At 44.0% G+C, this 72089-nt stretch overlaps 1 long non-coding RNA gene across 1 annotated transcript; it reads right to left on the bottom strand.

Moving 5' to 3' along the window:
- Positions 1–35284: 35284 nt before the first annotated feature.
- Positions 35285–53717, bottom strand: LOC128340992 (uncharacterized). The gene is made up of 4 exons (XR_008314133.1): positions 53641–53717; positions 39760–39826; positions 37673–37723; positions 35285–35875 (listed from the first exon to the last, which is right to left on the bottom strand). It is a non-coding gene; the product is annotated as an uncharacterized LOC128340992 (long non-coding RNA).
- Positions 53718–72089: the final 18372 nt, after the last annotated feature.

Raw genomic sequence — 72089 nt, 5'->3', positions numbered from 1 at the left:
GTGGACTGGAGTCCTCCACAGAAACCCTGTGGGTGACTATACAAGGCCGGAAAGGAAACGTGCTACTGGGGATCCGGATCAAAATGCCAACAGTGACTGGGAGTTGCAGGAGGAAATCAGGGAGGCGTCAAGGAGAGGCTGGGCTGTAATTATGGGTGATTTCAACTACCCACACATAGACTGGGTAAATTCACATTCAAGTCAGGACAAAGAGGTCAAATTGCTAGATACGCTGAATGACTTTGCCCTAGAACAGTTGGTCATGGAACCAACCAGAGAGAAGGTGACCTTGGATCTAATTCTGAGTTACACCCAGGACCTGGTGCGTGATGTCAGTGTTATCGACCCTTTAGGGAACAGTGACCACAGTGCCATCAATTTCAGTATACATGCAGGGAGAAAATCATCAAGGATGTCTAACACAGATATTTTGAATTTCAGAAGAGGAAACTTCTCCAAAATGAGGAGTATGGTGAAAAGAAAGCTGAGGGGGGAAATCAGGAGAGTCACTTCGCTCCGGAGTGCATGGAGTTTACTCAAAACCACAATACTAGAAGCCCAGTTAGATTGTATACCCAAAAGGAGGAAAGGTACCACTGTCCAGGAGGATGCCAGCATGGCTAATGGGTACCGTCAAGGAAGCCATAAAAGGGAAGAAGACTTCCTTCCGAAATTGGAAGGCCTGTCTAAATGAGGAGAACAGAAAGGAACACAAACTCTGGCAAAAGAAATGCAAGGTGACAATAAGGGAGGCAAAAAGAGAGTTTGAGGAACATTTCGCCAAAAGTATCAAGGGGAATAACAAAAACTTCTATAAGTACATCAGAAGCAGGAAACCTGCCAGGGAGGCAGTTGGACCATTAGACAATGAGGGAGTGAAAGGGATTATTAAGGAGGATATGGAGGTTGCAGAGAAGCTGAATGAGTTCTTTGCATCTGTCTTCACGGCAGAGGATACTGAGCATATACCTGCTCCTGAACCAGGCTTTTTAGGGATGGAGGCTAGAGAGCTGAGTCAGATAGAAGTGACAAGGGATGATGTTCTAAACTGTCTGGACAAACTGAAAGCTAACAAATCACCAGGGCCAGATGGCATCCATCCAAGAGTCCTCAAAGAACTCAAATGTGAAATTGCCGACCTCCTTGCCAAAATATTTAACTTATCCCTGAAATCGGGCTCTGTACCAGAGGACTGGAGAGTAGCAAATGTAACACCAATTTCCAAAAGGGATCCAGGGGCGATCCGGGAAATTACAGGCCAGTTAGCCTAACGTCCGTACCAGACAAATTGATGGAAAGCATCCTCAAGGATAAAATTGTAAAGCACCTAGAAGAACAGGCCCTGCTGGGAGTGAGCCAGCATGGCTTCCGCAAAGGTAAATCTTGCCTCACCAACCTTTTGGACTTTTTTGAGAGTGTCAACGAGTGTGTGGATCAAGGTGATCCAGTTGACATAGTCTACCTGGACTTCCAAAAAGCTTTTGACAAAGTTCCTCATCAAAGACTCCTGAGGAAACTTAGTTGTCATGGGATAAAGGGACAAGTACATGTGTGGATTGCTAACTGGTTGAAAGACAGGAAACAGAGGGTATGTATAAATGGAGAGTTATCACAATGGAGGAAAGTAAGAAGTGGGGTCCCCCAGGGATCTGTACTGGGACCGGTGCTTTTTAATTTATTCATCAATGATCTAGAAGCAGGGGTAAGCAGAGATGTGGCCATATTTGCAGATGATACCAAACTCTTCCGGTTAGTGAAATCCAAAACGGATTGTGAGCAGCTCCAAAAGGATCTCTCCAACCTGGGGGAGTGGGCGACAAAATGGCAAATGCGGTTCAATGTTAGCAAGTGTAAAGTGATGCACATTGTGATGAAAAACCCCAACTTCAAGTATATGCTGATGGGATCCGAGCTGTCGGTGACAGACCAGGAGAGGGATCTTGGGGTTGTGGTAGACAGCTTGTTGAAAGTGTCGACTCAATGTGCGGCAGCTGTGAAAAAGGCAAATTCCATGCTAGGAATCATTAGAAAGGGGATTGAAAATAAAACGGCTAACATTATAATGCCCTTATACAAAACTATGGTGCGACCACACTTGGAGTACTGCGTACAATTATGGTCACCACATCTTAAAAAGGACATTGTTGAACTGGAAGAGGGCAACCAAGATGATCAGGGGCCTAGAGCACCTTTCTTATGAGGCAAGACTACAACACCTGGGGCTTTTTAGTTTAGAAAAAAGATGACTGTGGAGAGACATGATAGAGGTCTATAAAATCATGCATGGTGTGGAGAAAGTGGAGAGAGAGAGAGAGATTCTTTTCCCTATCACACAACATTAGAACCAGGGGTCACTCCATGAAATTGATTGCCAGGAGGTCTAGGACCAACAAACGGAAGTACTTTTTCACACAACACGTGATCCGCTTGTGGAACTCTCTGCCACAGGATGTGGTGACAGCCAAGAACCTGGATGGCTTTAAGAGGGGTTTGGATGACTTCATGGAGGAGAGGTCTATCAATGGCTACTAGTCGGAGGTCTGTGGGCCACCTCCAGCATCAAGGGCAGGGGGCCTCTGAGTACCATTTGCAGGGGAGTAATGGCAGGAGATAGGGCATGCCCTCAACTCCTGTCTGTGGCTTCCAGCGGCATCTGGTGGGCCACTGTGCGAAACAGGATGCTGGACTAGATGGGCCTTGGGCCTGATCCAGCAGGGCTGTTCTTATGTTCTTATTGGAGCAAAAGTCAGTAGGTCACTCAGTGGCTGAGACACGCTGAAGAAAGATAACTCCAAAGAGATCTTCCATTTGTTAAATACCACAATGACAAGGGACCAGATGTAGGTGGCTGCTGGTACCGTGTCCTGGTCATAGAGTTTCAACCCTCGAATAAGCTATGATGCTTTCCTCTCCAAGTCACTGGCTTCTGTCTACACTACAGGCTAGTTACTTTAGGCACACAACTTCTCTGTCCCTATCTCCTATGATTCCTGTTGCAATGACATTAACTACCAACAGAGGTGTATGGCAAGCTTAAATAGTTTCAGTGTTGTCTGAATTCCTAAATAGTGTTTAATTAGCTTGTTTAAACAATCACCTGCCTGGCTCTTTTTAAAGTCAAAAACAATTTTATGTTTTTTTACAGCCAAGAGGAACTTCTTCCCAGAGCAAATAGTGGAGTCTGATATGAATTGGGACCATGCTGAGGAGAGGTTAAAGCCTGCTGTCCTCGTGCCACAGTCTCAATCTGAATTCAACTTCACCATGGCTCCAATGTGAGGAGCAAAAACATACACGTCAGGGCCAAACATGTGCTTCACATATTTTAGAGAGGTGTTGAATGATGTTAACGTGGTTTCACCCAGAATGTGACATTCTAGGATCAAAAATCTTTCATTTAAGAGAAGTGTTGAGGTGCTTAAAAATGCACTAATGCATCAAAAAGCATGGAAATTGTAAACTAAGGGGCCTACCTTCTGCTATGTAAGCACTAAACACATGTTATAGTCTCACATTTGTCCCCACTTACAACTTTGCCTTCATGTATAGTGAAATATAATCCTTCCAGGGGAGGAGGCCAAGGGCCTCCTAAGAAGTGAGAGATTAAGAGGTGTGTATGTGTGTTCTTTTGTCCTCAGGCAGAATTTATGCAACAAAGACACTGTTGCTGTTCCAGTGAAGTCTGCATTAGTATTAGTATTAGTATTAGTATTAGTTTATTTACCATTCACCCACACTTTTCTTTGTTCTTTCAGCCCCAGTCTGCATCCGCATATTGAGGGCCACACTGATGGAAGGTTCAGTGCAATAACAAAGTTAAATAGGATACATGTTTTCAAATTCTAAATTTTGAGAACCAGCTTGCTGCATAGCCTACCTTAAGCTGCAGAGTACAATTCTTTGCATTTTAAACCCAAACGTAGCCTGCTTTTTTTTTAATTTAATTGTAAGAACTTTTAATTGCGACAATTAAATCCATGCCATCCTGCATACAAACAGGCACTGCAACACATGCCATGCATAACGTGCACATTGCATCATGTCACATGCAAACAAGTGCTGCCACACACTGCATGCGGCTGGGATCCATGATGCCACATGCAAATGGGCGCCACCACATGCAAACATGCACTGCAGTATGCCACATGCCAGAGCATCACACATGTAAAAGTGTTGCAGCCTAAAACAGCACATCACACACACTGCGCATCACACACAGCACATCACAAGCACTGCAACACATCATAGGCAAACAGTGCACAAATGTTCTGCAACATGTCAGATGCATGTCACACACAAGGACACATGCTGCAAGCAAGTATACAGCACACCATGTATTACATGAAAAACCAGTGCATAATACACAAACACAAGCAGGAGCAAATCACACACAACACACCATATCACAACACAACATACCATACACAACAACAAATGCCATTCACAGAGAGAGAGAGACACACTGCAGCACACCAAATGAAAACAAGTGCGGTTTTTATGCTTGTGTTTTAAATCTTTTTAATCAGATTTGTTTTATATTTTAGCTTACTATTTTAATTGTGTCATTTTTTATAGTCTTGTTTTTAATTTTTGTGTAAGCTGCCTTGGGATTGTTTTAATGAAAGGCGGTATATAAATTTAACAATAAATATCAATCAATCAATCAATCAATGTGCTTAAACGCATCCCCACAGTTGCCTGAATGTGACTCCAGTCCAGCCTAAAAAACAGCACTGGGCCCATACTTGTGCTGTATGGAGCTTTAGAATCTGGCTGCAAAAGCACAGAAAATGGTGACATTGTTACAAAACTGTAACTTGAAAGGATGATTGATACTTACTGGGGACACAGGTAAACTGAATAATGAGAAAGGCAACTAGTTTTTTCTCTCTCTCCTTTTTTAAAGCCTTGAATAAAAATCCTCTTCCTATTTCAAAATTACCAAGTCCCTACTTTTTGTTTTGTTCTTTTGATGCCTCACTTTTGATCTGTGGGGACAAGAGTAAAAAATCAAAGGCAAAAAAGTAACTTGCACTCACAGTGGTGGTTCCCTGAACAATGCTGTTCTAGAGCTTCCACATCCCCCAGTCAAATCAAAGACGGGTGATCCTGTCGGTCTGCTACTTAATTGGTCACCAATCAAAGAAATTCTGCTGTGCTCTAATCTCCTAAAACAGGGCCACAATGTAGGAAGTCGCATTTGATGCTTTACTTCACCTGATGCTTCTCTGTTGTAAGAGTTTTTGAAAGAGGAATTTGAAACGCCTAGGATGGACACGGCAATCTTGAATATTTACAAGTTACAGTTATTGAAGGTGGTATTAACAAACACAAATTTGAGGGGCTCACATATATGGTATAGCAGATAGTGATGTTACCTAGGGTTATAATTACCCAGTTCAGAATACAAACCGGATCAGTTCATAAGGCTGGGCTGCATTATCTATCTATCTATCTATCTATCTATCTAATTCAGTTTCTATACTGCCGTTTCAAAAATGGCTCAGGGCGGATTACACAGAGAAATAAATAAATGAATGAATGAATAAATAAGATGGCTCCCTGTCCCCAAAGGGCTCACAGTCTAAAAAGAAACATAAGATAGACACCAGCTACAGTCACTGGAAGTACTGTGCGGGGGGTAGATAGGGCCAGTTATTCTCCCCCTGCCAAAAAAAAAAAAAGAATTATTGAGATAAAATTAGTGAGTTCTATCTATCCCCCCAAACTCTTTTCTGGATCACCCCCCCCCAAAAAAAACCCCAAACATGCTGGAGTGCCTTCCTTAGCACCTTAAATAATACAACAGTGCTGTCCCCAATGACAGAGATGTTTCCAAAAGTAGTTTCCCCAGGGTGGCTGAGTCCTTAATGCAGATTTTTAGGCACCCTGGAAACTACTTGTTGTAGATACTTTGCACATGGGATCCTACACCGAGACATGTAGTTTCCAGGATGCCTGATAGCTAAAGAATCAGTCTGGGAAAACTATATTTCTCAGGGTCCCTGAAACGTTGCTATTGTAGCATTCAAGGTGACACAGAGGAGACTCATAGGGAGCCTCCAGTTACTGCCGCCAAGTAAACTGGGTGGAAAGTGATGGCGAGGAGTTGGGGATGCTCATTGCAAGGAGAGATTCTGACCGTATCATATCCCCAGTGATATCACTGGATGTGCAGCAAGATCTGATTTTCAGATCAGGACTTGGGGTGGGGTGGGGTGGGGTGGAGTTATTGTCCATTAAAAAAAAAAAGCCCCATTTGCCAAGTCCAGTTCTGTTGTGACCAAGGTTTCCTGGTTTGTCCATTACAATGGGGTACGAGTTGGACTGGAAATGCCCATGTTCAAATGCAAGCTCACTATGATAGTGACAATGGCGCAGTAGGGAAATGACTTGCCTAGCAAGCATGAGGTTCAAATCCCCACTGGTATGTTTCCCAGACTATATCGGGCAGCAGCAATATAGGAAGATGCTGAAAGACATAATCTCATACTGTGTGGGAGGAGGCAATGGTAACCCCCTCCTGTATTCTACCAAAGAAAACCACATGGCTCTGTGGTCACCAGAAGTTGACACTGACTTGAGAGCATGATCTTTCCTTTCCTTTATGATAGTTGCTGGTAACCTAGGCTCAGCAACTATCTCTCAGCCTAACCTCACATGTTTTGAGAAGACAGAATGTGAAACCCCATGTATGGCACCTTGATTAATTTAGTGAAAAGATGGAATACAAATGCTGATAAAATAACAACATTCTTGTTACTACTACTGCTCTTGCTCCTCGTAGTAGTAGTAGTAATAATAATAATAATAATAATAATAATAAGAAGAAGAAGAAGAAGAAGAAGAAGAAGAAGAAGAAGAAGAAGAATGGCTGACATGATGAGGCAAATTACTCAATGTCGTCCCATTGAAATTAAAAAGACAAGTTGGGACTAGGCTAGGGCTGAGCTAACATGGACGTCCAGCTGTTGTTGAACTACAACTACCATCATCCCCAGCCACAATAAATTCTGGCTGTGGATGATAGGAACTGTATTTCAGCCACATCTGGAAGGCCAAGTTTGCCCAGCCCTGCACTAGGCAATGTGACTGAGTAATGTTCCTCAGTGTCAGCAATAATAATAATAATGGCTGACATGATGTGCAGCAGTATGGTGCGCTATGTAGTGCACCAGAGCCACTGAGGACTAATAAGTAAACCCTGGCACAGTAGAGAATGGGCAGTTTTGAAGCAGCACTACTGCAGTTTCCCCATTCGCAATGAGAGAAATTGTGGTAGTGCTGTTTACCCAACTGCCCATTCTTTACAGTGCCTTACAAGTCTGCAGCAGCCCTGACACAATGCGCAATAGCTCCATACTGCTGTGCATCATGTCATCCAATAATAGTGAGCCATTTCGCACTATTGTTTTTTCCAACACGGGGGAAATGACTGCCTAGCATTATCTACTATGAAACAAATCAGGTATCCAAGGAGTAACGGATGTTGTCACATGCTTGTTCTTGTTAGTTGCCTTGAACACCTCCAGTATATACATCTTTAAACAAACATCTTCTGTTTGTTTAGTATGTTGATGTATACCAAATGGAACTGGCCTATGTGACAATAATATGCACAGCAATTTAGAGGTGACTGGCTGCAGCCCTGGTTAGGGAACCGTTCAGAATGTGTGTGCAGTATTTTTGTAACTGTGATGAGATGCAAACGTTGACTCTTATTATCCAGAATATTAACCAAGTGCAAAAGATGCAAGCATGGAGGAAAATAGTCTGTCTCAATTATAAAGCTGTAGAAATCAGCCCTGTTGCCATGCCTCTTCTCGAATCCTGAGAGCCTCCTGTGATAGGCTTTTTGGTCAGGTCATAAGGAAACCCAAGCAGCTTAAAAAAAAAAAACACCAGGAGAAGGTTTCAAGAGATACCAGGGTCCATTTCTTCAGTCATTCTCCCCCTTCCCTGCTAAAATTAACAAGGGCAGGGGGAATCCTCATCCTGCAACCTGAGTCACTCAGTGATATTCACTAAACTGATGGAAAATCCCATTCTGCATAGGAAAGTCAGTAAGGAAAGAAGTTTACTGAATTTTCAAGTAAATAAAGCTATCTCCTGCTTTCAGAAGAAAGGTATATGGAAGAGTTATATGGCAAGTCACTGGGTAGTTAATACAGTACTGGCCCAGCATCTGTACAGAAAGCCAGCCAAAAAGGAGAAACAGTTCATACAAAAAGAGGCCCTTTCACTACAAGCACCATTGGTCCTTGGGGCGGGGGGGGGGGGAATAAAGCTCTTAAAAGTCTTATTATTTCTCATTTGCATTTGCAATCATTGAATTTTTATTATAAGGTCCAATTAAGAAAATACTTTCTTTTTAACAAGGCAAATTTATCAAAAATTCAAATAAACTCTTTGATGCATTTTCCCCACTTAAACGAGTCATGAATAAACATCATCCTGTTGCTCCAAGAACAGATGCCAGCCTATAGCTCCCTGCCCTCCTCCTTCACCCACTGTATTCTCCAATCAGAAAGGAGAAAATTGTTTGGCGAAGTTTACAGAGTGAAACATAAATCATAAACATCTTTGCCAGAACAAACTCATGTTTCTTTTATGAAACAATTGCTCCTAAAAGAGTTTATTTTCATTTTAATAAATTTTCTTTATGAAAAAAAGCAGAACACTCAGTTCTTTGCCTTCAGAAACCCGTAGCATTCTGCAGTTCCAGCTGTGTGCGCATTATTTGCATTTTCAAGTGCCTTTTAAGAAATCTGATAGGGGCTAACCAGATGCAGAAGGAAGGTATTCCATTTCACAGTAAATTATTTTGGTAATCACCTTTCTGTGCAGAAATGGATGAATTCTCAAGAATCGGCTCTGTCCACGGCAGATATTGGAGACACGGAACTATAAAAAGAAACCTTTTGTGTATATACAGTGAGGTGGCAATTTCAAAGGTGCTTGCTCTGCAGGAGATGAGGTTTCTTTTTCTTGGCCAACAGGGAACTATAGGAGAAAATCTCAAAGAGTGAAAAGGACCAAAAGTGACCCTGGAAAAGCACTGTTAGAACATTTTGTTCTGTTTGAGTAGAATCATTGCTTCTTCTCAGGGCAAGTCTTCTCAAACCACTAAGGACTGAATCTACAGAGGGGATGGAGGCCTACTACCAATTGCCCATTGAGACCTCACTCAATGGGCCAAGTAGAATTCAAATCTGCAGTGGACCAGCCTAATGTTCATAGCAGAAAATACCCTGAGGATTTGCCCCATGGTCCTGCTTTCACAAGACTATGCTACAGGCCCAGACAGGGGTAGACTCCATATGTGTGTGCAGAACTGTGCAGTGAACCTAAGGCCTTTCTAAATCCTCATTCTTCATACACAAGAGGTGCAGCCATTATTACTCAGTCATTGCAGGCGATCCAAACATTCTGCTTCGGTGAAGTGCGGCTGATCCTCTGATGTTGTGGGAGATCAAGAAAACTTTCCCCTTTGGAAAAACCTTTTCCTTTGGTTGTCATCAAGCTGCATGCTGCACAGTAAACATTAGCATAAATATGATGTCATTTAATAACGCAGAGATAGTTTAATAGGGAATGTCCTCCATTAATTTCTATAGTTCCGAGGATAAAGAATTCTAAGAATAAAATGTCCAAGACAGATTAATAGCATGCACGTGTGCGCACACACACACTACATCTCCAGCCTGCCGTTTCTACTCAAGATGAAGTGATTCCGTACCCAGGCATCCTAATCCTGTGGGTCAGTTTTAACGAAAATGACTTGAGCTGTTCCATGTAAATTGCCATCCTCTATGGTGCAGCTGGGAAATGACTTGCCTAGCAAGCATGAGGCTGCTGGTTCAAATCCCTGCTGTTATGTTTCCCAGACTATGGGAAACACCTATATAGGGCAGCAGCGATATAGGAAGGTGCTGAAAGGCATCATCTCATACTATGTGAGAGGAGGAAATGGTAAACCCCTCCTGTATTCCACCAAAATTAAAACCACAGGGCTCTGTGGTCACCAGGAGTCGACACGAGTTTGAAGGCACACTTCACCTTTATTCAGTTAGAAAGGTATCATCATCACATCATCACAGGGGACAGGCTTGGACTGGCCCACAGGGCAACAGTGCATATTCCTGGTGCGCCTCACCTGCGGGGTGCCCCTGTGCCCTGCCGTACTCAGCAGCAGTGAATACTCCCACCCTTAAATACCCATTCTGCTCAAAACCCAGCACCCTCCCCACATACATTCCACTGCCCTCTCAGTGCCCCCAGTCCGGCCCGGACTCAAACAGAACTGAGCATGTCCCCCCCACCCCGAACAGACACCATCCACTCAGCCCTGGCTTGACTCAAATTTGAGCCAGTTCAAGGATTCTAACATCAAATTATATATATTTACACACACACACTCACTGTCTCTGGGGGGCACTGACATAGCCATGGGGGGTCTCCAGTGGTTCCTTCCCCACACTAGCCTCCCCCCAGACTCTAAATGGCCCAGTTCAGGACATTTTTGGCCTGTTCTGGGCCTCTCTGTGCTGGTGGGAGTCATTTTGGAGGCTGCCGCACATGCACACTGGCCATCTGCGTGACTGGGATCATGCCAATGAGCAGTGCACATGTGCAGCAGCCTCCCAAATGGCCACTGCCAGCACAGAGAGGCCCCAAATGGGCTGAAAATGGCCCAGAACAGCCCCCAAATGGCCCTATTTTGAGACCATGGGAGGCTGGCAGAGGGAGGGGGAACTGTCACAGACCCATCCACGGCTGTGGCAATGCCCCCAGAGGTAGTGAGTATGTAAAAATATTTTGACAATGGAACCCCCGAATCGGCCCTAAGCCAGCTGGGGGGGGGCAGTATGTGTGTTTCAGCTCAACCTCTAGCTGAAACAGGCCCAGTCCAGTGACCAGTTGATGGCGAACTGGCTTGAGGTCAAGCCAGTTCATCCATCCCTTCTTCTTATGCTAGTTGGTGCTTCAGGACTATGTTAGAACCAGATTGCAGTGTAAGCTGTCTAGGTGCATACTACCAAAAATGAAGACACCCATAGACAAAAAGAGGACAAAAGAGAACACATATTGGCATAAAATAAGTGTATGCTAATTTTATATTTATCAGCTACAAATTATGTTACACGTGTGCACAGGTGTCTGTACACATTTACATGTCTTTGTGTGGGTGATTATATATGTACTCATTTCATAGCTGAACCTGGGCACAGGCCTCCTCAAATGCAAGGAGCAGACTGAACGTGTATTACTGTGTGTTGACTGTAAGATGTGAATAACTGTACTGCATGTACATGTATGTGTGTTCAGAACTGCATTCAACATTAGAGGTGAACAGGGCTCTAGAGTCTATATTTTTCAAGAAAAATGTTGGGAGGAATAGATAATGACCATTTTTGTTCAAAAGGTCCTCAGTGCAACTGAACTTGCACTGGTGTAGCAAGGGGGACAGGGGCCTGTGTTTGGCTCCATCCCAAGTGGCTTTGCCAGGAGCATGCAGTGCACACACACCAGTGATGACTCTTGTGTATCATGTCATGCAGAAGGGGTGTGGCCAGAGTCCCAGAGGGCCTGCACCAGCCCTCCGGAGCTCATTTCCAGCCAGGATATGCCAACTAGGAATGAGCTCTGGAAGGCTCGTGCAGTTGCGCCAGAGCTCTGGCCACACCCCCTTGTGCATAACATCATGTGCATAACATCATGTGCAAGGGGGTGTATCTAGAGCCCTGGAAGGGCTGCACACACACCCTGGAGCTCATTTCCCTTCTGTCTTTGTTGCTTGGTGCATGTTTTGTTTGTTTTGTCCCTTGTGGAGAGAATGAACAAAATGCACACCCAGCAACAAACACAAGTGGGAAATGAGTAGGGGCTGGAACTCAAGTCAAGTGGCCCCAAGGAGTTGGGCAGCCCGGGTTCTTTGAACCCATCCGCCTTATTATAGCTCTACCCCTGGCAACTTGAAATCTACACTGGATTCATTGCCTGTTTCTTTTTGTTCTAAGGCCCAACACTTGTCCACAGTCCCGCCATGCACTTCACCTTATCTTCTATCCAAAGTAATGTGGCCTCAACACAGCCACAAAGAACGGTGTCTCCCTCAACCTAACCGCTCTGCCGTTTTGCACTGGGGGACCATTTCTTGAACCCCCTGCCTGTGCTCTTGTTGGACCCAGTCTAGCCTGGCATCATGTCTGGGTCCAACTCCGCTTTAGACCTGACCTGCAGGCCTGACATTATGACCTTGACCTTATTTGCCATAGCAATACATCTGCAGAAATGGAACCTCTCTTCACTCAGGCAGGCTTTACACATATCTCTTGCACTCACTGACAGATTCTTCCCTGTCTGGCTGCTGTGAGGAAACTGGTGGTGGGCAGCCGAGGACCAAGGTGCCCCCCCCACACACACACACAAAGGCTGCTGGGCTGAGTGTCACTTCCTGCAACAAGGCTGCTGTCCTGACTTTGCTGAGTGTTGTGTGTTACAGACTAACAAAAACATGCATGCTGTTGAGGGCTCAATGAGGGAGGCACATGTGGAGAGAGAAGCCACTTGGTTACATGCACCACACAGTGTCCCATCGCATGTGGGCAAAGGGAATGAGGCAACAGGCTTGGGTGGCAACAGCAACTTGCTGCTGAAAATGCCAGACTAAAAGCAAATACCAGAGTGAACACAGACAGCCCAATGAAATAGAAGGCCATTTGGGTGAAAAAGAAGATGCAAGAAGGCCACCCTATTCCAATGCTGGTGCAAGGGGTAAGATGTTTGGTTTAGAAAGCTCTTGGATCCTAATGTCCTTTCCCATGAGCTTCTGTCTCAGATCAGTGGCTTATCGATTCAGGTTGTAGGACTCCTATTTTGGTCCCTGTTACCAAACTGCTATATAGAACCTTAGCGAACATTTACCTTACCCTTCGTGAAGTAGCTGAAGAAGTCAACATCTTGATGGCAGCTATGCATCTGCTGAGGTCAGCTTTTGAGAAAGATTGGCAGCTGCTCTTTTGCCCTGGTCACTCTTAAGAATGCTCTTCTCTCTTTTGCTTCCCTCTTCATCACTGGATGACTCTTCTTACATCAGTGTGCTGTAGTGGTTAAAGTGCTGGACTAGGACAGTTCAAAATCGCACCCAACCACCAGTCATTTTCTTTCAGTCTAACCTACTGTAGAAGGTTGTTGTGAGGATAAAATGAGTCAGCCATGTATGCTGCCCTGAGCTCTTGGGGTGAAGAATGGGATAAAAATAATAATTTCCTTTTCTTGTCTTCTCTCCTCAGTTTCTCTTCCTTTTCAGTGACATCCTCATATTTCCTTTGCTCATCTTGCATTTTACTACTGCAGCTCTATGTCTCTCCTTGGGCCCAGGATCTATTTAATAAGGAGAGATGGTTTCGTTGCACTAACATTTTTAGCATCCTATTGGCAACCATCCTTCTGGAAAATTACATAACTTGTAACAAGAAGCGAATGTCAAAGATTTGAAATCAGTTTCTATTTTGCTTCACACTTGTTCAATATGCTCTAAATTATTGTCACCACATATTAAGCATTTCTGCTTAAAACAAGGTGCAGAGTAAAAATCTATGCATGACAACGCCTGCCAGATTGAAGTTATATTATCTCCAGATAAACACGGCTTATAATATGTGTCATTCACTGTATGAATGATTTCTCCTATTCAGAATTTCATCCACTTGATTGTCATACAAACTATATGCATTTCCTGATTAAATAATTCCAAGACCTATAAATTGCTAACCATGGGAATGATGTGCCATTCAACTGTCTGGAAAAATGTGCTACAATACAAGATCAAAAGCAACTTTCTTCCTCAAACACTGTTTCATTGACCTTTGTGTCTAACTTTCCTGGCATGTTTGTTCAGTTAACTGCTCAAAAAACATTTTAATGCTATGTTTTCAACCCTGCAAAGTCAAACTCATGGATGACAATCCATCAAAATCAGCAAGATAACAGAAAGCACATTCTGATTCCAGAATTGTTGTCTGATCCTGCATGATGGAGTAAGAAACAATGCAGGCATCTGATTCGTTGGACCAAAATTGACCTTAGGAAGATGATAAGAGAGCAGAACCCCAGAGAAAGAATGTGAAATTTAAATAGGATAAGAGTATATGCAAGAGGAAAACAATATCTGTGCATATGTATACTGTGGTCATATCAAAACAAGAGTTTGAACTATGTGTTTATCCAAAGCTCTTCGGATGCATGTATTTAAGTCAATGACAGGCTCCCCCCCCCCTCTAAAGATAGAACAGAATTGTTTGGGTCACAAAGCTTAAGTTGAATTTAAACTACGAAGTTTGATTCTCTAACTTGCTCCCAGGAGCGGCCAGTGTGGGCACTGTCGGCGGGGGGGGGGCAGTGGCGGCAAGAGGCACCTTTAAGCACACATTAATAGGTGCTTGCCTCCACTCCAGCTGCACCTGCAAACTACTCTGAGCAGCAGTGTGCTGCTTGGCACTCCCTGCAGCGGTGGATCAGCTCCGCCACTCACCTGGCTTCCACGGAGCCCATTCCCCACCAGGTGAGTGGTGAAGCCGATCTGTTGCTGCTCGGAGTATTTTGCAGCTGCAGCCAGAGCAGAGGTAAGCACTTATTAATTTGTGCTTAAAGGTGCCTCTCACTGCTGCACCTGGCGGTACCCATATGCAAGCCCTGGTTGCATATGAAAGGGAGACTAAAAGTGTGAGCACTGTAAGATATTTCCCTTAGGGGATGGAGGTGCTCTGGGAAGAGCATCTAGGCTCCAAGTTCCTTCCCTGGCATCTCCAAGATAGGGCTCAGAGAAATTCCTGCCTGCAACCTTGGAGAAGCCGCTGCCAGTCTGTGTAGACAATACTGAGCGAGATGGACCTATGGTCTGACTCAGTATATGGCAGCTTTCTATGTCCCTATGTCACCCACACCGGCTGCTCCTGCTTGCTCCTATAAAGTATTTTACCATCCTCTTATCCCTAGCAGGAGCTTCAGGCACCTTCCAAACATCTGGACAGTTTGACTGAAGAACATCTCCTGAAGACCTCATAGGCTAATCTGGCTGGCAGCAGCAGTCGAGCTCCGCTTACCAACATTCATTTTTAACATGTGCATAAGTCTTTCAATTGAACACCTCCCTCAAAAGACCAGATGCCTTTATTACAGCGCACATCTCGGCAACCTAGGTGTTGCCATTTCCCCATGTGCTCTCAGTGAGGTGGAATTTAGGGGCGATTCATGCACATCTTAGCAACGATGGGAGAGCTTCCCATAGTTCACCTGATAATTGGTTTCACAGATAATTCTGAAAACCTAGGGATCATTTTGAGCTTCTGGGAGAAAGCTTTGGAAAGACCAAACCCAGAAGAGTTCAATCCCAGCCAGCCATGCTGGGACACTTTGGAAACTGGTTCCTTTCCAGTCCCTCCCAGATCTGTTCATTCAGATGAGAGGCACTGGAACCTCTAAATCTCAGGCTTTCCACGACAGGAAAGGTAAATGAGGTATTGCCTTGTTGTACGGAGCTCTAGGTGGTCATCACAGCCCCAAGGAAGGTCGGATCACAGCATTTATTTTCAGATCACGGAAATGTCTTTAAGTCAAAAAGTCAGTCTCAAAATCAGTGTGTATAAAACATTTGTTCTCCTTTAATTAGGAAAAAATGGAAACAGAGCATGTATTGTTAATTTTTAATTGATTGATTAAAACAGTTGTTCCCTTCAAGTGTTTCTGAAAAGCAGCAATGGGAGAGAGAGAAAGAGAACTCAATCAAAGCTTTATTGTTATAATACTTAATAACTTGATACATAACCAGATTTTTAGGATTAGTAACTTCCTAAAACTATAATACCTAAGAGACTTTATCTACAAAAGTAGCCTACTAACAGCATTGCTAATTAAGGATTTTGTTAAACTTTGTCTACTATTGCAGTACCAGTACTAATTCAGCTAGCCAAAGAAAGAGGGTCTACATTGCCCTATTCCTTTCCAAGCAACTGAAATTAACTATAGAAGTATTCTGAATGGAGTTTATAAGAGCCAAGGAGAGATACTAATTGCCCAGTGAAATTCCAGTGCCTGCCTTTTAAGGAAGGTTCGAACAAAGGAAGGCTTTTTTAAAATGTTGGCAATACTTTCGAAAGCCAAGCCACAGTTTGGTTCAGACACATTTCTGGCAAGAGTGTCTTCCAGAGGCTGGAGCTGAGAATGACCTGCCCCCTCGTTCCCACGAGCTCCTCCCTTGAGTCAGATACAAATCTCAATGAATGAACAGGATACAACTGTAGAGAGAAAAAGAACTTTGGAAAAGAGGAACTAAGAACAAGCACCAGTTAGGCTCTGCTCTCCAAAAACATCTATCCTCATAAAATCATAGCCTTTTAGAATTCAGCTGAGCAGAAATCAATGGGATTATAGAGACATTTCACAAGGTTGCTTGCATAATATTTTAATAATCTGCAAAAATCATTCTCTCCATGGTGTTCTACATGAGAGACATCCAATTAAATGAGACTTAAACCAGTTTCTCCACATATGGCTTCACATAGGAAAATGTCAAATTTATATGGAACAATATATAAAGATACATATACAATAAAGAATTTGCAAGGTGAATGTCAAGATAAATGCCCAGTGATCAGCTGGAGTTAGCGCTTGCCATGAGATTATCACTCTTTCTCCCAGCAAACATATTGGTGTCCCTGACCTGTAATGGAGAGATGTTAACAGTAGTCCTAAAAGACAGATGGGTTTACATTCAACCCAAAGGATTACTGTTTGGCATTTAAATGCCAACAGTGTGATAGATCCTGTGTCCACACATAGAAAGAGTCACAAAGAAGAACCATGGAACCAACCAAAGAAGTGCATGGAACCGGCTGGCCCGGTTCATTTCGTTTCTGGACCGGACCTGAACCGAGCCAGTTCAGTCTGGCACTACCTCAAACACGCCCCCCCCCCCCGGTTTGGTCTGGTCCGGGGGAGGGGGTTGCAAAAAAATTATTTTAATCACTTACCCCCTCAGGGGGACTTCCTCTAGATGGCGGAGGCAAGGGTCTCATGGAGGTTTTCCCTCCCCACCACCGGCCTCCTTGCCACCGACCCATTTGGGCCTTCCCCCTCTGTTGTGGTGGCCATTTTGGAGGATGCCACGCCTGCGTAATGGGCCTCTGCATGGCATGGGTCTGACATTGAACCTGTTTGCACACCACTACCTTATCCTACACTATAGGGGCCATTTCTAACTTTGCTTTTTGTATCCAGGTGTGTATACCCCATGTGCAGTAGGATGAGGGGCGGGCATGATGCCCTGGGTTTCTTGTAAAGCAGTCAGAACATCACACTGTGTGGCACTGTGATGGCCCAGCAGTGTTTTTGATCCTAATGGGTTTCAACATCACACCGAGGCTAGCTTATTAGGTGTGGCTCAAGACTCCATGGCCACCTTGACAATCATGGGGCTGTGCCAATGTGTTTTTGGTACATCTCATGTGGCAGATAATAGGCTTGATTTGGTTTGCTCTGTTTGGTAAGTAGATGGTGGTTTCAGGTGGGAGAGTCAAGCACTTCCCTTGTCAAGGTTAGACCATTAATTGGCTAGTAATGATCTATTTCTTTAGACCTACAGTGGCTCACAGCCACTACAGAGGCAAGGAACCAATTAAGATGACTCTTGATGGTTTCCTAGGTGACCCTTGAGGACATGGTTGGAACTCTCCTTGGAATATGGGGAGCACAAAGATGACCTGAGCTGTTAGTGTTCTGCTGCCTTTGAGCTTTTTCATAACTGTGTTTTTATGGCTGTGCCTATCGTGATTGGTCTTATTGTTGCATTGTTGCTGTTTTATTGTATTTTCATTGTGCTTTTAATTTATTATGGTAAGCTGTCATGAGTTCATATTGTGTTGGCATGAGACAAATTTTTAAAATAAATGAAAAGCAAGCAAGCAAAAATAAACTTACTTAAGTGCTATACAACAGTATGTCAGCATAGGAACACTATATTTGCACAAGTTGCACTGGAAAAGAATAAGCCCACTAGAAATAATGGACATACTTTTGTGTTACACAATTTGTGAAGATTGCGCCCAAACCCATGTTACTAGGGCTGACATACTCTTGCACAGTGAGGCTATTCACATGGGCAGCCAAACCCAAGCTTGGGCAGTCCAGCCTGGACTAGGCAGCCAGTGTGAAGCTCCGGGATTGAGCCTAGTCTCGGCACTGCCTCGGCACCAAACCCAGGAATTGACCCCAGGCTTTAACCTGGGTTTAAGGGCTTGAGTGTGCCCGTAACCCCAGGTTTGGAGTTGCATGTGTCTGCGCACACATAGTCAGGCTGCAAGAGGCTGAGGGACGATCCCCTGGTGCACTGTGCTCCTGGTGTGGTGCATTGAGGGATGCTGGGAGACTTCAGCTCCCTGCTCTGCTGATTGCCGTGGCGCTGCTCATTTGCCATGATGAGTGGCAGAGTCTGGACAGGGATGGAGAGCATGTGCAGGGAGGCAGGCAGGAGCATGCCTCCCCACCAGCCCTCTGCCCTGCCAGCAAAAAATGGTTGTGTGCAGGACCTTAGTAGGTCAGCCAGCCACTATAATTCTTAGGTGCCCTCTTCCTCTGATTAGAGTTTTGTTGGGCCCTGGTTTACTGCAGAGTTGGGAGTGATGAAATAACAGAAATGATAGCTAGAACCAAATGGAGCCCATGAGCATGACCAAATATATGCTAGAGCACATTTTAGAGCCTGCTTGGGGTAGTGATGGCAGTAAAGAGAGAGAACTTTTCCACTTCCATTGTGTCTGTGTCATGCCACCCACCACAGCTGTTCTTAGTGGTGATCTGTTGTCTTCCACTGTGTTTTGCTGTGGTTGTTTTGCTCTGTTCTAGCTGTGGTAGCACTCCCCATGAATGATCAGGTCTGTGGCTTGGAGCAGTTAGGAACATAGGAAACTGCCATATACAGAGTCAGACCATTGGTCTATCTAGCTCAGTATTGTCTTCACAGACTGGCAGCAGCTTCTCCAAGGTTGCAGGCAGGAATCTCTCTCAGCCCTATCTTGGAAAAGCCAGGGAGGGAACTTGAAACCTTCTGCTCTTCCCAGAGCGGCTTCATTCCCTGAAGGGAATATCTTGCAGTGCTCACACATCAAGTCTCCCATTCATATGCAACCAGGGCAGACCCTGCTTAGCTATGGGGACAAGTCATGCTTGCTACCACAAAACCAGCTCTCCTCTCCTCTAGCTCAATATTGTCTAAACTAACTGGCTGCAGTTCTCCAAGGTTTCAGGCAGGAATCTTTCTCACCTGCACCTATAGATGTCAGGGAAAGTACCTGGGGTCTTCTACATTCCAAGAAGATACTGTGTCACAGATCTACAGACCCATCCCCTGCAATCCTGCTTAGCTATGGGGACAAGTCATGCTTGCTACCACAAGACCAGCTCTCCTCTCCAGTTATTAGAGCTGGCCATACAAATGAATGCCCCAGTGTTATCTTTGGCTTAAAGCACCTCTCACCAGCTTCAGGTAGTATGCCTGCAATGGAGCTTCCTGGAAAAATGTGGTTTTAAAAATTATTATTATTATTATTATTATTATTATTATTATTATTAACACAGTCAGACAGGTGTTATTGACTGGTTTGTTTTATCCAGACATCGAGTCCTTCCCAAGGACCTGGGATGGCTGAATTTTATTATCAATATTGTTGCTGCTATTATTATAGATATCGTTAATAATAATAATAATAATAATAATAAGTATTGATTATTAATAATGATATTAATAATTATTAATATCAATTAATAATTATTAATAATATCAATTAATATCATTATCAATTAATATCATTAATTAATAATATTAATATTATTAATAATAATATTAATATTATTATTATTATTACAATCAGAGCAAGTTACAGAATCAAATGTCTTTCCAATCTTACATTCTTATAATTTAAATCACAGTGCAAAATTAATGTTGTCCATTCTCCACCCCCACTCTGTCAAAATTAAATAGAACAAATACTTCATTTATTTGATGATCTCTGTCTGGCAAAGTGTGTATTCCACCAACCTATAAAATCTTAAAAAGCTATTATGTAGTGGTTGGACTAGAAGAAAGTCCCCAATGTTAAGTCCAAACAATTCTAGTTACATCCCCAAGGTTTCTTATTAAAACTGCTGGATCAGTCTTCCATCTCAGCAACGTTTGTCCATACAATGAACATTATCTTGACACAGTTATCCGTGCCTGCCTAATATGAGCCAGTTCAGATAAACAACCTCCCCTACACATGAGAAGGATGGGGCTGGGGCAGGAATGCATCTACCACAATGTCATTAAAAGGCATGCTGACACAATCTCAGCACATCCTCTAATGATATGTGAGGGGTGATCCTCTGAATGCCCCTTTACCTATGCTCCAAAATGCATAACTGCATTTGTGCCATTTTAGGTGTTAGTGCAAGATGTTTTTGTGCAACAGTGTGAGCATTGTTTTAGACACCCCCATCAGTGAGGACAGTTGAAAACTGGCCACATTACTTTGCATGGGATGTCAGCCACTAACATTTTTATTCAGGGGGGTGGTAATTTTATTCACTGATACACTTATCCTCTTATCCTCACACATGTATCCTCTTATCACCCTGGTCACTGTTTTAGACAGCCACAGCAATGCAGCTATGGATCATATCATTTTGAAATAAATATTGAGCCAATTTGGAGAATACCATGTACATTTCTATAACATTACAGAATCAAAATCCTGCTTCTTAACTAGATGCACTGAACTACATTAAAAGCTGAACATATAAAGTATTTTGTTTTTAAAAACTGAACAAATTTTGCACTAATTTAGAGAACAATTTTCAATTTCATTGACTATTACAAAATCCAAATTTTCCGCCTATGCTTCCCCCTTGGACACCTTAAGTACTTCTCCACCAATCTCACATTTTCTGTGAAACTTGGCCTATGGAAGTGTATAAATGGCTAAATAATGACAAGACTTCCTGTGACATCCAGGCAATGTCACAGTTATGGCAATAAAGCCACATCAAAGTCCTGGAGCTTGGCAACATCTTTGGAGTCACATAACTGTCACAATAGATAATGGTCTATTTGTAGTCATAGCACATCACTCATGTTTCACATTCATCATGCACTGCAGTCATTTCCTAGGGAGATCACAGACATACTGGAGTATCATTACTACTTCATAGTAAAATGACACTCATACCATATTGTTAGGGCTGTATTATCTTTATAGTAAATTATTGCTTGTGCCTCAGTGACAATCTGCATATTTTGCAATGTCTGCTCACAAAAGTAGACATTTTCTAAACAAATGTGATTTTTTTTATCAATTAAAAAGAAACGTTCTGTTACTGGGTGGGGTTTTCAAAGAAATATATGAGCATGAGAAAGTCCAGTTTTGTTTAGAGAGAGCACACCAGACCCTGCTGCTCTGCTATTTCTGTTTGTTTAAGGGGCACTGAAAGGTATCATAGGCTTGCCAGCTCTAAGTGAAGCTAAGCCTGGACTTCACTTCCACCACCAGCAGCAGCAGCAGCAGCAGCAATATTTTGTTCAACATTTTTTCATATCAAGTCTGTAAAATCTTCAAGATTGCTTTTCAGTTTTTTCTAGAGACTGATGCCAATTCAATAGTACTCTAGACCAATCCCGGATGATCAGCCAACATAGCACTGCAGGATACCCATCTTCTCTCTCTCTCTCTCTCTCTCTCTCTCACACACACACACGCACACACACACCCCTGAACAAAATTATGCAGAAATTGTCCTCCTGGGCTGGCAGGCATTTAGGATAACCATATATCTCATAACAAAGGCCAATGCACAGACAAAGAAACTTCAGCAGAAGCAACTAGTTATACTGGTCTTAATGGGGAGTTTTTAGCCAGTTTTTAGCTCTCTGTGTTATAATGCTTTGCTGCCTGTTATTTATTTTCCAAGGAATGTTATTTTACTGTGAGTATTGTTGGGAGCCACCCTGAGCAGCATTGTGCTGGAGGGTCAATATGTAAATATTTAACTAACTAAATAAATACAGGATTATCTATTGCCCCTTATGAAAAATAGCTGCTTCATATTTATAGTGTGGACTAGGCCTCATGTACAGCTTCTGAATTGGGTTTGCAGATGTCCTAAATGCATGGAAGGCAGGCTACCATGGGTTTGAGTCCTACTGTTTGACAGCACAAATCCAGTAACCTCTCCAAGGATCTTTAAACAATGTTGAGGGAAGATTCCTGCATAACATAGTTTTTGTTTCCATATTAAGATTCTGCATGTGCTATAATATTCTCCTTCATATAATTACTCACTTTGTGAGCTTTTCTCTTGATAGGTCTGCCCCAAAGCCAGAAAGCAGAAATGTCCCCAAGAGTGACCAAACCAGCATCTTTATTCATGTATAACAAGGTATTGCACAACATAAACGGTGAAATATCCTTTTCTACATCAGGGCTACAGGATATTGGCCATTTATTTATTTATTTATTTATTTATTTATTTATTTAATTTATATACCACCCAAAATGCAAGTCTCTGGGTGGTTTACAACTAAATAATAAAAACAGATTAAAAGATTAAAACATTACAACAAGTAAACTTTAAAAAGTTAAAATTATTAAAAACACAATTAAAACAATATCTAATTGAAAGCCTGGGTGAACAAATGTGTCTTGACTGCCTTTTTAAAAGTTGTAAGAGATGGGGAGGCTCTTATTTCAGCAGGAAGTGTGTTCCAAAGCCACAGGGCAGCAACGGAGAAGGCCCGTCCCTGAGTAGCCACAAGACAAGTCAGTGGCAACTGAAGATGAACCTCTCCAGATGACCTCAATAGGTTCATAGCGAAGAAGACACTCTCTTAAACTGCCCCAGAGACACAAGTTTTGGGCAGTATAGAAAATTTTTAAATAAAAATTAAATAAAAATAAATAAATACCCAGGGCCCGAGCTGTTTAGGGCTTTATAGGTTATAATGCAAAACCTTGTATTTTGCCCGGAAACTTATTGGCAACCAGTGTAGATCTTTTAAGATAGGAATGATATGGTCTCTCTGAGATGATCCAAAGACCAACCTGGCTGCTGCATTCTGAACCAACTGCAGTTTCTGAACTATGTACAAAGGCAGCCCCACATAGAGCACATTGGAGTAATAAAGTCTGGAGGTGACCAGCAAATGAACTACTGTTCTGAGGTCATTTATCTCAAGAAATGGACGCAGCTGGCATGTCAGCCGAAGCTGATAAAAATCACCTCTGGCCACTGCCTCAACCTGGTACACCAGGGAGAGGTTTGTGTCCACAAGCAACCCCAGACTGCGTACCTGTTCCTTCTGGGGAAGTGTGAACCCACCCAGAACTGGCAGATCAAAATAATCTCCCAAGTTCCAGCCCCGCACAATAAGTACCTCTGTCTTATCTGGACTGAGCCTCAGCTTGTTACCTCTCATCCAGCCCACCACTGTCTCCAGGCAGGCATTTAGGGAGGTTATGCCTTCTCCTGATGATGTTGACATGGAGAAAAATATTTGGGTGTTATCAACATACTGATAGCACCCTGCATCAAATCTCCTGATGATCTCTCACAGAGGTTTCATGAAGATGTTAAACAACATCGGAGACAATACAAAGCCCTGAGGGACACCATATCAAAGTTCAGTTTTTGAAGAACAGTCCCTGAGGGACATCATTTGGAATCTACCTGAGAGGTAAGAGTGGAACCACTGCAAAGCAGTGCCTCCCACCCCCAGACCCTTCAGATGCTCCAGAAGGATACTCCAGAAGGATACCACACTCACCTGCTAGTGGAGGAGAGAGGTGGCAACAAACTAAACTTGGTTCTTAAGGCAACACACACAATATACCACATATGTGGTCTCTCTTATCTATAAAGTGTTGCTGTTCAAATAAATAGTATGGAATAAACCTCCACCCTATATTCTTTTAAAATAATCTAAAGGCCCATCAAGTCTGATGAAGCAAAGAGAGGAAGGGATGGAGAGTTCAAACCCTTTCCCTATTCCCACTCCTTTACTTCTCCCACCCCCAGGGGAGCAGATCCAACCTATACATCAGTTCCCCCATCATTTAACCAAACTCCCCCCACCACATCTAACCGCCCGCCTTATCTAACTCCCTCCAAGTGTCCTTCCTTTCCTTCCACCTAAAAATTTTAAGCGAGGAGTTGCTCCTTAAGCTTTGCCCCACCTGTCTGCTCCACTCCCACACAGAGCAATGATACTTGGTCCCCCCCTCAAAAAAGCACACTGGTGGGCACTGAGAACAAAGCCAAGCCCTGAATGCATCCCCTTGACTGCCAAAGCCCTGCTCTGGGCTCTCTGTCTTCATCATGAAAGTGTGGGGTAGAATGCTGGCCATTGTCTTTTATATATCTAGATTATAGCTCCAAAATGTTATCCTGAGTTATGCATTCACCATAATTAGTGGTATGCTAAGAGCAAATCTTCAGGTTTGATGTGCAGCGAGCTATGTGCATCTACAATGTTCAAATAAAGCATGTGTTAACAATTCCACGGTCTTCTCTAAGGCAGCAGTGCCATGCACCATGACATGCTTATAGATCCTATTGATTTCAGCAGGGCGCAAGCCTGTCCTGCCGTTCTCAGACTTATGTGCATATCAGTCTCACTGAGAACAGCAAAACTCTTACTGGTGGGAATGGTGACGAATACCTTTGGGTATTTGGGTGCGCTTAAAGGGGTTAAAAGGACCAAAAGAAACCTCCTACAAATGTTGTGATTTTGTCCTTTGCTTACCATATTCTTTCTTCCTGATAGACAATAAAGGATAATAAACCATCATGAAATGGAGGAAAAGTAAAGACTACTGCTTAAGGGAGAAAAAAGGCAAATGGAAATATCCTTCAAGGATCCATTTTATTTTTCTATCCCACATCAAAGAAAAATATTTTGTCATATCTGTTTTACAGTACTAAAAATCCCTTCGACTTAAGACACTATTCAAGACTCACTGGAGGCTAATTTGGACTTCAGCTACACCCATGCAATCCCAGAGAAGTCAATTATTATAAATGTTAGAAAAATTGGACACAGTCCCCAGGATTATTTTATTTTCTTGATCTGCTTCACTGCTCTTTTCACAAAATCTCTCTCTTTCCTCACATCTCTTCCCCTTCATTCCCTTATGTAAGTTTTTATCTGGCCATACATTCTATCCTCCAAGAGTGGGTTCTATCGATCATGCAGTGACTTTTAAAGTCACGGCATAGGGGGATCTACATGGTTTGTCACCCAACTGAGAAAGGGCCATAGCTCAGAGGCAGACTACATGCTCTGCATACAGAAGGTCCCAGATGCAATCCCTGGCATCTCCAGTTAGTGACTAGTGTTATTATGAGAGCCTGTTCTGGGGCTCCCCAAAGGAGTATCCCTACATATCTGGAACTACAAGCCTGTATTTACTTGGGATGTGCAAACCGGCTCAACGTTGAGTCGGTTCACCATTGAACCCTCTCTGTGGTTGTGATAGCCATTTTGGAGGCCACAGGGCATGACCCAGGGCTGGGAGACTGCAGGGACCCCAGCTGGTGTTGGGGGAATCCCCACAGTGCAAAAGAATAAAAATAAATTTCAAAACTTCATTAAAACCAGTACGAGTGTCCAATTGCTTTGGGGTTTGGGTGGCAGGTACCTATGGGTGCCAGCTACCATCCCACCCACTTTTGTAGGTTCAAACCAGCTCAAACCAGTTCTAACCGGTTTGAATCAAACCACCCCATTTGGTTCGAATTCGAACCTGCAGCTTGAACCTGATGGTTGGTTTGGTTCGAATTTGAACCATCGAACCACCCTGGTTTGAATTCGAACCGGTTCGAGTTCAAACTGGTTCGCACATCCCTACAAGGAGTTGCTGCCCTTCTCTGGAGGCGGTGGCAGCTGCAGCAGCTGAGGGGAGAGAGATCAAAGGGAATGTCCCCGCTTTTACCTTTTAAAAACACGTTGCTGCACAGCAGGATGCGGGCAGCAAAGGGCAGCAAGAGCTCCTTCCAGCTTCCCTCCTGCCTCCCAAATGACTGCATGAGCCAGTCTGTAGCCCATTTTGGGCCTCTCTGTGCACGCATGCATGTGGAGAAAGGCCCAAAATGAGTAGCAGACTGGCCCGTGCAGTCAATTGGGAGGCTGGAAGGAGCTCTTGCTTCCCCCAGTGGTATTTGTTGCTTACTTTCCAGTAGCCTTATGAGGTCACCTGGCATTCTGTGTGTGTGTCTGTCTGTGTCCCCCCACATCAACTTTGCAACACTTGGACCAATATAAACCAAATTGGGTACAGTTGTAGGGACACATAGGGACACCTCAACGGTGTAGTTTGTGATGATGCCATCCACCCCGATCCAAGATGGTGGATGAGTAAACTTTTGAGGCACAAGTGGGCTAACTTGTGAACCACTTAACCGATTTGAACCATATTTGCTACATCTGTAGGGACACATAGGGATGCCCAACATCTGAGGCACGAGCAGGCTAATTTATGGACTGCCTAACTGATTTAAACCACATTGCATACAGTTGGAGTGAGTGACACACAGGGACACCTCAACAGCACAGTTTGTGATGATGCCATCCACCCTGATCCAAGATGGCGGACACATAAACTATTGAGACTCAAGTGGGCTAACTTGTGAACTGCTTAACCGATTTGAACCAAATTTGCTACAGCTGTAGGGACACATAGGGATGCCCAAATGGTGTGGTGTGTGATGATGTCATCCACTCAAATTCAATATGGCGGTCGCGTGAACACCCGAGGCACAAGCAGGCTAATTTGTGAACTGTCTAACCCATATAAACAAACTAGATACAGTTGCAGTGAGTGACACACAGGGACACCTCAATGGCATAGTTTGTGATGATGTCATCCACACTGATTCAAGATGGCAGACACATAAATTTTTGAGGTGCAAGTGGGCTAACTTGTGAAACGCTTAACTGATTTGAACTAAATTTGCTACAGCTGTAGACACATAGGGATGCCCAAATGGCATGGTGTGTGATGATGTCATCCACTCCAGTCCAAGATGGCAGATGCGTAAATTTTGGAGGTGCAAGTGGGCTAACTTATGAACCACTTAACCAATTTGAACCAAATTTGCTACAGCTGTAGGGACACATAGGGGTGTCCAAATGGCATGGTGTGTGATGATGTCATACACTCCATTTCAAGATGGCAGCCTTGTGAACATCTGAGGCACACGCGGGCTAATTTGTGGACTGTCTAACTGATTTAAACCAAATTTGGTACATTTTCATTGAGTGACACACAGGGACACCTCAACGGCATATTGTGATGATGTCATCCACCCCGATCCAAGATGGCAGGTGCATTTATTTGTTTATTTATTTATTTAAAACATTTTTATACCGCCCAAAACCTACGTCTCTGGGTGGTTTACAACAGAATAAAAACAAAGTAAAACATCCGTTAAGGAAAAAAATGGGGGGCGGCAGGACACACACATTACAATTTAAAAATTTTAAAATAATATTTTAAAACAGCATTAAAACCATTAAAACCATTAAAACAACATTAATTAAATGCATACACTTTGGAGGCACAAGTGCACTAACTTGTGAACCACTTAACTGATTTGAACCAAATTTGCTACAGCTTTGGGGACACATAGGGATACCTCAGTGGTGTAAATTGTGACAATGTCAACCAACCCAATTCAAGATGGTGGACATGTAAACTTTTGAGGTGCAAGTGGGCTAACTTTGTGAACTGCCTGATTTGAACCAATTTTGCTACAGCTGTATGGACATATAGAGATGTCCCAATGATGTAGTTTGTGATGATTTCATCCAGTTTGATCCAAGATGGTGGATGTGTGAACTTTTGAGGTGCAAGTGCACTAACATGAGGACTGTCTAACCCATTTGAACCAAATTTAATACAGTTGTAATGAGTGACATACAGGGACACCTCAATGGTATAGTTTGTAATAATGTCATCCACCCTGAACCAAAATGGTGGATGCATGAACATTTGAGATGCAAAAGATCTAACTTCTGAACCTCGATTTGAACCAAATGTAGTCCAGTTGTAGAGAGAGTGAAAGGAAAGTAGGCTGATTAGTTCTTACTTGAATAACTTGTTTAAAAGGTAAAACCCTTGCCTCTCCACAGCTGCTGCTGTGCTGCTGCCACCCCCAGAGAGGAATGGCAAAATTTGCCGCTCCTCAAATTTTGCCACTGTAGGCAAGTGTCTGCTTTGTCTATCTGTTAATCCACCCCTGAGTCCGACACTTCCAAGAGAACTCTTTTAGACACCCCAGTTCAAGATACTGCTCACTGTGGGTCAGATTGGATGATGCATCCACTTGGTCCACCCACCACGGGATTAGGAATGTGAGCATGCATGTCCCATTCCCCATCCTGGCATGCTGTTCCACTTTTCTAAGATGCATGGGGTGACTGCATAACCACAGCACTGGGAGCAGCACATACATGCATGTCCCTAATGGCTTGATCGGTGGGGCTGGTCAGGCTTATCATCCAAATTGGTTCTTTGTTAACTAAAGATGTAACCACAAAGTGGGGGAAAGTTTCTAAATATGCCCACCGTCATTTATTGAAGCAGCCATGAGATTTGATAAGGGGTTTTCTCAGAAACGCCAACAACAGTTCATCAGGAGCATCCAGTAGGGCTGTTCTCATGACCCTCAACAGGGAAGAAGCAGCACCCAGCCAGGATAGGAGATATGGGCATGTTCTCAATCAGCATTTGCAAAGATCAAGGTAGGAGGAGGCAGTTGGAGGAACTGAGATTTTGTGGGAGCTGAGAGTTGGATAGGACAGCTTTTCACTCACCCTCAATAAAATGCTGGGGACAGAATATGGATTGCCCATGCTCATCCCACCGAGATCTCAGCTCCCTCACAATCACTCTCCCCTACTCTTACTTTGATCTTTACAAACACATAACCATTGATCAGGAGTGTGCATGACTGTCTTACCCTGGCTGGGCACTCCACCTACCCTGATTTTGATCATGAGAGTGGGTGCAGTGTACATCAGCTGTACAGGGGCATAGGGAGCTTTCCCACAGCTGGGGGACAAGGTCCTGCTGGCAAACCCCCCCGCCCCTTATTGTGGATTCTGTGCATTCTAGCACATGCACTAGATCTGAGTTTGCCCTGCATAACTGGTGAAACAGCTCTTAGCATTTGGAGAAATATAAATGGGCAATTCAGTTACATAGTTTTACCGGCAGTGTTGATATTTCTATGTTACAATTATTGTCACCAGAGCTCCAATCCAATCAAATAGTCAGTTAATTGTATGTTGCAGTTAATTGATTGATTGATTAATGATTAATTGATTAATCAATGAAACACGTCAAATATGTGTATGAGTAAAAACAATAGGTCTGAAACAAAAAGTATGATGTCTTTGTCTATGTGATATGCACGTGTTGTAGCAGGCATCTCCTGAGAGATGTCAGAGAGGAGAAGGAATGCCTTTTTAGAATAGTGCTTGCCAACTGCATGTAAACACTTGTGTTACAAATATTCTAAAATGTCTGCTGCCCAATAAATTGGAGGCATCATTTTAGTCAAAAGTTTTTAATCAATTAATCTAATCAATTAATAGATTAAACATTGCAGTTCTAGCTGTTACCTACCCAGAGCCCAAAGAGAAGGGTGGGATGGAGGGAGGAATGAGTGAATAAATAAATAAAAGCATTTGGTTTCCACGCCCCCTTGCTTTTCATTGTGTCGGGATTTGGGGTGCAGTATACAGAACTGATTGGATTCACAGCAAGCAAGTGAATCCACAGCACTTACAATGGTGAGCCTATGAATTTTAGTAAAATGGTACTTTCCCCATAACTGAGATAACAACTCCTTTAAATGTGTTTCATCTTTTATCAAACTTGGGTTTTTATATGAAACATAAAACATTGATATTCCTATTACATCCCGCAAGGGAAAAGAAACACACCATTTGTCATAATCAGGGGAAATGTTTTATTCCTTTAGACATGCATTTATCTCCCTCACAAATAGAAGCCATAAAAAGAACATACAAGTGTCTTAATCTTATGTGGTGTCCCTTCATGCCTAGCTGGGTTCCTGGCAGACTAGCAGTAGCATGTGGAATCCACGCAAAGGGACAAATTGGGAGCAGAAACAGCGACAGTCCGGTCCTTTCATGCATTTGGATGAATGCATGAAATCTCACAAATGCAGTCCAGCCCAGGCTAGCTGCAGCAGAATCAACATCTGCATTGCTCAAAGCTTTGGGGAAATTGGACTGGACTCATTTGCTGTACTTTAACACAGCGCTGCATTTGCAGCTTTTGAGGGTCTGGGCAAGCTCATTTTTAAGATGGGTCCTGGTGCTACACACACTGAAGCAAGATTGTACATAGTTCGGAAACTGCAGTTAGTACAGAATGCAGCAGTCAGGTGGGTCTCCTGAAGAGATCATGTTACACTCATTTTAAAAGAACTCCACTGGCTGCCAACAAGTTTCCACAAAGTGCTGGTTATTACCTATAAAGCTCTAAATGGCTTGGGTCTGAAGTATTTAAGAGAAGGCCTCTTCTTCATCAACCCTGCTGCTTATTAAGATAATCAGAGGAGGTCTGGTTGCAGTTGCCACCGGCTCGATTGGTGGCGACTCAAAACCAGGCCTTTTCTAGAGTTGCCCCAGGACTCTGGAACACGCTTCCTAATGAAATTAGAGTTTCTCCTTCTCTGAATGTTTTTAAGAAAGACCTGAAAACATACCTATTTAGCCAGACTTTTAGTTTATAGTTCTAAAGCTTTGGGTTTTAGATTTTTTTAAAAAATGTTTTAATTTTGTCAATATGTTAATGGTTTTTATATTGTGAACTGCCCAGGGACTTTTTTGTATGGGGTGGTATAAAAAGCAAGAATATATAGTCACCCAATGCCCAATTAATGCTATCACCAGAACGATTTCAGTCATTGTGAGAGGAGTCCAAACATCAGAACCACCTCCACTTTACCTTGTGGAGTTCAGTTGGCTTAGCATGCAAGTTAATTCTAGGCAGGAGCAAAGCAGTTAATATAGGAACAGAGTACATTTGACTTCTTTGGACCTCTGTTCCTCGGAAGGGGACATAAACATGTCTGCAGTATTGATCCCCTGTCACCCCAGTTAGAAGAAAGCAAACTGGAAGATTTCTGAACACTAAAGTCATTACCATTTACTAAGAGAAACAAAATTAACGGTGCTTTATTATGATTTCCAAATTACTGAATAACAAACGTTGCAATAACCCTTACAGAACAGAAACTCAATGCCCTACTACGAATCGACAGCTTTCTAATGCAGTTACATTAAGGTGCTTTTTGAAGTGTGTGAGGCACTTTTTAACTAGCTCCTTAGGGCATTGTTAGATATCATTGCTTACTGCCAGTGGGAGCCACTGCTCTGTTAATAGCACTTCCCGTTTTACTTCTGATCCGTCATATACAGGAGCTTAAAAGGGATTGCTTGAAACATGTGAAACAATCTCTGCCTTTCAGGATTTGCCCACAAAACTGTCCATTCAAACACCATGGTCATTGCTGAGGAGAACAGGAACAGGAACAGAGGATAGGACTGCACAGTAAATTTCAGGGGCTACATTCTGGTTTAAGCTGGTATGATCCATGACTAGTTCATGAGGCAGAGGTTCAGGGATCAAATCCCAGGCCATCCTTGTCAAAGCCGTGCTGTGCAAACTGTACCTTGGGTACATGTCCTCTTCCCTCACCCCCACTCTTTTTAAAAACCAATTTCTAGATGCCTTCTCAAGTAATTTCTTCCAGTTTTCACTGAATGTGGGGTGGAGCACTACATCCTCTGGCCACATCCCCTAATGGCAACACAGCATTAGGGGTGTGCATGAACGATGCACTGGTTTGGTGGCTTGATCGCAGGCTGAACCCGGGGCAGTTCAGTCTGCAATCAAACTGGACCAAGCCTGGTTTGGACAAACCGGTTCAGCAGCAAATGGGCAGGTGAGTGAGGCCAGTAAGAGAAATAGAAATGTTTTTCCCGGCCAGCGCAGAAGCTGGCACTGGGGCTTCCCCCCACCCCAGGTGCGGACCCCAGCATGTGCAATGCTGTTTGAGAAGCTGCCTGCACAGAGGCTGAAATCGGCTGAAACACAGAGGCTGAAACAGAGGCTGAAACCGCACTGCTGCTGGGCAGACAGCTTCCTAAACAGAGCATCACATGCACAGGGGGCCACGCTGGGTGGGGGGGAGAGGTGGCACCAGCAGCCACACCAGCCCAGTAAGAACATTTCTACCTCTCTCACTGCCCCTGCCCACTCCATAGAGGATTCCAGGATGTCCACCCCTTTACTTGTAAAGGGGAATCCTCAGCAGATTCCCCTTTACAAGTATTAGCCACTCAGACTGCCAAACCGATTGGGTCAAAAGGACTGGACCGGCCAATCGGTTCAACTGAACCGGTTCAGCAGCACGCAGTTCAGCTCAAATTCAGTTGGAAGTTGAGCCAAACCACAATTTTTGGTTCGTGCAAATCCCTAAGCTACACATTCAGCTTCCTTAAGAAAAAGGCTATATCCATATACTCCCCACTCACAGGGACTACACAAGTATGGTCCCTTTCTCAAGAAATCTTAACATGCAGCTGCAAGGATGCAGCAATGGATGCATCAGAGAAGAGGGGCCGGCAGGTTCAATCAAGAATTCCCTGATTCTAATCCCATTCCAGCCATCAGCTCAAAAGGTTGTTTGAGGTAGGCCTCTTGACCCCAGAACCCCACACTACAATCTGCAATATGGGTCTAGTAATAATATTCATAACTTTACAGGCTTACTGTAAAGATTGCTGATAACATATGTGAAGGAGTGTACTGTGATTACTTTGAAAAAGCACTGTATAAACACCTCATATGGAGTACTCTAAAGCACTCATAAAAATACTACAAGAATGCTAAGTATTATTAGATTATAAACATGCTATTTCTACCATCTATAGAAGGCCTGGCACACTTTTGGCGTGAAACAAATGTTAAATACAGCAGCTGTAACTTGTTTTGCATATATGAATATGATGAATATTTATATACCGCTTTTCAACAAAAGTTCCCAAAGTGGTTTACATAGATATATTAAATACATACACACACATACATACATACATACATACAATGGTTCCCTGTCCCCAAAGGGCTCACAATAACAGGGCTCCCTGCTAACTTGGCAAAGAAGCACCTTAACATGGTGATTCTCTTTATATAGCAGGGGGCAAGTAACTGGCCCTATCCACCCTCAGCACAGCATCTATCTATCTATCTATCTATCTATCCCAGGCCTGCTCAACATTGGCCCTCCTGCAGATGTTGGCTACAACTCCCATAATCCCTTGCTATTGGCCACTGTGGCTAGGGATTTTGGGAGTTGTAGTCCAAAAGCATCTGGAGGGCCTCAGTTGAGCAGGCCTGATCTACACACACACACACACACACACACACACTGATGCTTTTCATAAATATTGATTGATTTTGATAAAGAAAAGCACTCTAGTCTTATTCACACATTATGTTCAATGAATAAATCTATGTACACTATTCACCCATTCAGTTCTGCACCTGTGTACAGGTATTCATACATTGGGCTAGTTTAGAGGATACTTCATCCACCAGCATGACCACATGCAATAACAATGTCTGTGCACCATGAGTGCTCCTAGCACAGTAGTATTTAAATGTGTACTTGCAGTACATGCAAACCCTTCTACTTTGCCTATTCTGCAGCCCCCTAGTATTTGCAGTGTGTACCTACCCCTGCTTACTGAGCTATGAGGCACCTTTTTAAAGGGGTAATTCTCTTATATTTAGCAGGGGGAGAGCAACTGGCCCTATCCAATCCAACCCCAGCACAGCATCCTTTCAATGCCTGTTGTTTGGTGTCTTTTGTTGTTGTTGTGTTGTTTTGTTGTTAGTGGTGTTTCCTTTTTGATTGTGAGCCCTTTGGGGACAGGAAGCCATCTTCTCTCCCCCCGCACACACACTTTGGGAACTTTTGTCGAAAAGTGGTGGTAGTAGTAGTAGTAGTAGTAGTAGTAGTAGTAGTGGTGTAGAGGAGCAGTTTGGATGAACAACCCCCACTGCATGTAATGAGAGAAAGGCACCCCAGAGCTCCGTGGAGGGAAGGATGTTCATGCACATATTCTTGTCATGTATGCTCAGGCTGGTGGACAAAATATCATCCCAGTTGGCCCACAATGTTCAATACACATACATACAGTACTACACCTCCCATCTGTAACCTACACTTAAGGGGGGCCCTGTACCCAAGATCACTTTTAAAATGAATGCATGTTCAAGTGATTTATACAAAAGCATGTACTGTATGTTTATGCTGCAGACATCTATATGCATGTACAGCATAATAACTGGATGGGGCTTCTGAATATGTGAAATGTGCCTTTTCTTCAAGTTAGCAGAGGGGTCCAGAAATTCAGATGAGTTACTTGTCTGGGACTGGCACTTGTCCCTCTTGTACCCTTCCAGTGCTACCTATGCCCTGTTAGATAACTTTCCTTGTATTTGCATTTAGCTCTGCAGACAAAGACTGAGCATGGGGACATCTGGGGGTATGGCCAGCTGACACATTGGCACTGAGGGCATGACTAGCTGTCAGACTCCTGCTCTTCCCAACTCCATGTGTTCAGACTCCATTCCCGAACAAGGCTTCTAGCTGAGATTTTTCCTATTTATAAAAATGGCATGACATCACAGAAGTCACTGCCAATGGCTGTGAGGGGTATCATAGCCACTCGGCAAAGCAATATGCTGATCAGCTTGACCTGTGAAGTCCTCATTGACTTGAGCCTTGCATAGCTTATAGGGAGGTCCATCCCCTAGGCTTCGTTGAGGTGAAACAATGCTCTTCTGATTTTGTTTTTCAAACAGGATTAGGAAGAGCTCACAGAAAGGCAGCTGCTAATTTCAACCTATTCTGTATAAAATGCACATTTTGCTTTTGAAACATGTGCAGTACATTGCAACAACTTCTTCATGAATACCTGAATGTTAGCTACAGCCAAGTAAAAATTACAATCTGAATTACAGAAATGGATATTAGCATTTTTTTTGAAAAGGCTATAATGTGCATCTGAGCTGTATAACTATTGAGATCAAGACACAGAGGTAGACATTTGAGTTTAATTGAAGAATTATAATATGGCTTTTCTGGGCCAAAGTACATTGAGATCAAATTCAATGGGTATTAAACTGTTAAGCTACTGCAGTCAAATGAACAAAAAAAACCACTCTAGCCATATACATGCATATGAGGTTAATCAAGAACTGTATAACTGAAGATGCACTTCAGAATCAGAGAGAGGAACTTTAAATCTTCCCAGTACAATAAGTCACACCTGACATAAAATATATTTAATGCTCTTTGACATAATGGTGTCTTTATAGTGAGGCAGTACGGTGCCTATGCAAAATGTTTGGACCTGGAACTGGGAGGCTGTCTGTGGTTAGCCAGAGACCCAACAATGACACTGGACAACTTCCTGCCTTAATCCTTCTCTATAACGTGAGAGGAAACAGTGACCTGCCTCATAAGGTTGTTGTGAAGATTCATGGAATGTTGCTAGTTGCCTTTGTGTTAGGGACAGGGCAGGCTGAAATCCAAGCAGTCTAAGCATCAAAATAAGAAGCCGTTCGTCAGGGCAGGATGTCCTGATGCAGCCACCAAAAGCATAGGGCCTCCATCAGTATGGCACAACAGCTCTTGCCAATGTTCTGCTCCTGTACCACACATCCCTTGTACTGCTCTTTTTTTAAAAAAAAAAAGAGCTATTTTTACTCATGTGTATTATTGGAGCACTTCTCCATTCTGAATTCCACCTGCCATTTTGTTGTTCACTTTCTTTAGTGCTCTGAGATTCTTCCGTAGCAAAATCTGGAGTCTCAGTCTGCTTTAGAAATCTTTAATTTTATCAGCTACAAATTTTTGCCATTTCACTGCACACTCCTTGTTTCAAGCCGTTACTGATTTAAATATCAGTATTTAAATATCAACACATAGACAGGTATTTGAGGATCTATTACTATTTCTGTCCTATGGAAATGTATGTACTATGAGAATCTATTCCTGTACAATTAGAATGACTACTCTTTGCCTCATATATGTTCACTAATTGCCAACGCACGGAATAATATTTCCTTTTATATGGCAATTTCTTAGCTTTTAAAAAAATCTTTGGTGAAGCACATTGTCAAAGGCCTGTACAAAGTTCACACAAATGATATAAACTGATTTTCGTGCACTTGCTTGCTGATATTTTCTTTTAGGCACTATTGGATGTGTATTGCATTGATTTCCTACTCAAAACTCATACTTTTTATTTCCTAATATATTAAATAGTGCCTGTAACCATTATAGGCACGGTCCAGGCACAGCTAAGCAGTTTTAAGTCTCACTGAGTTCAATGGAAGAGTTGAGAGCCTGCTCCGCTCTCTTCTGTTGAAATCTTCAGGACATAAAAGTGCTTAATCACTGGGCCTATACTGAAGTTGTTACAAACTGGGCAAGCACTGATGTTAGACTCATTGGTGTGTGATTTCCCTAATAAACTACTGGGATTAACTTTTTTTAAAACACGGACAATGCATCAGTTAGTATCCAGCTGTCTGGAACATGACATTCTTCATAGTTTCTTTATAAACTGTTTTGTGGTTTCATATTTCCTGATACAGCCATCTTTTAGTTGAAAACAGTGGCCACCTTCATACATAACACGGACCCACAGGACCAATGGACCCGCAGTTCCACGCCCTCCCCTCCACTCCCCCACCCGCATTCGGGTGAAACAGAGAACTCCCTCTCTTCAGTCTTGCTGACTGCAGAGAGGAGGAGGGACTAGCTGCCAGGGCTTCCTACTTTAATGAAGGACAGCCCTGGCCGCCATAGCGAGGGAGGAGCTTCCTCCCTCAACTCGAGTTGTAGGAGGAGGAAACTGTGGTGCCAGCATTTGGATGCAACACTGGCACAGCCAAACTGGAGTTGAAGGCAGTGAAATGTAGATATAACTGAAGGTATAAATTGGAGCCCAGGGAGGGAAACCATGGGTCCGATTTTTGTATACTCTCCAGTTGCCCACATTCAGACATACAATTTATGAACATGGATGTGTACGGAACTGTGGAGCTGTGGTCCGGCACTGGGGTGGGGGTCCCTTTAAGAGCAGGGGGAGGGTGTACCTACCCCTCCCTCCGCTTGTCCCCTGCCGGCGCGCGTCTGTTTAGCAAGCATTTTGGGAGGCAGGATACCTCCCTGCCGCCCCTTCCCCTTCTGGCAGCAAAAGGCTTCAGGAAGCCTTTTGTGCATGTGCACATCACGCGCGCGTGTCACGTCTCCGCGATGTGCGTGGAGACATCACTATTTATGAAACCAAAGGTGAAGGGACCTCTGGTTTTGTGTTATGTGCGAATGTAGCCAGAGCCAGCATAAAGGTAGGCAACTCTCATGATCAATTTCAGTTTCAATCCCTGACTGAAGCAAATGGCTGGTACTAAAACTTACCTCATAGTGGTACTACTCACTAGTGGTACTACTCACTAAAACTTACCTCATGCTTGTGGGGGGAAACACCAGCAGAAATAAACTATGGCTGTTTCTCCTAAAAAGTATAAAACCAAGAATTACAGCATATCTTTAGTATGGATGTGTTTGAAACACAATTCGATGTCCATGTGCATGCATGGAGGCTATGTGCATGCCTGCGCTGTGTGGGGGCAGCTGGGGGAGAGTGCCACCAGCACACGCTGATAGCTGGGGTGGGGGGGAGTGCCACAAGTATGGCAATGGCAGTGAGTGGAGGAGGAGCAGGGATGGACCTGCTCTCCTCTGGGTTAGAGGGGCTGTGGAAGCCCTCAGTTTTAAAGGGATTGTGCTGTGCTTTGTACACTGAATCGCATTCTGAGTACATCCCTAATCTTTGGCCAGGTTGGATAGTAAGTTGGCCACCTTAGCAAACAACATGCTAGACTAGATGAACTTTTGATCTGCTACAGCAGGGCTTATCTGATGTTGTTAATACAAGTGCCATGACTGCGTTTTAGTTGAAAATAGAGAAAAGTAACAAAAATTCCCAATTCTGGACCTAAAAATCAGTATAATAATCTGGATTTAAATTTAAATTTGCATGCTCATATCAACGCAAATATCTGGTGAAGAACAAAAGATTCATGTCCTGCTCCCAACTAGCAAAACAATTAAAGCTGCAATCATTTGCACACTTATATGGCAGTTAGTCTCATCGTACTCACTGTGCCTTGCTTTTAAGTAAATTTGCCTAGGATCAGGCCATACGTCAACAGAAAGCCATAAAGCAGACTTTCCAGGAAATGGTTTAAATTACAGCTAGAGGAACACTAACACGTATGGAAAGAGATAGCAAGTTCTTTCTTCAGAACAGGATGTTGCTATTACTTTTGTGATTAAGTTGTCTATAAAGGTGATATATAACCATCCATTTTCTTCAGTTATCCATGGAAGGCAACACTTTGCTTTTCAAGAACTTAAAAGTGGAGCTTCATTGTTTTTATCCAGTAGACCAAAGACAGCAGACAATCCATATGGAACAAAAGAAAATGTGGCCTTGGGTTATACATTGAACAGTTCTGCAGTAAATCTTATTTATTTCCTCCAAGTCTTCAATATCTAATGCTCCTAAGCATTTATTATCAGCAACATGTCGAGTAATGTAGTAACTTGACAAGGTTCTATTCAAGCAGCTTAGTGGGACATACAATACTTATGCTTTTTGATAAGAAAACATTCAGAAAGGTCACATCATTTCTTCTATTCCCTATCTCTTTGAACAAAAGTGACTGAATGCTGAGGAAACAAAATTTTTGAATATCCTCAGAAACCTGAGGATTAATACATTGGATTTTACTGACATGCTGACTAATACAGTAATTATTGTTGCTCAGTAGATGCTGAAAATGTACTTGAGTGCACAAACAAACAAAAATAGATAGATGTGTCCATCTTTCACCTTCTCTCCAGTTAATATCTTCGGCTAGACAGAGCAGCATTTTTAGCACTCCAACCTCAGGAAGAGCACAAAAAAACAAAACAAAGTTGCCTCTGGCTCAGACCCCACTTACTTTTGAGGATGGTTTCCAATTTAAAAAAATGAAATATATAAAAATTAATACCCCAGCCATAGACATATTTTCTCAAAGTTCAGTTACATTGATTCTCTGGTGCAGGCTGCACAAGTTTCAGTGGAGGGAACCCATCTATGAACATGAAGTAAAAGTATTTCAGATCTGCATAAACAATAGAATTTTACTGTTTATTTCTAAAACTTGGGAGGAAAAAATCTGGTCATTTTAGGAACATATTAAGGGCCAGCATTTTGTTTATTTTTTAGAATATATGTCCTGAAATCTTTCATTTTGGGACCAATATACTTCACAGCAATTTGGTTGACTTCAACATTGCTTTGCCTTTTCTTCCCCCCAGTTTTAGCCTTCTCATTCTACCCTGAACATATTGTCCTGATTAGGTCATCTTTATTGTTATTCTTCCCAGCCCATTATTTCTGTGTCTTAATGCTGAACTCTTTCACAGCAGCTTGCTGAGAGTCTGGGTGAAGAGAAAAATGCGCATGTCATTATTGAAGTATATTAGATAAAATGTTACCTTTAGATGAACTTGACTAAAAACAATGGATTGATTGTAAATCTGGATCACAGCTGGAAGCCATGAGCTAAATAGCAATGCGAATAATGGGAGAAAGGGAAAAAATGGCACTATTAGGCAAATCAAAGTCTCATAATTTACATAAACACCTGCTCGTGCTTAAATCTTTTGAAAGACAATTATTTTAAATCCAGGCAAGTGCTAAAACTCAGTTTGTTAATGCTCAGATACGCTTGTTCTTTTTCATTTGCTCTTTTTTTCCTTCACCCAGGATGCTGCTGGGATCAGAATCAGCAGATTAAGGAGTTGCTGTCAGCTGTTCTGCCTGAGGGAGGATTTTCCTTATGATGAGGCGAGGGATTGCTCTTCAAGAAATGAAAAAGGGGCAAACCTCCCCCCTCCCTTTAATGACCACTTTCCTAATTCTGATTGGAAATCAACCATGATGATCGGTGCTCAGGGTGTTTCCATTAAGGCTTCTTCACTGGCAGGCATCTAATTATTCAAATACTCCTCTAGGTTAAGACTAGCATTGAGCCTTTGAAATGAGCCAACAAATGGCAGGCAATTCAAAGCAAGCATGTTTCTTGACAAATGATGCAATGTCACTGCATTGCCAGAATCAATGCCAGATGTGTCATTCAATGTGTTCTGTGGCAAATGGGCCAACGCCTTCCCTCAATAGCTCTTGTACCACCACATTTACCTGAGGACAAGTCTCTGTCCAATTATACAAGAAGATACCATTCTTGAAATAAACAGGTCTTGCCTAACATTATCCTTCATTACTGGTTTGCTGAAGTGAACTTATCTAGAGAAGTTCACCAAAACTTGGAGGGGTGAACATGCATCACTAGCTGCTAAGCTATCACATCTGTATCACATTCTTCCTACAAGGAGCACAGGGCAGTAGTACATAGAGTTATTCCCAATTTATCCACACAACAATCCAGTGAAGTAGGTTAGACTAGGAAACTGACTATTATGGCCCACTAATGCCACCTAATGGCAGAGCAGGGAAATGACTTGACTAGCAAGCCAGAGGTTGCAAGTTCGAATCCCCATTGGTATGTTTCCCAGACTATGGAAGACACCTATATCGGGCAGCAGTGATATAGGAAGATGCTGAAAAGCAACATCTCATACTGTGTGGGAGGTGGCAATGGTAAACCCCTCCTGTATTCTACCAAAGACAACCACAGGACTCTGTGGTCACCAGGAGTCGACATCGCCTCGGTGGCACACTTACTGCTGTAATGCATAGGATCAGATCGGAAAAACATAATGTGGCCTCTACCTGCGTGCAACATTGCCCTCAGAACTTAGTGGGGCTATTCTCACAATCAACAAAAATCGGGCTAGGAGCGCCTAGCCCGATTTTTGTTGATCGTGTAAACCACCAGGCTCGCAGGTGAGCCCGGTGGTTTACGAGCAGGTAACCTGCTCAAGTAGCCCTCCCTAAAGGAGTGCTCTGCAAACCCAGAGCAAGTGCTCTGCAAACCCAGGCTTTCTGATCTTGAGCAGCCACGGCTACTCACGAGGAGACCCCCTGGAGGGGAGGTGAAAAGCTGCCTCCCGGCTCTGGGGGTCTCGCCAGCATGCCCTCTGTGCTCGCGCAGGGCATGCTGAAGCTTGCAGGGGCCAATCGGCCCCTGCTCCCCCCAGCCCCTGCCGGCTCCGTCACGGAGCCGGCAATTGTGTGGGTGGCCGATCCGGCCACGCAGGACTCCCTCCCCACTCGTGTGTGGGGAGAGTGGACTTAGCCTGCTCTCCCTGCCTGCAACCTTAGAGAAATGGCTGCCAGTCTGTGAAGACAATACTGAGCTAGATGGACCAAGGGTCTGACTCGGTATATGGCAACTTCCTATGTTCCCCACTCACCACCCCAAGCCGGGTCTCACTGATCGTGAGTTTCTAGTGAGTTTCTAATGAGTTCAAGAGCAAATCAGTAATTACTAATCAGTAGCTTTCATCCAAACAAATACGGTGCCAGCACTACAGGGGAAAGGCAATTTTTGCCAATCTCCCTTTCCTTCTGCAGCCCACTGTGCCTCCCAAAAATATATCCCTGAGGGTTTGCAACATATTTTCAGGAAGCACAGTAGGTATCAGAAAGGAGGGGTGATCAGCAAAAATTGCCCCTTCCCTGTAGCTCCAGTCCAGCACTGGTCTGGATGTCAGCCAGCAAGTCCTAACTACAGGTGAAACTCGGAAAATTAGAATATCATGAAAAAGTCCATTAATTTCAGTAATGCAAATTAAAAGGTGAAACTGATATATGAGACAGACGCATTACATGCAAAGCGAGATAAGTCAAGCCTTAATTTGTTATAATTGTGATGATCATGGCGTACAGCTCATGAAAACCCCAAATCCACAATCCCAGAAAATTAGAATATTACATGGAACCAAGAAGACAAGGATTGTAGAATAGAACAATATCGGACCTCCGAAAAGTATACAGTGTACTGTGCTTGATTGGCCAGCAAACTCACCTGACCTGACCCCATAGAGAATCTATGGGGCATTGCCAAGAGAAGGATGAGAGACATGAGACCAAACAATGCAGAAGAGCTGAAGGCCGCTAATGAAGCATCCTGGTCTTCCATAATACCTCATCAGTGCCACAGGCTGATAGCATCCATGCCACGCCGCATTGAGGCAGTAATTGCTGCAAAAGGGGCCCAAACCAAGTACTGAATACATATGCATGCTTATACTTTTCAGAGGTCCGATATTGTTCTATTCTACAATCCTTGTCTTCTTGGTTCCATGTAATATTCTAATTTTCTGGGATTGTGGATTTGGGGTTTTCATGAGCTTTACGCCATGATCATCACAATTATAACAAATTAAGGCTCGACTTATCTCGCTTTGCATGTAATGCGTCTGTCTCATATATCAGTTTCACCTTTTAATTTGCATTACTGAAATTAATGGACTTTTGCACGATATTCTAATTTTCCGAGTTTCACCTGTACTAATAATAGTTTGGTTTACACATATTTATGTTGCATCAAATAATAGGGTACAAATATCCAGTAAGGTTCTTGACTGGCAATCAACATTAAGGATGGCATGCCATAGGAATGTGGCATTGATTGTATTCTATCAGTGTGCATGCTGGAATCCAGGCACCTTGGACATACTCTGGACTCCTGGAGGGGTTGCTCTGCACAGCTTAAATGGTCCGAAATGGACCTTTCTCCCTCTCATTTGCTAACAATCAAAACACATGTTGATGATGGCACTGATCTGTGCCTGATCTGTGCACTGTGCGTGCTGCACACTGCACGGGTACAAGAGATATTGGGCAGGAGTCAGAAAATTGCATGCAAAAAAGGAACTGGTGGTAGGTGGGGGGGAGGGATCAGCATGCAGCTGATGAGGGGAGAAGGAATGGGAGAGGGGGAACTGGCACAATCTGAACACCATGGATATAGTGGGAAAGAAAGGGGGAATCATTGCACATCACATGTGTTGCCTCAAGATGAGGTTTGGGGCAAGTGGTGGGGCAGCTGGGAGTGGCCGGATGGCTATCTGCCACCTGAGGTGGCTGCCTTACCCAGCTTCATTAGCAGGCTGGACAACGGATAAAAGCAGGTGTTGGGTGGTGGTTCACTGGGAAAATAACTAGCAAGTGAAGGGTTAATCACTCTTTTTCTTTCCATCCTTTCCCCAGTGCATATCACCCCGCTTTGAGGGTGCTTTGTAAGGAAGAAGGCGCCCTTGGGCCCTTGTTTCATGAAGCTGAAATGTAATGTTCAGTTTGTCTCCAAGTACATGGACTTATGGACCTACCAATAACCTATGCATAATGCTATATACCCCAAATGATGCTGGTCAACATCCATGGACCATAAATGGAGGAAAACGTGGGGTGAGTCTGAGTGAACACAGTTTAGAATTCATTGAGTATGTTCTCTGACAGTGATGGAACAGAAGAAATGTGTTTGTTTGTTTTTTGGTCCACTATTACATCCTCTCAATGTCATCTAGCAGGACTTTTCTGGGAGGTGAGGGGCCTCTTGAAATATGCCCTCAGGCAAGATGTGTTAGAACCCTCGGCAGTACACTGTGACACATTTGAACAGCATTTTGAACTTGCATTAGCCATCATTTGGACTCTAGAGATGACGAAGTGTCATTGGGAGAGGTGTCCAGAGTACCACCTGGTCCAGTTTGTCTGGAAGAGTTTCAGTTATTGGTACCCGAGGATGTGGACAAGGGGTTCATTTGCTTTTGGCCTACTACATGCATGCTTGACCCTTGCCCTTCATGACTTATTAAATCTAGTAGGGAGTGAATTTTTATCTGAGTCCAGTAGGTTCTAAATGCTTAATTGAAAGAGGGATTGAAGGAAGCTATTATTCGACCACTCCTAAAGAAATATAGTCTGGACCTAGAGGATGTAAACAACTATAGGCTTGTGGCCAATATTCCCTTCCTAGGCATGGTGCTTGAGCGTGTAATGGCTGACCAGCTCAAGACACAAGAGGAAATGAATTATCTAGATCCTTTTCAATCAGCCTTCAGGCTTTGGAACAGAAATTGCTTTGGTCACCCTGTGGGCAGACCTGTCCAGAGAGCGGAGGGTGGGGGGGGAATCAAACCCTGTTAATTCTCTTGGACCTCTCTCATGTGCATTCAATACCATTGACCATGGTATCGTTTTGGATAGGCTGGCCAAGTTCGGTGTGGAAGGCACTGCTTGGAGGTGGTTCCACTCCTACCTCAAGGCCCATTTCCAAAAGGTGGTGCTGCTTAACCCTTTGGCAGCTATGCTCTGGGGTTCCACAGGATTCCATTCTTTCCCCTATGCTATTTAACATCTACATGAAACCACTGGAAGAGGACATCCAGTGATTTGGCTGAGATATCTTCAGTATGCAGATGACACTCAGTTGTATCTCTCTTTTTCATCAGATGCAGGTAAGGTGGTGACTGACCTGAATCAGGGCTTGGATGCAGTAATGGACTGCATGAGGGTGAACAAGTTGAGATTCAGTCCAGACAAGACAGAAGTACTGTTGGTTGGTGGTTCCTCTGTCCAGATGAATGATGTTCAGCCTGTTCTAGATGGGGTTGCACTCCCTCTGAAGGATCAGCTTTGCAGTCTGGGGGTGCTCATCGATCCAACACTGTTGCTAGAAGCGCAAGTGGCTTCTGTGGCTCAGAGCACTTTTCATCAGCTTCAGCTGATATGCCAACTGTGACCTTAGCTGGATAGAGATAGCTTGGCCACAGTTACTCATGCTCTGGTAACCTCTTGCTTAGATTACTGCAATGCATTATATGTGGGGCTACCCACATGTCCAGGCAATTGAGGCCTGTTCCTTTTTCCGGCCCTTCTCCCAACCCTCTGACCCCAGGGAGCTCTGAGGACACTCCCTTGAGGATTAGGGTGCTGCTGCTGAATGCCAGGTCAGTTAATACAAAAACCTCCCTCATCCACGATTTGATTGTGGATGAGCGTGCTGACCTGGTATGTGTGACGGAGACCTGGTTGGATGCGCTGGGCGGGGTTGGTCTCTCTCAGCTCTGCCCTCCAGGTTTCCAGATCGTGCAACAGCCCCACCTCGAGGGTCGGGGAGGAGGCGTTGCAGTCATCTTTCGAGAGACCCTCCCCGTTTCCAGATGCCCGGTCAGGCAATCTCAGAATTTCGAGTGTTTGTCCTTGAGGGTGGGCCTCCGAGATAGGCTGGGGATTCTGCTGGTGTACCAACCACCCCGCTGCACTTCAGTCTCCCTACCTGAGCTGGCGGGGGTGATCTTGGAGGTGGCCTTGGGTTCCCCCAGGCTTATTGTTTTGGGGGATTTCAATGTCCACGCTGAGGCCCCCCTAGTGGGTGCGGCTCAGGATTTCATGGCCTCCATGGCAACCATGGGCCTGTCTCAATTGGTATCAGGCCCTACCCACGTGGCGGGACACACTCTGGATCTGGTTTTTGCTGACCAGGAAATAAATGATCTGGAGGTGGGGGAATTTGAGACCAGTCCCTTGTCATGGACAGATCATCATCTGGTGGGGTTTAGTTTGACTGCTCCATCTGCCCTCTGCAGGGGTGGTGGGCCGATTAAGATGGTCCGCCCCCAGAGGCTTATGGATCTGCTTGGATTCCAGGCGGCCCTCGGGGAGTTTGCAGTGTCCAGAGATGGTGACCCTGTCGAGGCCTTGGTTGATCTCTGGAATGGAGAGATGGCCCGGGCTGTTGACACGGTTGCTCCTAAACGCCCTCTCCGGCTTGGTGGAGCCCGTTCTGCTCCTAGGTTTTCCTCGGAGCTTAGGGCGATGAAGCAACTCGGGCAACAGCTGGAGCGACGCTGGAGGAAGATTCGTCACGAATCCGACCAAACACGGGCTAGAGCCCATTTTAGGGACTACTCCGTGGCAGTGGGGGCGGCGAAGAAATGCTTTTTCTCTGCCTCCATTGCATCTGCTCAGTGCAGACAAACAGAGCTGTTTCGTGTGGTAAAAACCTTACTCCACACATCCCCCCAGACAATGGGGGTGGAGTCATCTACAGCTCTTTGTGATCAGTTTGCCTGTCGCATTGCAGATGAAGTCGCTTGCGTCCGTGCTGACCTGGACTCCAGAGTTTTGGCAGTTCTGGCAGACGTGCCTCTGGTACCATCTGATCCCATTGTGTTGGATTCTTTTCAGTTGGTGTGGCCTGAGGATGTGGACAAGATCCTGGGCAGCGTGCAGGTGACTTTGAGCACTCTTGACCCTTGCCCTTCATGGCTAATAAAAGCTGCCAGGGAGGAGGTGATAGTTAATGCTTCATTAAGGGAGGGCAGGATGCCATCGTGCCTCAAGGAGGCGGTGGTAAGACCACTATTGAAAAAGCCCTCCCTTGATCCCTCCAACCTGGATATCTATAGACCTGTGTCTAACCTTCCCTTTTTGGGCAAGGTGATGGAGCATGTGGTGGCGTCCCAGCTGCAGAGGGTCTTGGATGATACGGATTATCTGGACCCTTTTCAATCTGGCTTCCGCCCCGGGTATGGGACTGAGACTGCCTTGGTCGCTCTAGTGGATGACCTACGCTGGGAACTAGACAGGGGGAGTTCATCCCTGTTGGTTCTGCTGGACCTCTCGGTGGCGTTCGATACCATCGACCATGGTATCCTTCTGGGCCACCTCTTGAGTATGGGAATCAGAGGCACTGTGTTGCAGTGGTTCCGGTCCTTACTTGGGGGGAGGGTCCAGAAGGTGGTGCTGGGGGACTACTGCTCGGCCCCATGGCCGTTGGCCTGTGGGGTCCCACAGGGATCGGTCTTGTCCCCCATGCTGTTTAACATCTACATGAAGCCGCTGGGAGAGGTCATCAGGGGATTTGGACTGAGTTGTCAGCAATATGCGGATGACACTCAGCTCTATCTCTCCTTGTCATCTGATCCTAGGGAGGTGGTGGATGTCCTGAATCGGGGGCTGGAGGCCGTGATGGGTTGGATGTGGGCTAACAAACTGAAATTGAATCCGGATAAGACGGAGGTACTGTTGGTCAGTAGGAGAGCCAATCAGGATGAGGAGATTTTACCGGTTCTGGATGGGGTTGCACTCCCCTTGAAGGAGCAAGTACGCAGCTTGGGGTACTACTGGACCCGGCTCTGCTTTTGGAAGCTCAGGTGGAGGTGGTGGCCAGGGGTGCCTTTGCACGGCTTCGGCTGGTGTGCCAGCTGCATCCCTTTCTCGAGAAGGCAGATCTGGCCACGGTTACCCATGCCTTAGTCACGTCGCGGCTGGATTACTGTAACACGCTCTACGTGGGGCTGCCCTTGAAGAATATCTGGAAACTGCAGCTAGTGCAAAACGCGGCAGCAAGGGTTTTATCTGGAGCTGCCCATTGGGAACACATCACCCCCATTTTGAAAGAGTTGCACTGGCTTCCGGTTCGTTTCTGGGTCCAATTCAAGGTGTTGGTTTTGACCTTTAAAGCCCTTAACGGTTTGGGCCCGGGGTATTTGAGGGACCACCTGCTCCCAAGGGTTGCTGCCCGCTTGATGAAGACATCTGAGGGGGCCTTGCTCCGGGTGCCGACAATGAGAGAGGCCCGGCTGTAGTGCACTCGGGACAGGGCCTTCTCTGTTGCTGCTCCTAGACTCTGGAATGCTCTCCCAATGGCCATTCGTTCCTTGGACTCCATCACAGCTTTTAGAAAGCTTGTAAAGACTTGGCTTTTTACCCAGGCTTTTACATAATCATTTTTACTGCTGCTTCTGTGTGTTTTTATCTGTTGTATTGTTTTTATGCCTGTTTTTATATGTTTTTATATTTTGCTTGATGTTTTTATTGCCTTTTTATTGTATGTTTTAACTTTTGTAAACCGCCTTGGGGTTTTCTTTTAACGAAAGGCGGTATATAAATGTAAAAATAAATAGATAGATAGATAGATAGATAGATAGATAGATAGATAGATAGATAAATCATTGACAATGATCCAGAAACTGTAGCTGGTACAAAATACTTCGTACCAGCAAGAATTATTAACTGGGACTGGATGTTTTGGTCATATTATGCCAGTGCTTCATCAGCTGCACTGCCTCCCAGTCCATTTCTGGGCCCAATTTAAAGTGCTGGCCTTAACCTTTAAAGCCCTAAAAGGCTTGGGACTGTGTTACCTGAGAGAACATCTTGCCACATATGTCCCAACTCAGACCCTGATCTTCTTTGGAGGCTGAGGTCCAAGTGCCCTGCCAAACGAGGTGAGGCATGTGGCTGGTAGGTAGAGGGCCTTTTTGGTGGTTGCACCCCATTAATGGAACAGCATCCCCAGTGAGATTTGCCTGGCATCATCACTTTGTTCTTTTAGATGTCAGGTAAAGAGCTTTCTGTTCACTCAGGCCTTTTAAATTTGACTTTAAAATTTGCTTTTTAGAATTGACTTTTAAAAAGTTTTTAAATTGTTTTGTACTGTGTTTTGTATGTTGGGGTGTTTTTTTAAATTTTATTTTAAAAATGTGTTGTGATTTCATGTGTTTTATGTGTTTTTACTCAATGTTTTAGTGTTGTGTTATAAGCCGCCCAGAGAACAATTTGTTATGGGTGACTAACACATAAAGTTTTACTATTAATTATTATTTTTATTATTAATTATTATCATTATCATAAACAACAACATCCAGACTAATGCTGCACTTGCACAACAAAGTTGGACTAGTGCAAAAAGATTTTGTAGCTGCACTAAATCATGGAGAGTGCTGGAATTGCACTCTTGAACTCCAGTGCAAATGTTCTCTGCAAAACATATGAGGTCTTTCCCAAGCCACACACCTTGTGGTGCAAGGTCCAGACTTAGCACAGCAGCTTTGTGCTAGTGCAATATCCTTGCTCAAGTGCAGCATTAGTCAAGATGTTGGCCATGGTCTCCTCTCATCTTTCTAGTAGATGGTAAGTTCTTCAGGAAAGGAACAAAAGCACAAGGCAGTCTTTATTCTGATTTAGCTCTCCATGATCTCATTCTATGCAGGCAAGCATATAAGGAGACTGTCTAAAGTGAGTTATTTCACTGAGCTCCAAAGACACAGTTGACTTCAGATATGCAGTTCTTAGACAGCAGAACAGGAATAATCTGAGCATTGTCCTGAAAATGCTCTTCTGGGATACCTTTTGCCTTCTTTAGAACTCTGCCATTAGATAAAAGGAAGTCAATAGCTCCAAAGGTAATTTTAGGAGAGGAGAATCTCAAAGAGACATCCCAAAATACATCTCAAATCACTCCCCGTATTGGACTGGACTACTGCAGACAGAAGTAGAAAATTGAGTCCACATAAATAGGTGTTTATGTGCATTTGTGTTGTGTTCTGTATGTTCTGGGGAATTTAAAGTGTGATGCTTTATGAAAGCACGGATTAAGAACCTCAGGGAGCAGAAGAATATTGATTCTGCACAGTATGTTGTTCAGTCAAGGTAAGCACTAGAGATAATCAAGAAAAGGGAGCTACTTGGAATGTACATACAAGCCCAACCAATCATGTTTCACTTCCTTGGTTGTTACTTTGGCGCGGTGGGGAGGGGAGCACATTTAATTGGCTGTTTTATCTTGATATTATTTCCACATTTTAAAGTAATGAGGTGAGGAGACTGTAATGCTGGACACTTGCAAAGGTTCAGCATGAACCCATCTCTCGAGATACTAACCACCTAACCATTGCCTTATTTAACTAACATTTAAACCCTGTCCACATATCAATTTAGGGTTGATGAATACATGTTGGGGCAGGGTTATGGCTGCTGGCCCTACCTGTAACCTCTGAGCATTTATCTGACCTTCTGTACAGAGCCTCTGTGTGTAAGAGCTGTATACACATAGGCTCTGTTTGAAGGTGTTACCATACTTGCTCAGACAGGTGTACACCATCCACGTGTGAATCTAAGCTTTGACTAGAGGTTGGGAATCAGTACTAAAAACCAGTCTTCCAAGTTTGTATAACAAGGGATTGCAGTCTGGATAAAGGCACGTGTCAGTGTTAGGGCACCCCAGAGGAGCAACACACTCAGAGTCAAGACTATTTGAAACAACAACAAACGTTTCTTTATATAACAGAAGCACAATGCAAACAGAAGTATTGGCAACCTGGATTGTCCAAGAAATATAGGCAGTTCTCTAAGTCTATAGGAGGAAGGAAAGGGAGTAAGGAAATGATGGTTTGTACTGGAATGCAAACAGAAAGGAGTAGGGAGAGAGAGGGGAGAGGAACAGAGAGAACAAACTGGAAGGGAGAGAAAGTTTTCTTACTTTTCCTTTGTCTGCTGTCTCATATGTGATATGCATGAATATGATGAAAATTTATATACCACTATTCAACAAAAGTTCCCAAAGTGGTCTACATAAATATAAATAAATGAATAAACTGGCTGCCAAATGGAATATTTCCTGCCCATGGTGGAGGCGCAAGAGATTTGGAATCCCTCAATAGCTTCTGCCCGTGCACATACAGAGGTGGCTTTTGGCACCCTGCCTCAGGCATACAGCAGCCTTCAGCCACCACTGGCTAGTGGCTCATTCCTCTAGGCTCCTGCAAAGGTAGCAGGCCTTGCTGCCACTCAGGAATCTTCTTCCCAGAAACAGAGTGACTAGCACATTACTGGGGGAGTTAGTACCTTTTATATGATTTGGTCTTGTTTAAAGTCCCAATGGCAGGAAAACCTTTGTTCAAAAACAGATTCAGAGGACTGGACCTTGGAAAGAGTGTGGGCACAGCTCTGTCCACTCAGAGAGGAAGATCAAAACAAAGAAGCTGTATTGTCCATAATCCACTTACCTTGTTTTAGGTTCCAGGGTGTCTGAATAAGTTGAAGGTCACTCCAGCCTCACATGTCTCTTAGCACATTAATGTTTCTCTGGTCCATCACAAGCTTAGCCTTCTTCAAAGGCATACATGACTCAACAGCGAAGAGCCTCCTGCTTCCAGGTGGTTTCCCCACTGCTCTAGCTTTGCACAACATTGCCATCTGATCCATTGTGAGGCCAGTCTCCTCTGTGGCATCAAATGCCTGCTTATGCTGGTGTGCTTCCAATAGCAAGTCATAGATTTATAGCATAGACAAAAGAAGGCAGAATCAGGCTGTCTGTTAACACAGAGGGAGGCGAACGGGTCTTGTGGTAGCAAGCATGACTTGTCCTCTTAGCTAAGCAGGGTCCACCCTGGTTGCATATGAATGGGAGACTACACGTGTGAGCACTGTAAAATATTCCCCTTAAGGGATGGAGCTGCTCTGGGAAGAGCATCTAGGTTCCACATTCCCTCCCTGGCATCTCCAAGATAGGGCTGAGAGAGATTTCTGCCTGCAACCTAGAAGAAGCTGCTGCCAATCTGTGTAGACAATACTGAGCTAGATGGACTTATGGTCTGACTCAGTATAAGGCAGCTTCCTATGTTCCTATATAACACAGGTTCTATATACCTTGCATCTCTGAATGATACAGATTGCATAGACCAAGCTTACATATATACAGCTTGTACCTACATACTTTCTGCACATAAGTTCAGATGAACATGAGGATGCCAAGTAAAGGACCAGAGGGTGAAATCCTGACACATACGCTGCCCATATATATATTCATTCACCTCACTGTCATCTGTAAAGGACTCCCGTGTATTTATTCTTGTAACATCTCTATGAAAGAACAAAGCATTATTCAAGTTTTAAAATCAAAGAGCTGAGACCAGCAATGCTGATTTGGCTACATATCACAGGGAAAGTGTGTGTGATGGTGGGGTGTGATGGAAACTCAGGTTGTAATCCTATGCACACTTATTTAGTAGTAGGCTCTTAATGAGAGTTACTTCTGATGAATATCCATGGAAGCAAGTTCTATGCCAGCAGAGGCACTCTTACCCTTGGACTTCAGGGCCAAAGTCCAGGGTCTCCACAGCCCTGGGGGTCCCCCATATCCTCTTTAGTCTGTCCCAGGTGGTGTGATTGCCCGGTGGAGCATGATGATGCTTAATTTGCAGGGGAGGTGGGGTGCTCTAAAGGCCTTTAGGTCCAGGTTCCAATATTACCTAGATGCACCTCTGTATGCCAGCAAGATAAATCCAGTGGTCTGAAGAGCCAGCCTCACTGGGAGAACTGAGGTTATAATCTCAGACAATGAATTATCTGGGTAGGAGAGCAGCACTGATGCTCCATCTGCCTGCTGCTTCCTGTCTCAGTGGCATGTTGGAGAGTACCCACCTGTCCATTTAATGTCAGCACTGCCACTATTTAAAAAAAGGAAACTGCTGGTTTAGAGCATCTGCTCCTTACCTTGCTAACTTAGCATGGCCCCTGAGCAAGAGGAACTTTTTAAAGTGGTGATTCTCTTTATTTAGCAGGGGGAGAGTAACTGGCCCTGTCCATCCCCAGCACAGCATCCCTCCAGTGGCTGTTTATCCTATGTTTATTTTTATTTTATTTTTAATTGTAAGCCTTTTGGGGACAGGGTTCTATCTATCTATCTATCTAGACCGCTTTTGGGAAAGAGTGGTATATAAATATTCATTGTATTGTATTGGCAATATGCAGCAGCAATCTGATGCACCCGGCCAGCAGAAATAGTCACTGTTCCTCCTCCTTTCACACTGGATTTGAAAAGGAAGAAAGAGATGGAGTAGAAGAGATAGTGGAGCAGAGGTGGCGGCTGGGGGGTCTCTGAAAGTAGTGGCAGCACTAGTAACAGATCCACATTGTGGGGGAACATGGAAGGGAGAAAATGCATTTCTGGGATGGAAGAAGGTACTATCCCACATCTTCCGTTTCTGAAAGAGAAAGCATTGTATATTTCATATTAATCCTCCCATTCTATACAAATTTCCTCTGAAATGTCCTATTGATTTTGATGGAGAACTTTCAAGTAAGCATGCTTACAACTGCAGCTTTATTTCAGTGTCTAGTTTATATTTCAGCAATGGGGCTGGAGTGAGCTACTTCTTTGGGGGTGCTTACCCCTTTATTCCCCTCTGGTGCTGCCTATGAGTGAAAGGGAGTTGAAAGAAAGTTGACAGTTACCACAGAAACGATTTCTCCAAAATTCTCCAATTTAGGCTTTGATCAAAAATGTAGACTTTCAGGGAAAACACAATTGGATATTATGAATATCCACAATTGGATAGATATCATGTGCAGTTCGCAAACACATGCTGTAGGTTTCTGTAACATGACAGATTCCATTGACCCAAGAAACCGAATTAAACAGTGCACAATTTGAATGGCTACAGATGAAGCCTTCAAACCAAGAACAAAACCTTCATTTACCAAAGACAAATATGTTTTCCTGTGACCCATTCATTTGAAACAGATATAGTACAGAGCAATTTGTTCCTGTCCAGTTGCACTTGATTGGAAACATTTGCATCACACCAGAAGCGTAGGAAGAGAGACAAAACTGGTACCTTGGAAATAGCAGGTCCTTCCTCTCCTGGGCTGGCAGTGAGGTTCTTTCTATGCAGAATGTATTATGCACCCAAGCACTACAGATCAGCCCTGTCTGGGAGGCAAATGTACAGGGACAAATGTGGGTGAGAGCAATATGTGGTGAAATGTCACATTGCAGAGGATGAAGGCATGTCTCTTTGCCTTCAAAATCTGTGTGTGGGAAAATCCTTAATTATGCCTACAGGAATGCTAAAACGTGTTACCAGAAACTCTTCAGAGACAAAAAGAGACCAGCTTTCAACACACACAGTGTGATTCATGCAGGTAAGGAATGAATCATTCATTTTTTAAAACTGCTCTTTCTTCAAAGATTTCTAGAAAATCACTCAAAGGTATGGACTACCTATTCTAGAGCACAATCCAACCAAAGCTCTTTCAAAAACTCTTGATTGCTACTGGAGAGTTAATCACGTACTTGCATTTCCGCCATTGAAATCAATGAGACAAAAGTGCTTAACTTTGGCTGGATGGTGCCCCTACTTTTTAATTGAGGCGCATACTTTCAAAATTAGACAGAGAGAACATTACAAATTGGAGGAGGAAAACTACTTGTGTGTCATCTCACTTAGGAATCAATAGAGTGTTCACAAATCCAGCCCAGTATGATTGCAAAGATCTGAGCGGCCTCTCCTTATTACAGTACCATAGTTCATTTAATGCTGCAACTATAGTTCATTTAATGCTGTGCTGGCTCCTCTTGCATTTTCCTCATATAAAAGTTAAGTATCCACTACAAAAATGAATCATCTAAACTCCAGGTAAAAGCCATCACAGTATGAAAGTAGAGATCATGCTGTGAAAATGATATCAAATGTTATATAAAAAGAGCTATCCTATTGAAAGCACTGGTGGTTTGTAGTTTACCTCCTGTTAGCAGTTCTATCTGTATTGATTTCAAAAACCTGTTCAGAAAGCTAAACTCAGAATTTTTATGAAAGCATTTGTAGAATGCAAGCTGTAAGCATCTTTCCATGAGTGCAAAACCAATATCACTTCATCACTCTTTCACTCTTTCATCCTATATACCTACAAGAGAGAGTAACACACCAACATAAGAGACAAACTAACCTAACAAGAACAAAAAATTGAAATGGCTTCAGTTTGAGCTCTGCGAAACTTCAGTCTGTTTTGTAGTGTGGGAAATCAATAGAAGCTGTGAATTACTCCCCCCCTCCCCCAAATGTTAGGGTAACTCATAGAAAAAGAGGCTACATTGAACTTCCCAAAAAACAGGAATTCACTGCACAAAGGCAGGATGGAGGAAACAGCACAAGCAAGAGCTTGTTCTTCAAGACACTGATGGAAAAGATCTCATCCCATTAGCGGATGGGCAGGGGGAGAGGTAAGGAAACTGAGAATTACTACAATACCACCACAACACAACCAAAGCAAAAGCCAACTTGCCAGGACTGACTAGTGGTTGATCAGTGGTTGATCAAAACCATAAATAAAACTATTTGCCTTTTACAACACAGAATTTAGAGCTTCAAGTGCTAGATGGGCGGATGCACAATATATAAATGAGAGACAGTCAAAAAGACAGACAAAGATGAGATTCCTGATTTTAGAAATCATTACAGTCATGAGACACCATGATCTCAGGAACAGTGATTTGCCTCCCACAATTATCATTATTTAAGCATGTTTCATGTTTTATCATTATTAAATTATTATTAAAGCATGTTTAATTCAGATAAAACATACAAGAACTTGATTAACTGTCAACTCGACATGAAGAAAAATATATGGGAACATTTGTACAAATCCATGAAATCATAAACAACTTGTTCTGAAAAAGAGTTCTACCAGTGGATGGGGGGAGGGGAACTGTACTCTCTAGCAAAGTAAGTTTGGATCACTACAGTTCTAAACGCCACCTTATAATTTAGATAACCTGTGGCCATCCCATAGTTCCATGCCAATATAAGCCTCTGTGACCATCCATGTAAAAAGTAGCTGCAAGTCCCTAGGTTTCTGATCTCATCATTCTAGAAGCCACTGAGGCCATAGGAATAAAATAAACTCCACTGTATTATGTAATGTGCATACCATGCAAGGATGGCTCCAGGTCTGTGGGCACTCTCAGCTCATAAGCACCAAGAGAGCCCCTCCTCCTCCTTGGACTACTACCCGTCCCCCCACTTTTGGTGCCCAGTGCACTGCTACAACACACCAGTTTCAGCTATGTCTGGGAGATGTAGTTTTTCCAAGGGCTACTGAGATTCTTCAGATTCCCTAGCAGCAAAGAAACATGAATGGCTTCCACTTCCTTTTTGCATGATTTCTGTGTAATTTGCAAAGTGAGGACTCTGGCAGCTCCCTCATCCAAAGCCACGCCGAGTTACATATTAAGTATAGAGATTTCAGACTTAAGGGATCTCTAATATGGTCTAAAGATGCATTTAACAGGAAACAGTTTGAAAAAGAAAAAGGATCAAAGGGGCAAACAGTATCTCTAATTACACAGAGCTGGATTCACTTGGCTATACTCATCACTTGAATTGCTGAATGGTTTTATCACATACATAATTACATTATTTAGTCTGATTTTGACTTCCCCTGATGGTTTGCTGCATTTATTCGATTGTATTAATAGGCAGTGGGAGTTCATTCCTGGCCATCAGGATCACAAACAGATATATATTTTATACAGATTTAAAGATATTTACTATCATTTTTGTCCTAGTGGAGAATACCCTTCCTTGCTCCATAGATGGGCTGAGCAGGAAAGGGAACGGGAAAGGAGAATCTTCTTCATCCTTCTGCCCAGTTCCCACCATTAATTAATATCATGTAGCACAAGCATTGAATTTACAGCTAGCACTGCTAAATTCTGCCTAAGATGAATTTTGGAGTAGCATTTATAGATCTGCTAAGTGGATTGCATGCACTGAAATTGTGGAAGGGCAAGTTTACCAGATCTGAATTGTTTCCACACATTCCAAATGCATTGTTTGCACTGAAATGCCTCCTGTCCCCAATATTATGCAGGCCCCAGATGTTTTGCACAAGTGTGCTTCAATCAATCACAGTCACACTGGCTGCCTTCAGACATAATGGCAAACTGTGGGTCCAATAGACCCCCAGTTTGCCTCCATTCCCCCTGCTGTACTCCCAGACTATCCCTATCTGCAGTCTGAGAGACTGCAAGTGGGGAGGAACTGGTTGCACGGGCTTCCTTCTTCTCATGAAAGAAAGCCACAGCAACCAGTCAAGAAGGAGAGAGGGAGGAGCTTCCTACCCTTAACTCTGGTTTGAGCAGCTTGCACAAACTGGAGGACATGGTGGCTCATGCACATCCCTACTGAAGGTTCAAATTCAGGTTTGGGGTTGGAAACCGGCCCACGGTGATGAAACCGTGGGTTCACGTATTCGGACAACCACAATTTTGAACCTCTGGCATGGTTGCCTCTGGTTTGACGTTATGTCCTAAGGTGGCCACTGTATCATAAGTACTTGATTCCATAAGGCAACATAACATAAACAGGAGCAGGCTGAGTCTGGAAGTCCAGACAGACTTGGGTCCAGGAGCAGCTCTCCCATGAGGCCTCTAGGTGGCATATTCCCTCAGGCAGTGAGTATGCCACAGGGAGGTGGGCTTTGGCACCCTGCCTCATCCACCACTCTGGGCATCACCCCACCTGCCTGCTCCTTTTCTTCTCTTCCCCCTTGTCAGCCCTGTGCCTGCCTGACATGCCCTGCCCACTTGGCTGAAGCCCCGCACTGATCCTGCCCTTCTTCCTCCTTGCCATCCTCCCTTCTGGGGTACACATTGCCCTCCGGCCCACACTCTGCTGCTTGCTGATGCAGGCAGCATGCATCCAGCGTCATTTGTCTGAGCATTTGTCTGCCTCTCCTCATCACCACACGCCACGGCTCCAGTACCAGCTCACTTGTCCCAAGTACCAAAGTTGTCTGCTTTGTCTCCTCTCAGAATGGAGAAGACAAAGTAGACAAGCTTGGTGCTGAAGAGACAATCAGAGAGTGAGCGAGCAAGTGAGCAATCTGTTGCTGGAGCAGCAGCATGTGGGGCCTACAGCTGCTGTAATGTTTAAAGGTCCAAACAGTACCATAGTTTATCACATGGGTCATTCCTACTCAGTCAGTGATCACTTGGTTAAGATCGAGGTTGCTGGCCAGGTGAAAAGGCCTGTGTGCTTGGCTCTGCTCACATGCTATAATATTTAAAGGCTGGTCACACATGGATGAGGCCAATCACTCACATGATCATCACTCCTGTGGATCCTGACCAGTGGATGACCAAAACAATCAACCCTGACCATGTGGTGCCAGGCCTTTAGCAGAAGCACCATAGGATGAAACTTCAGGACTGCACCTCTCTCACTGCTGTTGTAGTGCATAAAGGATACTTGTCTGTCACCATAAAAACTTTTTAGATGTGTACATGGAGTGACAGCTCCTGACCCGGTGAGTGTCCCTGTTAGTACCACAGTCAATCTCAAGTTCTAAATCAGTACTATATACTAAAAGATCTGTTATACCCACACAGGAGCGTAGTGAAGTTCCTGGCTGCCAGGGGACAAAGCCCAGCCCAGTGCCAGAAGCATTAAAGGCAGCAAGGGGCGGTCTGCTGCCTGGGAGGAGGAAGCACGGGGGGGTGGCAGGAGAAAGGAAGCCCAGTCCTGCTTCTTCTCTTCCCATCACTCTTGGAAAGAGTGTCCGCACCCCAGCTGCAGGGCACCCTTGTCCAATGGATCCTACGCCCATGCTTGGGGGCCTCTCAAACCCTGTGGGCCCAGGTGCAGTTATCACCCCCCTTGTCCAATAGAAGCTACGCCCCTGTACCCACACCTTAGGCTGCAGGCAGGTCTTGAAATGCCTTGAAATCTGCACAACCACTGTTTCTGTTTATAACCCTTCAGGAGCTATGCTTGCTGGATAAATACAGGTGGCCCTCATTATCCACAGAAACCCACGGTTTCACGTATCTGTGGTTGGGTCATGTGCACCTTGACGTTGTTATTCACAGATTTTTAAAGAGTTAAAATTTGCCTACTTGCAGTTTCTCAGTGGCCAGAAATGACCTCCCAGGTCATTTCTGGCCACCATTTTGCTAAAAAAAAAAAGAAAAGGCAGTTTTGTGGCTTTCAGTTTAAAAATAATCCCTGCAATATTTTGCAGGAAAAAGGTGGATTTCAGGGTTGGTGGGGTGGGCATTGCTTGACAGCTGGCAGCTGCAGAGCATGGCACAGTACTTTAATTCACTTATTTCTGCAGTTTAATTGCTCTTTTTTTGCCCATTTTATTAAGCTCCAGGAACCTAATCCCCCAATTCTCAATTGCTTCTGGTCTCATTATCCATGGTTTAGTTATCTACAGTTGTAGCCAAGAATGGAACCCCGTGGACAACAAGGGTCATCTGTATATATTACACTATTTATAAAAGTTGCAAGTGTAAGTACTCACATGAAAGCAAACATCTCTTTACCTGTCACTGAGTGATGTTCCATTAAGGAATCACAGAGAGCGGGACACTTGACTTCAGTAATCTTCCCTCTACCTCTACCCCTTTGCCAAAGCTGTCTTTTAAAAAATACAGAAAGCGCTGTGGCAACTGCTTACCAATCTCACGGGAATAGTGCAGTTAAAAGTTACCTTACTGGAATAGTGCAGTTGAAAACTACCTTTGATCTGTTTGATTTCAGGTGGGTTATTTCTAAATCTACATCTTGAAATAGTCATTTCTCAATGGAGTTTTGTAAACTTTTCAGCTCCTGGAAAGTCACTTATGCTGTTTAGCAAGGTCAGATTGTAATGAGCAACAACTGCTTTATTTGCGATTTGTGGCTCTGAGGGATTAATTGTCCCCATTCGGACTCATCCACAGTCTAAGGCTGAATTGTCAAAATGATCCATGGCTTTCGTCCCCAGGCCCATGGTTTCGTTATTAAGGTACGTTCTAATCGATAGTAGCATTTTTAACATTTTGCCCCACACTTTTTATCAATCCTTATTATCTAATGACCAATACTGAACCAGTGCAAGGTTTTTCAGAAACACCTCTGACAGATTACATCAGGCAGTTGCATGCATTTGTAATTGGGCTTGATTACCATTATAAGAGCTGAATAGGAGCAAAGAAAGGAACGCAGGAATAACTGCACTCTGTTTGCTGGGCCTGCTGCCCCATTTCTAGGTCAGAGCCTCATTAGTAATTCTTAATTCTGAAAGGAAAAACAACATACTTGAAGTCATTATTCAAAGGTGGTGCTTAAATAGCTTCATCTCAGATACCAGAAAGCAGCCAAAGGCTTTGAAAGCTGAAAAGTGTTCTAGAAATTGTGAGAGGAGTCCACTATGCATGGTCCCCATTTCATTACAGACTGTCTGTGATCTTTGCTCAGTGAATTGTGCCTGAGGGCCTAACTAGACTTGTGTGAGATTACTGGCCATGCCAAACCAATATATAGAACAGGAAATGGGAATATGATTTAAAACAGAGGAGCAGAAAGGAGGAAGATGCTGAATGCTACCCACACTTGCCCTCCTGAAACCAGCTTTCTTGTAAGTTTTCCTTTCAGGCTCAGAGTCCAGCTGGGAAAAAAGCAAGTGAGGAGGGCATCTCAGGAGAAAGAGCAGGTGATGAAAGATTTAACATTGGCCTGTCCCCCTTCCACATGAAATTGTCCACCTCTGTATTATACCTGTTTGGTAGCAATCTATCCTTAAAAAAAAAAAAAAAAAAAAAGCACCTGTTTTTCATTCTGGATTTGCAAGTGTGTGTGCCCGCTCACACACACGAGAACACACACGAACACACGAGAAGAACACATGAGAAGTGAGCCCAAATAAATATATTGACTGACACAATGATGAAACTTTCTCAAAGTAATCCCACTGAAATTAAAAGGACAAGACAGGCAATGCCTAATTTGTCTTTTTAATTTCAATGGGACTATTTTGGGTAATTTTCTTCATCATGTCAACCACTGGTTACAGTTTAGTGAGCCCATATGATATCTACCTGCCATTGTATTTTGATGGGGAAAACTCTAAAATAAAATAAAATAAAATAAAATAAAATAAAATAAAATAAAATAAAATAAAATAAGAAGAGATGGGTTTGGGTAGAAAACTAGAGTGCATGGTCCTGTCAAGTAGTACTGTAGGTGAACTCCTCTCAATTCCATTGGAACTAGCACGATATCTACAAGCTTCCTTGGAGAACTGTTACAAAGTTCTTCAGCTAGCTTGTAATGTCTTAGAATACATGTGAGATTTTACCATACTTAATTCCTCCCCTGGGAATTTCAATATTCAGTCAACTCCTCTCCCACATCAACACATCCTGAAACCATACACAATTTTAGATCTCAGTGGGAGATAGCAAGAAACAGTTGAAAGAACTGGCCCAAAAAGAGAAGATACTCACCAGAGAAAAGGCTCCTTGGGCAGCTACTTCGGTTATATAGTTCACAGGAACCAGTGAGAGTTTCATCAGGAGTAAAGAGCTAACATTAATGAACGTCAATGCATGTACCTAAGAAGCAGCTGGCTTTGTAGTTCACATGGTTCCACAGCAATCATCAAGCGCTTCAAAGGGTTCATTGAGAGAGCAAAGAGCTAACATTAAAGGAAGAACTTTTGCTCATATGCCTACAAAGCAGCCTTCTATGTGGTCCATGTCATTTCACAATGATCCCCAAGAGTTCCACTGAGGGAAAGGGGTACTCAAGAACTTTTGAATACATGCCAGCCTAGTCAACCTGAATGCTGACAGTGTATGCGAATAATTCTCTCTCTCTCTCTCTCTCTCTCTCCATTTTCCCAGAACTTCTTGGTTTGTAATATGTCCAAGCACTACAAGTAGGGACACATTTGTGTTCCAAACCAGGTAATTATTAACTCAGTAACATCACATTCCCAGGATGAGAATTTGGAGGCCATATGCAGGGAAACAATGATGGGTTAAATCTATCTATCTATAGTATTTATATATTTATTTATCGTATTTATATACCTCCTGATATGTATATCTCTAGGTGGTGTACACAATTTAAAACAACAAATAGAAAACTGGGTAAAAAATTATTTCACAAAACATAAAACTTACCAACAGCCCTCCTAGGATTCTGAGCAGCAGAAAACTCCCATTTTTTAATTTCCCAATATTTTGCCTAGAGTAAGGGCAAAAAGCATTGCTCTCACTCTGATTGGCTTCAGCATACAGCATGATGACATCATCATGTTGCATCATTCTGGAGCCAATGAGAGTGAAAGCTTCCTTCCCTCACTCTAAGGCAGGGCTGCTCAACTTCGGCCCTCCTGCAGATGTTAGCCTGCAACTCCCATAATCCCTGGATATTGGCCACTATAGCTGGGGATTGGGGGAGTTGTAGTCCAAAAACAGATGGGGGCCTAAGTTGAGCAGGGAATACTGCTCTAAGGGAATACTGGAGGGAAAACATTGGCCACCATCCAAAAGAAGACCTAGGGGCACCACTGTTGCCAGGACCTTGAGACAAGCAGTGATTTTAAAAGCCAGGAATAGTTTCATGGAATCTTTTGCTTCTCAGAGTAGGGGCACTTTTAGGCATGAACCTGGGGGGCCAGATCCGTGTGCTCACTCTCCTAGAGGATGTTCCCTCCATGATGTTCCCTCCATGACACTCCATGATATTCCCCAAGGGAAAATATGTCCCCTTTTATATTTCTGGAATGGCTTGTCCTAGAGTCCCAAAATTTGGCACAGATGTAGGTCAGGTAATCAGGACTCTGTGTATTGGATCTGAAGTGGATTGGTCCATCCACTTCAAATTTTTGATGTTTTTTGAATTTTTTTTTTTAAAAAAAAAAACTTCAAAAGACTTCTATAAATGGCTTGTTTCATGGCAGAAAATTACAAAACCTTCTGGAACTAGAGCTGCCACCGCCACTGGACCACACCATCATTCCATCCCCATGTGAAGGATTCTGCCCTTTGCCTTCATAAAAAAGTGCAAATGCTCCCCCTTTTGGCCCAACCCTTTACTTTTCCAGAATGGCTAGGCTTAGAATTCTGAAACCGGGTACCCTTATAGCCCAAGATGGCAGGGCTCTGTGTATTTTTATTTCAAGGAAATCTGTCAATCCTGTGATTTTTAATGAATTTTTCCCTGCTGCATGAAAGCTGCCAGAAAAAGTTTTCTCTATCCATAGAGAACTTCACACCTAATGAAAGTGGAACTAACTGTTACAAGCAACCATTTGTCTCGTTTTTTAATAAATGTGCTATGCTCAATTTGTTTTGTGATCCAAAAAGTCTGCATGAGAACTGTGAAGCAAGGGTCATGTGTTGTAGGGATGTGCAAAGAGGTTTGGTTGTGTTGTAGGGATGTGCAAAGACATTTCAGGTTCAAACCGAACCACCTCCTGTTTGATCCGGCCCCAGATCAAACCCCCCACGATCACCACCAGCCATTCAGGAGGTTCATGAGTCAGAGAGAGAGAGAGAGAGAGAGAGAGAGAGAGAGAGTATTTACCCCCTCGGGGGGGGGGCTTCTCTGAAGCTGCAGGAGCAGATCTGTGGAGGTTCCCCCTCCCCCCAACAGCATTCCTCGTGTCAAAAATCACCCAGTTTGGGTGTTCTTCGGCTCTTTCCGGGCCTTTCCCCTGTCACAATGGCCATTTAGGAGGCCACCATGCATGCACAATGGGCCCCTCTGTGACCGGATCATGACCCATGCCACCCAGAGGCCCATTGGGCATGCGCAGCAGCTTCCAAAATGGCCACCATGAGGGGGAATGGGCCAAAGAATGCCCCAACCGGGTGAGTTTTGCCACAAGGAAGGCCGGGGGGGGGGGAGAGGGAACCTCCACAGACCTCCCCCTGCAGCCTCGGAGAAGCTGGACGGCTTCACCTTAGAGAAGTTCTCCAGAGGGAGTAAGTACTATTTTTTTAAAAAAAAAATAATTGACTTGCGAACCCCTCGAACCATACCTGGAGGGGGGGGGATACGAACTGACCTGGTCCTGTTTGGACTCAAACTGAACTGAGCCAGCTGATTTGTGCACACTCCTGTGTTGTGGTTTCAATTTTTTTCTCTTATGAATGCACTATATGTCCAAGTTGGTTTTGTGTTTGCTGTGGAGAAAGGGATGTATGTTGTGTCTCAGCTAATTTGTGAGTCGTCAAGAAACTGTGTGAATCCATTAGGGCTTTTGTAGTATTTGCAGGGGACAAATGCACTCAGGTCCATATCTGTGGGTTTGTGGTAAATTGTATATATATATGGAGAGAGGAAGCTTATTTTGCTGGGGGGGGGAGCATAAGCTCATTAGTTCCAGGGTCCAAAATTACCTAGCTGCACACAGTAGCGGCCAGTGCAGGTGATGCCGGTGGTAGGGGTGGCAAGAGACACCTTTAAGCGTAAATTAGTAGGTGCTTACCTCCTCTACCACCACAGTGAAATCTGCTCTGAGCCTCGGTGTGCCACCCAGCACCTCCTAAGGCAGGAGATCGGCTCCACCACTCACCTTGTCTCTGCACATGCATGGAAGCCATTTGCTGGTCTCAGAAATGGCCTCCACCCGGTGAGTGACAGATCCGATACCCCACCGCAGTAGGTGCTGGCTCAAAGCAGCTTTCAGGTGCGGTGCAGACAAGCACTTACTAATTTACACTTAAGTGTACACTTACACTTAATTTACACTCTCACCAACCTCTCTCCTGGTGGCACCAGCACTGGCCGCTACTGGCTGCACCCCTTCTGCAGAGCCCCCAAAGTTCAAGTGGAAAGTTCTCTTTGGCAAATGTAAGGTTCGGTCTTAGGCTGAAATAGCATTTGCTATATCTGTTGTGCAAACTGTGAAACTGGGTTCTCACCAGAACCCACTCCAACTTCTATTTTAATATCTTTACCCCAAAAGCACCTTTCTGAGTTATAGCATCCATGTCGCTTATATCTATTTGCAACAAGAGTTCAGAAATAAGCCCTGAGGTAATTAACACAATCAAAAACTGTTTTACCTGAGTTTGGGAGCTGTGTTTCCAATTTTCTGTTTTGTGGAAGCAAGATATGAGGAAAACCTGGGCAGAAGTGATTGTGTGGAAGCAAAGTAGAAGGAAAACCTGGGTAGCTTTTCATCCTACCTTGCTTCCACACAATCACTTCTCCCTCCTCCTCCTCCAAATTCCCCACTAATGCAGATACTTCCAAGCTGCGGGAGGGGGAGCAGGTGGGGGAGGGGGAGAGGGAAGAAGTGCTGATGGTTTCATATTTTTAACAAGTTGTTCTAGTAAGAACTAATCAGCCTACTTTCCTTTCACTGTCTCTACAGCTGGACTGAATTTGGTGCAAATAGAGGTCCACATATTAGATCTCTTGCACTTCAAATGTCCATGTGTCCTCCATCTTGGATCGGGGTGGATGTAATCATTACAAACTGCACCATTGAGGTGTCCCTGTGTGTCACTCATAACAGCTGTTCCAAATTTGGTTCAAATTGGCTAGACAGTCCTCAAGTTAGTGCACTTGCACCTCAAATGTTTATGCATATGTCATCTTGGATCAAGGTGGGCGACATAATCACAAACTACACATTGAGGTGTCCCTGTGTGTCTCTACAGCTGCAGCAAATTTGGTTCACATCAGTTAAGTGGTTCACAAGTTACCCACTTGTGCCTTAAAGGTTTATGCATCCACCATCTTGAATCGGCATGGAAGACATCATCACAAGCTATGCCACTGAGGTGTTCGTGTGTGTCACTCACTGCACCTGTACCCAATTTGGTTCAAATAGGTTAGGCAGTCCACAAATTAGCCTGCTTGTGCCTCAGAAGTTCATGTGGCTGTCATCTTGAACTGGAGTGGATGACATCATCACACACCACGCTATTTGGGCATCCCTATGTGTCTCCACAGATGTAGCAAATTTGATTCATATCGGTTAGGCAGTTCACAAATTAGCCCTCTTGTGCCTCAAAAGTTTATCCATCTGCCATGTTGGATCGGGGTGGATGACATAATCACAAACTACATTGTTGAGATGTCCCTATGTGTCACTCACTACAACTGTACCTAATTTGGTTTAGATTGGTTAGACAGTCCACAAATTAGCTTGCTTGCACCTCAGATGTTCACGTGGCTGCCATTCTGAACTGCAGTGGATGACATCATCACACATCACACCATTTGGGCATCTCTATGTGTCCCTACAGCTGTAGCAAATTTGGTTCAAATTGGTTAGGCGGTTCACAAGTTAGCCTACTTGTGCCTCAAAAGTTTATGTGTCCGGCTTCTTGGATCGGGGTGGATGACATCATCAACAACTACGTCATTGAAGTGTCCCTATGTGTTACTCACTGCAACTGTACCTAATTTGGTTTAAATTGGATAGACAGTCCACAAATTAGCTTTTTTTCACCTCAGATATTCATACGTCAGCCATCTTGAATTAGGGTGGATGACATCACACACCACGCCATTTGGGCATTCCTATGTGTCTCTACAACTGTACCCAATTTGGTTCATATTGGTACAGGCGTTGCGATGTTGATAGGGGTGGGGGACACATAGACAGACACATGGACAAACAGACGGACACACAGAATTCTAGGTGATCTCATAAGCCTACTGGAAAGTAGGCTAAAATGGTATTTGTTACATGTTGATATCCAATCCTGGGGGTTACATCACTTCTTGTTGCAAGGAAATGCATAAATGGGCACCAGAGATTTTGAACAGGCCCTCGAACAGACCCACACAACTTACAGCCAGCAAGCCAAACACTGCCAGCAACCCTGTATTGTGTCCTGCCAGATGCATGACCACCCTTCCCCCAGGCAGTCCAGCCCAGCCGGAAGCAAAAGCAGGATCCCCTGGCAAGCTGCCCTACATGGCTAGTGGGCCTCATTCAGTTTGGTGGGCCTTATTGCCAAAACATTGGACCTCAACTGCTACAGGCTGCATTGCTAAAAATCAACCCTCCCCCTGCAATGTCCAAAATAAAGTTGGGCTACTGTTATGGACTCAGAAGTATATGGAATATAGGCCTGTGTCTGATTTCATTTTATACTAAGAGTTCAATTAGATCTGCCTGGGTAATGCTTGGTAAATGATTTGTAGAGGCAGGGGTAATCTAGCATTGGGTATCAGTGTTTGTGGAAACTCACTGAGACACAATGGGTCAGGCTTAATTACCAGTCTCACACTGCTGAAATTAACCTGCTGTCCAGTAATCCCCTTACCTCACTGACAGGATGCTTCTAGTCAAATGTGTTGATTAACTCACACATGTGCCCCTTTTGATGTTACTTTAAATACACACTAGATAGAGGTACACAAGAAATAATGTAATTGCTGTCTCACACAAAATAGAACTAATTCTCTCACTAACTCCTGACTTTTAACACCTTTTGGGACCAGGCTAGCACATCTGGGGGCCCATTTGCTCAGAGATGCAGATTTACTTTGGGCTATGTCCCCTCCTCAAGATAGCAGCTAACAGAAGATGAGATTGAGATCTCTCTGAACTGACCAAACATCCTGAGAGATTTTTGGTAATTAAAAGACAATATTCAGAAGATAGCAGGAATAAATGCCTTTTGTGATTCAGAAGACTCAAATGGGCATCAAAGGATGGAACCACTATAAGAAGGAGTCTCTGGACATGGCAGATGAGCAATCTTGTGCCTACAGCAAGATTTGCTCACAGCAATGCCAGAGTTTGCTGCTAAGCCGTGGGGCTAGAGGCAGGAATTCTGTCCATGGACAGGAACTGTCTCCTACAAGCAGTCTTATGCCTACGGGCAATCTTGCTCACACAAAGATCCCAGAGTTTGCTGCTAAGCCGCGGGGCAAAAGCAGGAACTCTGCCCATGGACAGAAGCTGTCTGTGACTTCTACTACGGAGTGAGAAGTCAAGACTTCCCCAGCCATGGTGCTCTGGCTCTCAGCCATGCCCTGAGCAGACTGCAAAAAGGCTCCTGTCTCCTGCCAAAGGCCTGGCTTCTTCAACTGAAAAGATCTCCACTCTCAAGTCTCTGATCCTGGTAAATATGCTTCTCCTACAAGCCTGGAATCCCCTCATCCCTTCCCCTTCTCATGCCTCCTCCCCCCCCCTTTTCCTCTACTAATCTCCCCAAACCATGCCAGCCCTCAGCTTTCCTTCTCCCCTTTTCCATCTGTATCTGAATTGTATTAGGCTTTAGGAAGATTTAATGCACACACATATGGTAGTTAGGAACACGCTGAATATTGGTGCTGGCTAGGATATTCTGTTTAGATGCTGTTAGTAATATATTGACAGAGTGTTCTGCTTTCTGCTAGATTATATTGTTTACTCTTTTATACTCAACAGTATTTGTAAGCCCATTTTAATAACGGGCTCTAGTGGGGGGGTTGCTGCTCTCGGTCTCACCTTGGGCTGCCAGCGGGCCCAGTCCCCCGGACTTGGGGTGATTTTGGTTCGGCACTGGGGTGGGGGGTTCTATTTAGGGCAGGGGGGCTTTACTTACCCCTCCCGTGCTTTCCACTTTAGTGACTATAATTATTGAAAAAATCCAGGCGGCAGGATCCCTCGCCACGCGCTTCAATTCAACATGATGGAGCCTCCCTGTTAAAGAAATCGGGGGGCAGGATACTTCCCTGCTGCCCCCTTGAAGCCCCCTGCTGCTGCCGCCCCCTTTCGCCCCCTTAAATCTCACCCTGGACCAACCGCGCTCTCTACAAACAGGCGGGCGGCGCGGCAGCGGGATGTACTCCCGCCTGCCAGCCCGCCCACCCCCTTCCCTGCTGTCTGTCTGCTCTGCAAAAGTGTTTTGGAAGGAAGCCTTCTGCGCGAGCACCCGGTCCCCCTCCTGTCGCTGAACATGGCCGCCCGTTCTGGGCAGCCGTATCTTTCACGGTCGTTCTGGGCATGCACTCCGCGCATGCCCAGAACAGCCGAGAAAGACACAGGCCGAGAAATGACACGGGATCACGCTCAAGCCTTTTATTATAGAGGATAAAGCCCATTGAATCTTTGAGGATTGGCTTGATCTCCTTTCTTCCTTGCGCCCAGATCCTACATGGTCATCATATAAAAGAACTTGGTCACTTGGTGACACTATGAGCCAGGCCTAATTTGGTATGCTAGCTAATAAGCAGATTTAGTATATAAATCAGGCCTGGATTGTAACACTACCACATTCTGCAGCTACCTAATGGTGCAGCGGGGAAGTAACTTGCCTAGGGAGCAAGAGGCTGCTGTTTTGAATCCTCACTGGTATGTTTCCCAGACTATGGGAAACACCTATATTGGGCAGCAGCAATATAGGAAGATGCTGAGAGGCGTCTCATACTTTGTGGGAGAGGGCAATGGTAAACCCCTCCTGTATTCTACCTTAGACAACCACAGGGCTCTGTGGTCGCCAGGAGTCAACACCGACTCCACGGCACAACTTTACCTTTACCACATTCTGCAGCAGCTGACTTTCCCAACCATTTACAAGGCACAGCAGCATGAAGATGTATACAATGCAGACCTCTGTTGCACAAGGAGTCCCAGTGACTGGGAATAGGCATGTAGAAGAGCAACAACAACCCAGGTACCCTCACTGGGATCACAATTGTACACCCTTCAGACAAAGCCACAGACTTCTCTTGTCTGATGCAGGCCTGCTGCACTCATACATTAAGATTGTTAGAAATTTAAACCAATAATCACATTCAACAATAGGCTTGTGATTGAGTCTATATCTATGGAAATCACTCCAAATGCATGAAGCTAGAAGCCAAACTCTCCAGGGACAACGGAGCTGCATTTGTGCCCACATCTCCTTATAGCTAGCAGCGTGTATGTTGGGTTCTCTTGAGTCGAAAAGTGCTATACAGTTGTACTTAATTACACTCAGTGCTAATATTATCATAATGGAAGACATTCCACTAGGGAATTCTATTAAATACAAATCTTGGAGAATTGCTGCATGGTAGTCTTTGCAAAGTTTAGAGTGAAAAGAAAAGAAAGAGGAGCAATATTAACTTTTTATTCTTTCAAGGCATGAGGTGGCTTACAGGCCACACCAGAAGGGGTGTGATCGAAAGGGGAAAGGGAAGGTTGGGACAAAGGGACACAAGCCAGTCTCTGTGGTATTTCCTGCATCTTGTACACCTTCTGATTGTGCTCAGGGCCTGCCAAGCATAGCATAATTAAAAACTGTGTGCTTGAGATCACACAGATTCAGCAACTTGTACTTTGTATGCTGTTTTCCATTACAGATTGATCAGAAAATTGCCTGACATTCACAGAATAGTCCAAGTGGCTGACTTTTAAATGCATCTCCTGTCTTTTTTCTCTTTCTTGACATGTATTTGTCATTATTTTTCATGCTTTGACAAACTTCAGAAATAGTACATTGTCTGTCTCAGCAACCACAACATACCAGGGGACTTATTCACACTCAGGACATGGAGAACACAACCTCAAACTTTTACAGACTCACAAAGTTGTTACTCCTGTGGACAAAGTTGCTGAGGAATTGTTGATAATGGGTTGGATCCAGAAAACTAGGAGTGGAATACTGCTCATGAAATGGAGCTTCTCTGGCCCCTCCTCTGTGTTGCAGGCCACAGCACATGCCAAACAGATAATCCCGAGGGTCAGAGGAACCCCAAGAAGAGTTATATGGTGCAGTGTGTTATATGGTGCAGGGGGCTGCACAGGAAGGCAGAAGCAAGAGAAATCTCACCCCCCTCATGCAAGCAGAAGTCCCATTCTATTTGTGCAAACCATCTTACAGCTCCAACCTATAATCTTTCTATAAAGAAATCTAGAAATACGTATCAGTATTTTGATGCATAGCAGTAATAGAGACAACCAGTAAAAGAGATGACATGCCCTCAGCTCCTGCCTGTAGGCTTCCAGTGGCATCTGGTGGGCCACTGTGTGAAACAGGATGCTGGACTGGATTGGCCTTGGGCCTGATCCAGCAGGGCTGTTCTTATGTTCTTAACTTAAGCTAACTGTTCTTGAGAATGTGGCACTGACATGAAGCAGGGGGGAAATGTTTTCAGCTGCAAGTTATGAAGAATTTCTTCTTCCTAACAACCCAACTGAATGTCCAGTATCTTTGGCAGAGTTTGTTTCGACATTATTCATGAGAACTAAATGTCATGCTTCAACTATATCCCATACCAAACATGCTATGGACGGGTTCGCGCAAGCTCCCCCAGCCCCAGGAGCATGCGTTCCCCCCACCCCAACATTCTACTTCCGCTCCACCTTCTGAGATGCCGAGACAGGTCATGCTGTCCAAAGCCATTGATCTCAGCATTTCCTGCCCCACTTTCCTCAGGGAACCCAACATCTGTAACTTAGATTTGAGATATGCTTCAGTTGGGTTAGGTTGCACCAAGACTGGTTGTGCTTTGTGCAAACCCATCAGACTCAGCATATTGGAATCTGAAGCAGAAATAGAGGCTCGTGTGGGGAGTGTGTGCTCCCAGGAAACAGCTGCTCGCTCCAACCTCAGGTGCTACCATATGTGTGAATCCTGCCCTATGTCTAAATCAGACTACCTCGTTTGTGATAGAAGAGTTTGGAAACCAAATACTGCCTGGAGTATCTGGTATCTGAGAGTTGACTAAGATTGGTGTAGGACTAGCAGTACCTTTGTGCTTGCTGCTGCACCCCTGTAAAACTTGTTAATTGTCTGCATTTGTGAACAACTAAACTATAACAATAAAGCCACAGTTCTCTCCTGCAGGGCAAACTGGCATGTTTAAACCCTGTCCCTGACCAGAAGTGTATAGAAAGAGAAAGTTTTGAACCAGTATTTTGGAAAGTATTTCTCACCATGTTCCCCAGTAGCAGTGGACCACTGAGGGTAACATTTTCAAAAATTAAAAGATGACACCATAAATAGAAAGTCCCCCCCCCCATTTAAAACCTCTAAATAGAGCCGAGTTTTGCTTGCTGTAGTTTTGTTGCTTCAATCAGTTATTATCAGGACAAACTTTCATTTTCTTACCCCTTTCCCAAAAGCACAAGTGATGTGCTCAATACATATGTTTCCGTTATTACTAACACAAATGGAGAAGGGCATCATTCAGGCTGGTAACATTTTCACCTTACCAGCCTGACATGGGAAATCATTTCTTTAAGCAAGAAGCTCTTGCTCAAGGTAAATTATGGGAGGTGTTTTCTCCTTAAAGAGGGAGAGAGCCAATTATTCAAAAACATCTTCCCTTTTGTTCAGCAGATCTCTAAGTTGGATGTTTTCCCTCTGGACAACTCATGGTGCATGTTGAAAGGATCCATTCACTTATTATTTTGGGATAAATGATCCATTAAGAACAATGCCCAACATTAACAACACATTCAGCGATGTGCTTTATAGCCCAAGGCTAAATGAGCCCCCAGGTGAAGTCTTCGAATCCATGATCCTTCAGCATATAGCCTAAATGGCAATCCCTATGTGTGTTTT

This window comes from Hemicordylus capensis, chromosome 1 (genome assembly GCF_027244095.1).
Source record: "Hemicordylus capensis ecotype Gifberg chromosome 1, rHemCap1.1.pri, whole genome shotgun sequence".
In the NCBI taxonomy this organism is placed as follows: Eukaryota; Metazoa; Chordata; class Lepidosauria; order Squamata; family Cordylidae; genus Hemicordylus; species Hemicordylus capensis.
This window is presented reverse-complemented; position numbering and strand designations above follow the sequence as displayed.